Source organism: Prionailurus bengalensis, chromosome X, assembly GCF_016509475.1.
Source record: "Prionailurus bengalensis isolate Pbe53 chromosome X, Fcat_Pben_1.1_paternal_pri, whole genome shotgun sequence".
Taxonomy (NCBI): domain Eukaryota; kingdom Metazoa; phylum Chordata; class Mammalia; order Carnivora; family Felidae; genus Prionailurus; species Prionailurus bengalensis.
In genome coordinates, this window is record NC_057361.1 from 99433376 (window position 1) to 99505464 (window position 72089).

Below are 72089 nucleotides of genomic sequence, written 5' to 3' on the forward strand. Positions count from 1 at the left end.
TCGAAGGGGCACATGCACCCCCATGTTTATAGCAGCACTATTGACAATAGCCAAAGTATAGAAAGAGCCCAAATGTCCATCGATGGATGAACAGATAAAGAAGGTGTGTTATATATGTACTATGGAGTATTACTTGGCCATCAAAAAGAATGAAATCTTGCCATTTGCAACTATGTGGATGGAACTGGAGGGTATTATGTGAAGTGAAATTAGTCAGTCAGAGAAAGACAAAAATCATATGACTTCACTCATATGAGGACTTTAAGAGACAAAACAGATGAACATAAGGACATGGAAACAAAAATAATATAAAAACAGGGAGGGGGACAAAACAGAAGAGACTCATAAATACGGAGAACAAACTGAGGGTTACTGGAGGGGGTGTGGGGGGGGATGGGCTAAATGGGTAAGGGTCACTAAGGAATCTACTCCTGAAATCATTGTTGCACTATATGCTAACTAATTTGGATGTAAATTTTAAAAAATAAAAAATAAAATTAAAAAAATAAAATACAAAATAAATAAATAAATAAATAAAATTTAAAAAGGCATAAAGAACATTAATAATTTTAAGAAAGGAGGAAGAAAGAAAGAAAGAAAGAAAGAAAGAAAAGAAAAAAAAAAGAAAAGAAAGAAAAGAATTAAAGAAAAGAAAGAAAAGAAGAAAAGGAAAGAAACCCTGAGTCCTTCCTCCTTTGGTTTCAGGAGTTTCAAACCACACGAGTCTCTGTTTCTATCTCTCTCAAAAATAAATAAACATTAAAAAAAAACATTTTAGGGGCGCCTGGGTGGCTTAGTTGGTTAGGCGTCCAACTTCGGCTCAGGGCATGATCTCGCGGTTCATGAGTTCGAGCCCTGCGTCGGGCTCCGTGCTGACAGCTCAGAGCCTGGAGCCTGTTTTGGATTCTGTGTTTCCCTGTCTCTCTGCTCCTCCCCTGCTCATTCTCTGTCTTTCTCTCTCTCAAAAAATAAATGAAACATCAACAAAATTTTTTTAATTTTTTTAAAAAGAAAAGGTGGGGCGCCTGGGTGGCGCAGTCGGTTAAGCGTCCGACTTCAGCCAGGTCACGATCTCGCCGTCTGCGAGTTCGAGCCCCGCGTCAGGCTCTGGACTGATGGCTCAGAGCCTGGAGCCTGTTTCTGATTCTTTGTCTCCCTCTCTCTCTGCCCTTCCCCCGTTCATGCTCTGTCTCTCTCTGTCCCAAAAATAAAAAAAAAAATAAACTTTAAAAAGAAAAGGTATTGAATATGAATCTAATCACCAAAAAATAATCAGACAAATCCAGATTACAGAAAGAACAGCTGACCTGGACTCTTCAAAAATATCAGTATCTTTAAGAAAAACAGTCGAAGATACTGTTCTATGATCTAGATTAAAGACTAAAAAAAACCATGAAATCCATGATTCTTTTTTAAAAAATTTTTATTTATTTTTGAGAGAGAGGCACAGAGCATGAGCAGGGGAGGCGCACAGAGAGGGAGACACAGAATCCAAAGCAGGCTCCAGGCTCTGAGCCGTCAGCACAGAGCCCGACGTGAGGCTCAAATCCACAAACCATGAGATCATGACCTGAGCCGAAGTCGAAGTCGGACGCTTAACCCGACTGCGCCACCCAGGCGCTCCTAAAATTCAATCTTCTTAATATTGCTTCCAAGGCCATTGCAAGATGACACTTTTATTTATGTTTCCAACATCATCTTATTCCACTGCCTCCCTAACTTACCAGGCTCTTGCCACACTGGGATCTTTTCTACTCCTTAAAGATTTGAAAATTTTCTACAGCAAGACTTTTGCCACTGGAATTCTGGGCCTCAGTTCAAATGTCCCCTTCTCATAGAGACCTTCCCTAAACTCTTATTTACAGGGGACAATCTCAAACCCCTGTGTAGTCTCTATCTCTCACGTCAACTTACATATTAACTTGATAACACATGCCACAACTTATAGCTGCTTTGCTTGTTTACTTACTTTTTTATTTATTATTCCACCAATGAGAAGGTATAAGTAGCACGAGGGCTGGGAACTTTTCAATATTTTGCACCACTTTTTGTCAAATGAACTTACTGTGTGCTTAATAACTATCTGATCATAACCATGGCTCTGATGATTAGGACAAAAGTCTAGGTTGGAAATACAGAGTTGTGATTTGAAAGTGGTGTTTAAAATTACGGGAGTGAATGAGCTCACCCGAGGAGAGCACACAGAATGAAAAGAGGAGAGGTCTGAAGACAAAACTGGGAAAACACCAACGTGGGGTCTGTGGGCTGAAGAACAGGCAGTTCAATGAAAGATCAGCCAGAGAGATGGGACCATCAGGAGAATTTGGTATCACGGAAACCAAGACAGGATGGAGTGCCCATCAAGGAAGGAATGGTCGCAGAATTGAACGCTACTGAGAAATAACGTGAAAACGAACTTGCACAGTATCCACTTGCTTTGGTGCTGAGATACGGACCTCTGCTGACTTTCACGGAGAACTGTCGCTAAAGTTTCGGGAGATGAAAACCAACGTGCAGCAAGTTGAATGGGGAAGGCAGCACAATGAAGCGGACAGAGCTAGACTACTGTCCAATGGGAGGAGAGAAAGGCCAGGATAGGGCGCAGAGGGAGGAAATTATTCTAAGCACAGAGGAACCTCGAACAGGTTTACTGTACGGGAGAAAAATGTCCAGTCTCACAGAATGGGGCGTGGGGGCGGGGATGCAAGAAATACGACGGTTGTAAGATGCATCGAAGTCGCTGAGGAAATAAAATAGGAAGGACTAGGGTCTAGAGCTTGAAGATAGGGTTTGGCAAGGAAAGCTGAGGGACTCCACGGCTCGGTCACTCGATTTTCTCCACGAGAGGAACTCCGAGGTCATCCGCTTAGGAGGAGGAGGGTAGAGGGCACACCCCTTGAGACCACGGGAAGTTTGATACAGCACCCGAGAGCCACGGGAGGGGGAGCTGAACCAAACAGGAGCCCCCCCCCAACCATGCACGCACACCCCCGACCCCCAGGTTAGAAATTCATTCAGCGCATCCGGGTGTTGTCCTTCAGAAGCCCTTGGGAGCAGAGTCGCCTCCGTGCTCTAGTTTCCTGCACGGCCGCCCGCCCAGCCCGTCCTGTAGGAGGCGTTGTGCCAAGCAAAGCGGGCAGAGCCCAGTGCGGCCGCCAACCGGCCTGCCAGACAGGGGGCTCTCTCTCCCGAGAGACCGGTCCCAATAGGCCTTGCGGCGCATGACTCAGAGCCCAGCTCTATGACGTGCTACTCCGTCGCCCTGACAGAGGCCAGCGTGGCGCGTCGGCCTCACGCCGTGTCAGGAGAACGGGTGGGGGAGAGAGGAAGGCCGAAGGGGAGGCCAGGACTGGGCGAGGACTGAAGTAGGACCGACGGGGCAGGCGGTGAGGGGCGGATCTGGAGGCCAACGGCAGCGGAGGCCAACTTCCAGCGGCGGAGGCGGCCCGGCCGGCTGACTAGGCCGCAGCGGCCATGGCAGTGGATTTCGGTGACCCCAAGAGCGGCTTTCGCCACAACGAGGTGGTGGGGTTCATCAACGAAGAGGTGCTCAGTAATGGCGGCGGTCCAGACTTCTACGTGACCTTCTGCTCGAGGCCCTGGAACGAGATCGAAGACGAGCTGCTGTCCGTCGTGGCCGACCCGCAGGTGCCGCGCGCCGTCAAGAGGGCCTACTCCTGGAGCGCGCTGGCCTTGAGCGTGCGTGCGGCCGCGAGGCAGCAGGAGCAGCAGGGGCGCCGGATCCAGCGGCTGCAGCAGCAGCTGGAGGAGCGCGAGACCACCACCTGGGCCCTGTCCTCCCAGCTGCAGCAGCTGCGCGAGGAGCGCGAGCAGGCGCTCTCGCAGCTGCGCGGCGCGCAGCACCACCTGCAGCAGGCGCTGGACGAGCGCGAGGCCCTGCGCGGGCAGCTGCTCCACACCCAGACGCGGCCCCCGCAGGTCTGGCCTCAAACACAGCAGCTCGCGACCGCGACCGAGGTGTGGCCCCTGATCGCGGAGGAGCGGAGCGACGTGCCGGGCGCAGCTCGGCTGCAGCATGAGCGGGATGCGGAGATGCAGAGCGAGGCCCGGACGGCCTCGATGACGGCGACCACGATGCCCGGCGTGCTTCACGTGCCAAGACCGCCGTACCCCTGGGCCCAGGTTGTTCAACCCCCTGTGCCGATGCCATTCCCCATGCCGTTCCCGGTGGCGTTCCCCCATCCCCTACCTCCCCCACCCAGAGTCGTGGCAGAAGCAGCGTCGGGAGTGGCGTTCCCACCCCAGAGTTCTCCTGGGGGCGTCTGCCCCCCGGGCATGTGGCCTGCATTGGGGTCCCAGGAGGAGACGTCCCTGCCGTGGGACCAGAGGAGCCACGTCCAGGAGGAAGGTCCCGTGAGGTCCCACTTGGTAAACCCCTCAGGGGGCAACTGGAGCCACGGAGACGCGATGAAGCAACCACTGCAGGGCCTGATGCCCGAGCGGGAAGATGGTAAGAAAGCCTTTGAAACCCAGTGAAAGGAGAACCCGCCTGAGACCTGGGGAGGAGGGATTGGGACTGCCCATAGCGAAGGGCGTGATTAAGCTTTCGGGATGGTTGGCTGGGGGGGGGGGGGGAAGGGGGAGGAAAGAATGCAAGAAAGTCTGTATACTAAGCCACGTGGGAAGCCTTGACCCCAAACAAGCTCCTCACCGAATTTAGGCAAGTAGGAAAGAATGGAGACATATTCCAAAGAGAAATCAATTTCTGGAAGCCCCCTCTGATCAAAAACTGCCTCTTTTATTTATATCATAGAAAAATCAAAAACGCCCCAAATTGTTCTTTATCCTACCATCAAGCAATAACCATTTTTAATACCTTAATCTAGCTATTTCCACAGGTGGATCTCTTTCCCCAGTTTCATATTACACATGTGTGTGTGTGTGTGTGTGTGTGTGTGTGTAATGTGTATTGTTTTCTTTTTAAATATAATCTATTGTCAAATTGGCTAACATACAGTGTGTACAGTGTGCTCTTGGTTTTGGGGGTAGATTCCCGTGATTCATCGCTTCCATACAACACCCAGATTCTATTGAATATGTTAATTAATCCTTTAAAGGAAAATTCCTCCGGCTGCATTTAAGTTCACAGGTGGCGGACCCTGGATGGCTCTTACCGACTGGCTGACACCCTGGAGAGGCTGTCGGGAGGAAACACTCTTTTTCTCTTTTATGTGTTCTCATTAACCTCCTCTCTCCCACAATAGCAGGCCTGCGGCTAAGAACAATCACACGTTTAGAACACACACCCGGGACGCTTTTCCTGGAGAATACTGTTGTTACGCCGTGAACTGCAGCAGGGTTCGTATTTGTTTCTTGATTTGTTTTTACAACATTCACCGCTGAGGGCCTGTTCTTTGTGTCTCTAAGCTCCAGGAACCTTCCGTGAAGTCGAAGAAACTCCAGCTCCCAGCGTGTGAATGAACCCTCCTGAAATACCCGCTGGCTCCCAGCAGGCCTTACCTCAGTGAGACCTCAACTGCCTGGAGCTAGTAGAGTGTGAAGAAATCAGGGAAAAGGCGACATTCTGGCACACATCTTGGAACAAGGGAAAGCAGACAGATTTTGTTAGCATTGGAGGCTTCTGTTGCAAAAAAAGGGTGCGGCAGCAGATTTCAAAGGGTCAGTGGGAGGATAGTATTAAATTTTATAGGTTATAGTGAGTTTGTTGAATTCCGTTCATTAATTCATTGAACAAACAGTTCTTAATTGGTCAGTATCTGTTAGTAAGTACAATTATATGTTAGGTGTCTGGTGCATGCACTATAAACGGAACGACTTTGGTTAGATGACAGAAGAGCCTAATCTGAGAGCCCGTATACACCGGCGGGGGGCGGGGGGTCTTTGCCCCATCAAGATCCATTTCGATGATTCTGGAGGCGTCATCAGAGACACTTCCGTGGCAGGGCTGGAATGACTGTGCCGCCCAGTGCATCAATCCCAACGGAGATGGATAGGCGGTGGCGAAGATGGCGAAATTAGCCTCACAAAAGTCAAGGTGGGACTTTTCTGACAGTCCAGCTGATTCCCTCCCTTGAGAAGCACCGTTATTTTCCTGGTTGTCTGAAAGGGCTGCATACTTGAGCCCTCAGCCTTGGGCCTCCCTATCCCAAGCCTCTTTCCAGTCAAGAGTGGATGAAGAACAAAATGGATTCCGAGGGCAGACATCGTGCCATGGACGGTGCTTCTCTGGGGAAGGCTAACTGGATTAAAAAAGAACTGCACCAACATTTTTGGGAACGCCCCCGGGGCCCCTTCTCTTCCATTGGCTGTCCGCTCCCCTGAGGTGGGGGGAGCCCCGGGGGTGGGAAGTTCCACGGTCTCCAGTCTGAACAAAAGGTGTTCTTGAGTTCCCCGGGGAAATCCCGGCCCACCAAGCTCAAACTCTTGTCAGAACTTTCTGATCATAACAATAAAGAGCGTGCACCGGCCTGCCGTGTCTCCTGGGTGCTGTGTCTCCTCAGGGCAGGCAGTTGAAACCTGCATCTTCCCATGGTCCCACCGAAGTGAGGGAAAGTTCGATCCCATAAACTATTAGGGGGCCTCTCCTCTTCCGGCCGGTCACCCAAGAATGGGAGGAGGAGGAACGTCCCTGAGGCCTTCAGTCCACTGTGATCGTCCCTGCGCCTCTCACTGTCCGCGTCCTCTCACAGTCCCCTGAAGGCGGGCCTCTCTGCTGCTCCTGGGCCCGTGGGGCACTAGAGATGAGGTGGAGAGGGGGCTTCTGTCTAGGCCGGGAGCCCAAATGCCTGTGTCCAGGCTCCCCATGTGCACCAAGAAGCCATTTCCCCAAGGCCCCGTCTCCTAGACGTCCGAGCAGAAATTTCCCTACTGCGTTTCTGTCCCGCAAGCCACTGTCCCCTCCCTCCTATGCATAATCCCATCGAGGTGCCCAGGATTCCGGAAAACAGCCAGGTTCTGGCAGAAATGTTCCCAGAGGCAAACGGAGTGGAGCCTGGCTGCCTGCTTGGTATAGGGACAGGGAAGGGGCAGAGAACTGATCCTACCCCACCAGCTTTTTCTCTCCCCTCAGTCCTGATAACCGGCAGGCCTTGCTTACTAGAAGGGAGCCCTAGTGAGGAAGAGAACCATCAAGGACATCAACCCAGAACTAGGTTTTCTGGGTTATGGGCTGGTTTTGTGATACTCTTGTGTGTGCTCATAGCTCCCTGGGATTTGGGGAGGATGGGACACAGGTGGGACTTGGGAATGTTACAGTATGTTCTTTTTCTTTTCTTTTTTTTCTTTGTTCTTTTCTTTTTCTTTTCTTTTCCTTTTTATTAGATAGAGAGTGCACACGAGCAGGAGAGGGGCAGAGAGAGGAAGAGAGAGAGAATCCCAAGCAGGCTCCATGCTGTCAGCACAGAGCCCGACATGGGGCTCAAACTCACGAACCGGGAGATCATGAGCTGAAATCGAGTCAGATGCTTACCCGACTGAGCCACCTGGGTGCCCCAACAGCACATTTTTATCTCGTGGTCCTCAGTGGGTGGTTTCTGGACCAGCAGCATCAGGATCACCTGGGAACTTGTTCCAAATGCAAATTCTTGAACACCACCCCAGACCTGACTCCAGAAGTTCAGGGAGTAGGGCCTAGCAGGGGTTTCTGGTGCCTGCTGAAGTTCAAGAAACTTTGTAATCCATAGCGTAATGTGAACAAATCACCCTAGATTTCATTACGGTTGGTTCATTTAGGGCTTCACAACTCACTCCGCTGTCCATCGGAATGTCTTCAGATCTGTGCGAAAGCAGACTCCTCCCTGGGAATAGCTCCTCCAACGCTCTGTGTGATTTACCCACTGTTGCAGGGCTTTTTTTTTTATAAAAACCTCCAGAAATCTTTGGCCAGAATCATTGGGGTTGGCTCTCAGTTATCCCTTGATTCTGGGCCGGGCACATGCACGTAAAAGCAGTGAAGCTGTTTAAGGGAAGAGCCTGGGCTTTGGGGCCAGAGAGACCTGGGTTCATATACCTATTCTGCCATTTACTAGCTGTGTGACCTTGAACAAACTACTGAATTTCTCAGACCCCCAAAAAGTGTTGGCTCCCTTCTTCTATCCTTATTGTTTTGCTCTGTGATGATGGGGTAACAGGTGTAAAGGATACCCAGCGAGTGCCCACTCACACCACTGAGTGCCGACTATGTGACACTTTATGGCCATTATCCCACTGGTGACAGTCACTGCTCTGTGAAGTATAGGTATAGTAGATTCCTCTATTAATTGTTCTTCGAGGAGGATATTTTAGTCCCATTTTACAGATATGGCAAGTCAATAACTTACCCCAAACCATTCAGGTGGGAGTTGGTGAAGCCTAGGTCCTGATCTGCCTGGCACCAAACTCCATGCCCTTTCTACCATGTTACCGAGCCTCAAACTTCTGTCCTTCCCAACTAATAGCCGTTGACAGGGTCTGTCAATACCTTGACTGGTAGAATTGGCCGTAATGAAAGGACCCTAAGTCACAGAGGCAGTCTGCTGGAGGGGGAAGGGGCAGGAGAAGGCACGAGTCAGCCTCGGTGGCTAGGGAGTGTTGGTGATAGGAAAGAAGGTGCTGGAAGAAGAGGATTGTGGCCATGGCTCCCGCGGGCGTCAGCCCGGTGAGACGTGCAGGGACAGAGATACAGAAGAGGAGCGTGGCGGGGCGCTTGCGGCTCCCAGCCCCACCTGCACAGCCCGGGGCCATCCCCGCTCCCACTGCCACTCATCTCAGCTGCGGAGGGAACGGCTCGCGTGGCACCCTTCCTGCGGGGCCTCTGCAGGCAGCATGGGGGACAGTGGAGAGACGGGGACATGGCCGCTCAGGGGTCACAGGAGGCGGCAACGGGCCACGAGAAACGCACCTCTGCCTCGCTCCAGGGATGGCAGGGCCGCGCGGGAAGCACGGGAGAGGCCGGGTGACCGCACTAAGGAACAGTGGGAAACCAATGCATGTTTCTTTGAACTAAACGTGCTCCCCATGAGGGGAGAGTCCTGATAACCGGTAGAAGTAGAGGCTTGGTCCCCTCACAGAGCCGGCTCACCTCTCTGAGCAGAATGGCCAGAGAGAACCGAGGAGATTCCACACTCGCTCTCTTGGATTGACCAAAACAGAAATATAAAAAGCAGTTGAAACCGCCCACAATCGCCAAACCTGGGGCTGACTGCTGTTTATATTTTAATGTATTTGTTTGATATACATACAGACACATGTACATGGACGTATATGCACACACACCAAATGGGACACGTTACGTACTTTTTGGTAGCCTCCTCGGCTGCACAAGTGCTGGTTCCAATCTGGACCCCTCTTGTGGTGGACTCTGTGCCCAGCACGGGGGCGGGGGGGGGGGGCGGAGGTGGGAGGAAGGCGAGAAGCCCTCACAGACACGATATATATGAATTTATTTACTGAAACAGAATAATGGTACGTAGTTCTTTCCAACACTTGTTTTTCCCTTCACAGTAAGACATGAGCAGTCTCATATTCATATTGAGAATGTGACTTTAAATACATTTTAAGTTTTATTTATTTTGAGAGATCACATGGAGGAGGGGCAGAGAAACAGGGAGAGAGAATCCCAAGCAGGCTCCTCGCTGTCAGCACAGAGCCCAATGTGGGGCTCGAACCCACGAACCAGGAGATCACGATGTGAGCCCAAACCAAGAGTCGGATGCTTAACCGACTGAGCCACCCAGGCGCCCCTTGAGAATGTGATATTAAATTTTTTTTAATGTTTATTTTTAAGAGAGAGAGAGTGCAAGCAGGGGAGGGGAAGACAGAGAGGGAAACACAGAATCCGAAGCAGGCTCCAGGCTCGGAGCTGACAGCACAGAGCCTGACGTGAGGCTTGAGCCCACGAATGAGGAGATCATGACCTGAGCCGGAGTCAGATGCTTAACCAACTGAGCCACTCAGGCGCCCCGAGAATGTGACTGTAAATGACCGTGTAACATTCAGTCACATGAATATTTCCATTTACTTAACTAGTTCTATCTCACTGGGCATTTAGATTGTTTTCAAATTTTTATTTTCACACTCAACATTGTATTAGTATGCACAATATTCTGTACCATGGCTAAAAGTGAATGTCATCACTAAAAATATCCTAACGAGTTAGAAAAATACTTGTTTTAATTTCTTTCTTTGCTTACTAGGAAGATGGAACAGTATTTCAAGTTACTTATTCATTTATACTCTTCTATCATGATTTAGCTATTCATGTCCTTATTCAAGTTCACTCGTGGAATATTCATCTTACCCTGTATTTGATAGTAAGGCTATTAACCTAACCTTTTGTTATACTTAAGATTGCAAGTATTTTTCCTTGTTTCTGGGTTGTCTTTAAATTTGTGCCTGGTGACATTTTGATGATCAGAAGTACTAAATTTTTAGATGTTCAGATCTTTTCCACTGGTATTTCTTCTTTTTCTTAGGAAGGCCTTCTTTATTTTGAGGTAAGATCTACAGCCATCTATATTTGATTCTATATCTTTTATAGTTTTCAAAAATGTATTTCTTTTTAGCTTACTTATTTTGAGAAAGAGAGTGCTCACATGAGTGGGGCAGGGGCAGAGAATCCCGAGCAGGCCCCGAGATCTCAGTGCAGAGCCCGAAGTGGGGTTCAAACTCACAAACCGTGAGATCGTGACCCGAGCTGAGATCCAGAATCGGACACATAACGTGACTGAGCCACCCAGGTTCCCCCCAAAATATAAGCCTTTAATCAATCTTGAATTTATTTTGGTACTTATTGTGAGGGATATGTCTAAATGTAATTAACCTTGTACCTCAGCTACAATGTTCTACTTTTTCCCCTCTGATCTGAAAAGAACATCACACACAAACACACACACAAACATACACACAAGTTGTTGTCTGTTAAAACTGTTGGTCTATTCTTAGTTAAGATCTCAGGGTTGTGGGATCAAGCCCTGTGTTGGGGTCTGCATTGAGTGTGGAGCCTACTTGAGATCCTCTCTCTCTCTCTCTCTCTCTCTCTCTCTCAAAAAAAAAATGCAATGCAAGTTATCACTCATCGATCTTTTTCTAAATTTCCAGGGAGACGGGGCGCCTGGGTGGCTCAGTCGGCTGAGCGTCCGACTTCAGCTCAGGTCACGATCTCACGGTTCATGGGTTCGAGCCCCACGTCGGGCTCTGTGTGGACGGCTCAGAGCCTGGAGCCTGTTTCGGATTCTGTGGCTCCCTCTCTCTCTGACCCTCCCCCGTTCATGCTCTATCTCTCTCTGTCTCGAAAATAAATAAACGTTAAAAAAAAAATTTAATTTCCAGGGAGTCATCACCTGTATATTCTCTCAGGTGAAGGTTTGTAATTTAACTCTCTGTTCCTTTGAATCCCAGATGTACTTCCTTCATTTGAATTCTGGGAGACTTACCCTATAACTTCATAGTTCATTCTTCTGTTTTTAAACCCAGTTTGAGTGAATTTCTGTTCCCAGAGTTTTTATCTCAGTCCTAATCTACTTCCTGTGTCTGTGATCTTGTCTAAAAATTCGACATCTACCAACTAAATATTTTGTTTGACATCTATCATCTTTAGAAAGAAGATCTCCATCTATATCATTTAAAAAGTCCACGTTTGGGGCGCCTGGGTGGCTCAGTCGGCTGAGCGTCCGACTTCGGCTCAGGTCATGATCTCACAGTTCATGAGTTCGAGGCCTGCGTCAGGTTCTGTGCTGACAGCTCAGAGCCTAGCATCTACTTCAGATTCTGTGTCTCCTGCTCTCTCTGCCTCTCCCCTGCTCGTGGTCTGTGTCTCTCTCTCTCAAAAATAAACAGTAAAAAATTAAAAAATAAATAAAATTTAAACAAATTAAAAACCCATGTTTATTGCCTTACTAGTGTATTTGGTGGCATCATGTTATCTAGTTTTCCTTAAAACCCTACTAGATAGCTAATAGTACCATCTCTATTTTACAGGTGGACAAACCTTGGCTTAGAGGTTAGGTAACTTGCCCAAGGTCGTACCGCCACTATGTGGTAAGAGCCAGGACTCGGGTTCTGTTCTCACACACCTGCCATGCTACACCATAAAGCATTTAAAAGAAAGGAAACTGAATGCGAAACGCTGTCTGCTTTAAAAGTGAAACGTATAGCAACCAGACATAGGCTTCTGTTTCCGGAATTGAAAACGACACAAGAACCCTGTCATACTACAGGGAGGCTGTCACGGCAGAGTACCGAAAGGCTCTGCGTCTGAATCCCAGATGCGCTCAATGGACTACAGGTAAATGGTGTAGCACTCTCCACAGTGCCTGTCACACATCAATTTTCAGATGCACATTTGTTCTTTTTTTTTAATGTTTATTTCTTTATTTTGGGAGGGGCGGGGGAGAGGCAGAGGGAACCCCAAGCAGGCTCCACACTCAATGCACAGCCTGACGTGAGGCTTGATCCCGTGACCCTGAGATCACGACCTGAGCCGAGATCAAATGTCAGACACTTAACCTACTGAGCCACCCAGGCACCCCACGTTTGTTCACTTTTATATCTGAAACCCACGGGGTTCTCACAACCAGTTTAACTGGCAGCATTTACCTTACAACTGATGGCATCATAGATGTGATGAAAGCAAGTATTAAGTGCTTAATAAATGTTTAGCGCTTACGCAAGACGACCACTCGTATGTTCAGGAAATATTTATTCAGTGTGAACTATGTGTCAGGCACCATTCTAGGGACTGGGGCAGAATAGTAAACCACAGCAAAAATTCCCACACTCGTGAAGTTTACCTTCCAGCGGGAGACATCCATGAAACAGATTAGCAAGTACGATGTGCATGGTGTCAGGTGGTGAGATGGGTGATGAGAAGTAAGGGGACCAGAGCAAGGGGAGTGGAAAGTGGGGGTGGGGTGGGGAGTGCCATTTTAAATAGGGTGGTCAGGGAGCGCTTCACGGACCGTGGGGCATTCGAAAGGAGAGCTGAGTGGGATGACAGGGTGATCCCTGAGGAAAGCTAAGGGGAGATCTTTTCAGGTTAAGGCAGAGCAGGTGCAGGGGCCTCAAGCACCCTTAGGGGCTTTGAGGAATAGCGGGCGGGCCATCTGGCTGGAGTGGGGTGGGCACAGAGGGGCAACGGACGAGCTAAGAAGGGGGGCACTGATTTAAGTACATGGCTACACATTTCTTGAAATCTTTTCAAAACAGGCTCCAGATCTGAGAGTAGGAACCGCACACCGGGGCTCAGAACCACCTAGCGAGGGCCGCTGGGTGTCACGGCTACACTGCACTTAAAGCCTGGGGATGGCTGCCGGTGGGGGGGGGGGGGAGGGATGGTATTAATTTAGGCAAAGTGAGGGGAGAGACAGTTCCATTTAGTCTCTTAAACACACTAATGCACAGTCAAAATGATTCACGGTGCAGAACAGTTTGAGGGCAGAATGATAATGATACGTGATCAGAATAACTAGATGGGGCTCCTCTGAAAAAAGTGACATTCAGGGCTGAGTGTTACTGATTAGGCACAGCACGAACTGGCCTTGCTCTGATCTTTCAGAAGGCGCGCTGCCACAGCATCTGTCCGCCCCTCAAAGGGGGCTGGACAAAACTCAAGTTATTTTAAGAATACTGAAGAACATCTACAGAATGACCACACACAGGATAGAAGAGTACAGAAGTCAGATTTCTGGAAGCATTTAATGTAAGGCACACGGTTTTTTCTTTTTTGTTTTTTTAAATCTATGGTTTCTTAGAAACCAGAATGCCTAGGGGTTAAGGGCGCGGTCTTGAAGGCAGACAGAGCTGAGCTCAAATGTCGGTGTTGTCACTTACTTCCTGTGTGACTTCCCTTAAGTAACCAACCTACTCAGGTCATCTGCAAACCGGGAGCGTTACTGCACAACCTCAGCGGGTTGCTCTGAGAATGAAATAATGTGTGTCAAAGTGCGCGGCTCTGCAACAACTCAATGAACCCATGCCTGAGTTTTCCTGCCAAAAATGCAGTGTTGCATGACGTCTCCTGTTTCTTCTGGAGACCTCTTGAAACAAAGGGACTCAAGGGCACGCCGCCATTAAAATACATACAGAGGGCAAAAGCCAAGAGCAAATAAAACATTGCCTCAGAGTTCTAGAGGCGGTTCTGGCATTCAGAGTAGTCGCACCGAGCTGATAAAGATGAACGTTGCCTTTCCTTTTTCCAAGTTGACTTTCCGGTACATGGTAGCTGTCCCAGCAACATACATAGAACCACTCTTCTTGCTGTCAGTAAACTTAAAGTGCTTCTTTTAGAGGCCCAGTGAGGTGCAGAATTGTGAAGTATACTCAGTGAAGAAGCTGAGACAAGAAAAATGGGCTATACCGAGAACCCCCTTCCCAGTCCCACAAATGCAAGTAAGTTTTTTTTTTTCTTTACTTAACAGTCACTAAACATCTCATAATAAGAAAATGAAGCCCTATTACTCAGGAGCTATAGAGCCAGTATTCAATTCCGTCTGCCATCCAAAACGCACCCTCTGTAAAAAAGGGGTGTGTTGTCATTTAATCCAATGATCTACCGTTTGAGTAGACCAGGTTAAGAAATGTAAAGGAATTTTCAGAAACTGGATAGCTCCTCCTCTGCCCCTGCCGTATCCCTGAGGTCTACCCTGCTCAGAATGCCATGAACTTCAACAATGAGTACAACGCATCAAGGAAAAGCAGACATACGCTGAAAGGATGTTTATTTGGAAACTTTTATATTTGTTAGATTTCCATGTTTTATTTTCAGTGTTTCCTTGGAATTTTCATGACCACACAGGCCCCCATCTTTGAAGCGTCTGTACTAAAGGTTCCTGGTGCCTTCTTCCCGATGGCACTTGGTTAATCTGCAGGACCTATGAAATCATACGATTCCTACTGACAATTCAAGAGACTAAAATTTGAGGAACTCAGATTATACAAATCAATCCAAGCTCTTAAGGCTGAGCACATGGAATCAAAATGAAGTTATCCATAGTGATACGGATTGCATAATCTTTATTGTCTTTTAATCCACTGGTCTAAGAATCACACATATCAGATTAAACAGGACTACCACAAGAATGCTTTATTTTGCAGGTACTGATTAGTTCACTAAATTGATGTAATCAAAACTTTAGGCAGCAGCAAGCATCAGTTCTTCCAAAGAAGCTTAGGTGAAAAACAATCCTTTATACCCTGGTTCAAAGACCTACTGTCTGATCCGCTGTTGTACTGACATAAAAATGACCCCAGTGAGCAAAGCTAATACTCAGTTCATAGATTGGGGGCTTCCTGTCTTTGACTGGAATTGAAGCAGCTTTTGTTTGAACCCTCCATTAATATTTTGTATTTTAATCTTCATTCTCAAACAAGAATTAAACACGTTTGCTGATTATCTACTCAGAAGGTAGAAAACTTTTAAATGAAGCCAAAATTTTGAATGTCTCTCAATTTCCAGTTCACATACTTATTAGCAAGGTCACAAGCTGATTTAAATAATCGGGCTTTCTAGACAATCATCTCAAAAATATTTATTGAAACGAAGCCACTGTTCTTTATGCTGCCATCATTTTGACCAAATGACAAATGAGCAATTGTTTTCGCGGGAGAACATTTTAAGAGAAAACTTTCTTTCTACCCTTAGCAAATAGAGGAGAGCTGGAATCTGCAAGTCAGAGCTAGACAGTTCTAAGGGAGAGGTAATCGAGCAAGCTGACTCTAGGCCACATTGGAACATATGCTTTCTAGACGAACATATAGATAAGATAGTAAAGAAAGATGTGGATGAAGCTTCTTCCTTTTAAACAAAATTTAATAACAAACTAACTTTATTCAAGGTTTAGGCTTCATTTTCTCAATCCATGGAACATTTCTGAAGTGAAGGCAGATCTTTGGAGACTTTGGGTTTTAGTTAGAGATAAAACCACTTGATAAAATACACATCTGCCTTAGGCTAATAACAGGTATGCAAAGCAGCCATTTGGGCCCTGGAGGAATACAACACTGTGCTTCCAAATCAAAGGGCAATTCACCAGCCTAGCCCACCAAGCAGGCCCTGGGATGAATGGTTCCCAGTACCTTACTCCAGAAGCCAGAGTCAGTAGAGGTCCCTACAGGGATACAAGTCTATATCAGTATCAACAAATTTATATCAAGATCAACAAATTTACAGTATAATCCCAGTCCAGCTTTGGCTAGGCATTCCTCTTACCGATGTCACTTCAGGGCCCACTAGCCTCTAGAGTTAGCACTTGCTGCTGCGTGAATAGAGAAATCAATACATTAAAAACGTCAATTGGAACTTATTCGTATAGGGAATGGGAGACTGCAGGAGGCACACGAAGTATATAAGTTTTGGGTTGGTTTTTTTTTGAGGATGAATTAACTTTCTGAACAAGTAAAGGCTCAAGGGAAAAAAAATTCTACATCATAACCCTAAAAAACCATAAGCCATCCTGTATCAACACTTTTTTTTAAAGCTGAGGATTTTCATTCATCCTTCAGCATAAATGTCAAGTCTGAGATAATCAATCTAGTCCAAACTCCAGAAGGCAAAAAAAAAAAAAAAAAAGACATCCTTATTAAAATACAGTAGCCACTAACAGTGATGAAAACAGCCAGACTTTTGCTATTAAGCACAATATTCTGAAGCCATTTCTTACTTTCTTTTTTAACAGAAAAATACTAAACAGACTTAAATAATCATGATTAGGAGGTGAGGAAAAGCAGTCTTAATGAACCAAATTTTATGCTTGCCACCAATGAAAATGAATTCATTATGTTTTTGAATTTATTTCCTGAAGCAAGTTAAATTCTCGAACAGCCTTGATTTTGCAAATAACGTCAAAGTAAGCAAAATACCAGTAACCGCAACATACAAAATTATTCTTCCGTAGAAATGCTTTCATAATTGAATCCAGAGGCTTAAAATCATTATTTACTAAAAAACATACTCTAACCCACAATTTTTCTTCCAATTACATTTTAACAAAGGAAGAAAAAAATAGAAAAAAGAATGGTCCTAATACATTTTTTCTTAAATAAGTGCTACTCATGCCCAAGTTAGCTAGCAATTCACTGAAGTTAGTCTGCATATCTTCAACAATCAATTGCACAGCATTTCCTGGCACCTCGCCAAGGGAAATGTAACTTCTGATGGCAAAAAAAGCACTAGATTTAATTGATTACACAGACTGATAACCAGTACGACTTTTCCTTCTTCCAATCATATAAGAGATAAAGACAACAATTATAAGGAAGCCCAAGGCCACACCCACTGCAACAGGAATAAGAAAGTTGAGGTCAGAGTCAGCAGAACATTCTTCAGCTGTTAGAAAAGAACAGACAGAGAGCAAGGAAATTAGTAAGGAATGCAATTAAGCAGAAATGAGCCAACAAGAAACAAGCATTTCGAAAGTGAATGCAGATTAGTCTTTAATAGCATTACCCCCACGTCCTTATCTTCTTGATATTCACCCAAATATCTCTAAGGAACTGATCCTCCGATATCTCTCATTTTCACTTCATCTCAAATCACATCTAATTCCTCAGTACAGAAAGCAGAAGTTAAGGGATGAACAAGAAAAGAACTGTACTTGCCTAACACGGGAAATTTTTCTGTTTGTCTAGTGGCACCAGGAAAAGAGCTGTCATCTGCACTTAACACACCGCCTGTGTGTTTTCCCACTCCCTTTCTCCCTTGCCACAACTATCATCAAAATAGAAGCAAGAATTCTGTAGGAGTAATACAATTTAAGTTAAAAAGGACTTTGGATCAAGAAAATGCAGCATAATGTTTCTTTCACACAGGTATCAGGTAGTGAAAAGTGGCCTGGAAGAATAGTAGAACCTGAGACATGGCAGTCCATTCCAGGACCACCAGGAAGGCAATGTGTGGTGTAGGTTTTGAGCTGTGGATTCAGACAGAGCCGAGTTCGAATCTCGACTACTTCAATAAGGACTTAAAGGATCTTGGTCAAGTTATTTAAACTGGGCTTCACTTTTCCTCATCTGTAAAAGGGGGATAATAATACCCGTATTTTAGTAAAAGGGGGATAATAATACCTGTATTTTAAGGTATTTGAGGATTAAATACAATTGGATTTCTAAAGCATCTGACACACATCAGATGGTCAACAAGTATTCATTCCCTTCTCTTTTCCTCCCATGTTTATGATCCCATCCAAGGTTTAGGTTTTGAAGCAGCAAGTAGGGATCAAAATAAGAGTGTTCACTATATTTTTATTGGAAAAGCCAATATTCAGTGCCTTCAAAAAGTACTTAAAGTTGGTATCATGTGTTATTTATTGAAAGTAGTTAGTAGAGAAGCTCAAAGTGCCCCATTCTAATGTCACAATTTTATGTTTAAACTAGTTTTACTATTGAGTGACTAGATTTCCTTGGGACAATTTTGATCAAAATGCTAGTAATGGTTTAACCTGAACGAAGTCACCCTCTTTTCTGTAAAATTATAGGGTGGGGCGCCTGGGTGTCTCCGTTGGTTAGCGTCCAACTCCTGGTTTCCGCTCAGGTCATGATCTCATGGTTCAAGCCCCAAATCGGGCTCTGCACTACAGCATGGAGCCTGCTTGGGATTCTCTCTCTCCCTCACTCTGCCACTGCCCCTCCCCTGCTCATGCTCTCTCTTGCTCTCAAAAAAAAAAAAAAAACACAAAACTTTAAAATTATAGGGTTAGAGGGGAGCCTGGGACTTCAGCTCAGGTCATGCTCTTGTGGTTCGTGGTTCAAGCCCTGTGTCAGGCTCTATGCTGACAGCTCAGAGCCTGGGGCCTGCTTCAGATTCTGTGTCTCCCTCACTCTCTGCCCCTCCCCCACTCATGCGCGCGCGCGCTCTCTCTCTCTCTCTCTCTCTCTCTCTCTCAAAAATAAACAAACATTAAAAATTTTTAAAAATAAAATAAAATTATAGGGTTAGAGTAAATAATCTTTAGGGTCCTTTCCAGTATAAACCTAATGCGATTAACATGGCATATTTGGTGTGATTTATGGTTAATACCTTGCACTTTTTCCTCTAATTTTACCTTTTATTCCTCTTGTGTTTTTGTCATTAATTAAAAAAAAAAAAAAACAAGACAAAACAAAACAGAAACCAGTTGCTAAAGGTACTGAGTACATGAATTTCAGTAATGACCATAGCTTTTATTGGAAGGATTTACTATATTTCACTGAAAGCCTTCAGACACAGATGGCTGGGTACGAAGATACTGTCATCAGCGAGTTACAGAAATTCTGAACAAGCCAATATATACACAGAATGAATTAATAAAATAATCACTTCAGTGTGAATGTCTTCTCCCGTCCATTGGTTAAACTTCCTTCTCATTTGTCTATACATTCAATATGCACGCTGTACTTATAATGAGCAGTATGCTTCAATAGGGGCTGATTATCTAGCTCATTTTAATGCCAACAGCTTCTCTCTACCCCCCTATCTATGCTCTGCCCCACGGGGGCCTTCTCGAAGAAGCAAGAGCCTAGTTGCTATGCTTCAGTGCCTCCCTTCTGAGATTGCTGTTAGCTTACATTTTATAAGTACCAGTCTGATGACAACACTAAATAGATTTTAATGCTCTAGAGATCAACAAGATGAGGTAGAGAAACACAACACAATCTGTCCTAATTAGTTCATAGAATATTTCTATCTTTCAATGCTAATCAGGCATCCAAAGGAAAGAAAAACACAAGGAAAAACAAGGCAAGTGGTTAAATACGCTTGAATCTTTTCAGTCTACGTTGCAGAAAAAGAAGCAGGTTTTTTTTTTTAACTTTAATTCTGAAGCCAGTTTAAAGTTCTGTTGTGGTCTCTTGGGTCTGTTTTTCACCCAGGGAAAAGTCACAAGCCTGAGATCCTGGCTTCATCCTTAAATCAAACTCAAAGAAAACAGCAAGTCACATAACCTAAAAAATGTTGATGGTCCTGAGGACATTCGACTAAAAACCAAGTTTGAGCATATTTGATGGGCATTTATGTCACATCGATATTTATTGAATGAACTATATGCAAAAGTACTGTGATGAGTTTAAATCAGGATAGTTCTAATATTAAAACAGAACACCGGTAGTGAAACAGGATTTATTAATTCCATTAACAGACAGCTACATATTTTATTCTTATAATGGCCAGGTTAATAAGTTTAAGGCATCTGAGGTTAGGATCAAAATTTGGCCAAGGCTTCTAAAAGGGTAGACCTTAACACACCACACACCAATGTTTTTAACCAGTTTGTCTTCAGGACCAGTAAATACAGTATTTAATTTTAAGCTGATAAAAGAGAATAGTTTTTATTCATAAAGACTTATCTCTAAATGCTGGGACTGATTTCAAAAGTTTCAACACATCAGTCTTAAGAGAGCAACGTGTTTCGAAATTGAAAGGCAAAAAAATCTTATGTGCACGTATTTTTATATAATCAATCAAACTACAGGTTCTAGAATTGCTCATATCCAGCGTGATGGCGCTTGAGACCAATAAAGTAAGCCAGCAACACTAGAATAAGTACTCCTGCCAATGCTGCTCCCACCGCTATGGGCACAAGGAAGTTGTCGTCATCTGCACTGCAGTCTTGAGCTAGACATGGAGAAAGGACAATTGAGAACAGAAACAGTGACAAAATTTCAAATCTGCAAATGTTAGGTTAAAATGACAGCACTTCCTGACACGCGTATTTGTCTCTGGCGCCAAGGGAACAAGTCACTGGCACTCCTTATCGGCAAATGAGATGTTCCACCAAAGCGATTTTCCAAATAACCAAATCGTATACTTTTAAGGACCTCCCCCGCCCCCCTGCAAATGCAGTCATTTTGGATGAAAGGTACATAAACTGATCACATACACTTCCCAGGTTTCTTAAACGGAAGATAATGATACACAGAATGAATCTTTCCTTGATGACCAGGCTGTGAGCTTTCAGAGGCCAACTGTTATAATGTAGAAGCAGCAGAGTGCCCAGAACACTGCAGATTGTGAAGCATTAATGCAAGGAGCCAACCGAATAGCCATACAAAGCAGACATATGAACTCAACACGTAGCAACCTGAGGTCATTGAGCAGAAAGGAGAAGCTGACCCTGATAGCATAGCTGCCTGCCTCTGGTGTGAGTCAGACAAGAAAAGCAGGGGTTAGGATCTCAAAATGTGCTGTGATGGGGCAGCAGCCCACAAAGGGCCATGGAAGTGTTTCAGAGGCCCACTCAACTCGGCCTTGTTACACAAGGCATACTTTGAAAGGGGTGACACTGGTGACTGAGGAATGAGCAGGAACCGGGGCGCCTGCGTGGCTCAGTCAGCTGAGCGTCAGACTCTTGATCTCAGCTCAGGTCATGATCTTGTGCTTCATGAGATCGAGCCCCGTGTTGGGCTCTGTGCTGAGAGCACAGAGCCTACTGGGGCTTCTCCCCCTGCTTCTCCCTCTGCCCCTCTCCTCCCTCTCCAAAAAAAATTTATGAGTAGGAATTAACCATGCAGATAATGCGGGAAGGGCATTCCAAGTATATGAAACAGCACAGACCAAAATATGGAGGGCAAGAAAACATGGCATTTCAGGGGAAATGCAAGCAGGTCGGCATAGCTAGGATGGATCAAGAGGTACTCTTGGCTGGAAAAGCAGCAGAAAAAGGACTCCAGGACCAGCTCACAAAGGCATTGTATGCTCTAGGTAGCCTGGCCTCATACTGATGGGGGAAAAAACAGTGTAGTAAGATTTTAACCAGGATATTGTTTTGGAAGTTACGGCAGCTGCAGGACTGGAAGTGAGGAGGCGTCTCTATTGCTAGAGGCCAGAAGACCAATAATATGGTCCCCAACCGGGTTAACGAAGCACAGATACAGAAAGGGACAGACTAGCGATCCAATGAGAAGGCAGAATTGACCACACAGATACTGGGGGTGTGGTAGGAGGTAATAAAATGGCTTTCAATTCCACACCTGAGTGATTATGTAGATACCGGTGCTGTTCATCATGATAGGGAATACAGGAGGGAGAATCTGTGCATTCAGATTTGTTTGTAGTTATTTTTATGTGTGTGGCCTGGTTTTTTTTTAATTTATCTATTTTATTTTTGTGAGTGTGGGCAGGGTGGAGAGAAATATGTGGAAGAGGGAGATGGTCAGTTTTGGATCTTCTGGGTTTAAGATGCCTGCCTGTGTCCCAACCGAGTGGTTGATGAACCTAAGTGACAATAAAAACCAGGGACACATTTATGTCTCGGCAAGGGCAAACAGAATTTGAAAAGGACCAGAGACAAAACCCTTGGGAACACTAATATTTGAGGAATAAAGGAGAAAGGAAAAGAAATAGAAAAGGCATGTAGAAAGTGGTGCCACAGACGCCAAGGAAGGAAACAGCTTCAATCAGCATGGAAGAATAGTGAAAAATATTAGAGAACCTACTGGATCTCTAGCAATATGGAAGGTGTTGGCTGTGAGTCCAATTGCTATAGGTTTAGGAGCAAAAGGAAAGTGATCGGTTGGGAGATCAACGACTTGGGATGGGGAATATTCAGTAGTCGTTCTGACAAGTTTAGAAGAAGAGAGGACAAGGAAGTAGGTAGTTAGAAGAACAAAGGCTAGCTTTAGGGTGGAAGAGACTTAAATACAGTCTGTAGACCAAGGGAAAGAGCCATTAACAATTGACTGAAGACGGGGCGCCTAGGTGGTCCAGTGGGTTAAGCGTCCAACTTCAGCTCAGGTCATGATCTCACGGTTCGTGGGTTTGAGCCCCGCGTCGGGCTCTGTGCCGACAGCTCGGAGCCTGGAGCCTGCTTCGGATTCTGTGTCTCCCTCGCTCTCTGCCCCTCCCCCACTCACACTCTGTCTCTCTCATTCTCCCTCAAGAATAAACAAACATTAAAAAAAGTTTAAAAAAAGTTAAAACGGGGGCGCCTGGGTGGCGCAGTCGGTTAAGCGTCCGACTTCAGCTCAGGTCACGATCTCGTGGTCCGTGAGTTCGAGCCCCGCGTCGGGCTCTGGGCTGATGGCTCAGAGCCTGGAGCCTGTTTCCGATTCTGTGTCTCCTTCTCTCTCTGCCCCTCCCCCGTTCATGCTCTGCCTCTCTCTGTCTCAAAAATAAATAAACGTTAAAAAAAAATTTTTTTTTAAGTTAAAACAAACAAACAAACAACAACAAAACAAACAACTGACTGAAGACAATGGTACAAAGTCGCCTAGGAGGCAGGTGAAATGGGATCCTGGAAGCACCGAGCAGGAAAAGAAAAGCTACTGAGAGTGGAGAGGAGGAAGCAATGGTACAGATGGAGGGACACCTGCAGAGGAAGGCAGCTGGGATGTTGAACCATCACTTCTACTTTCCATTTCCTTGCCTCTTACTGCCCTAGCTTGCGATCTTCCAGGGTTTGAGAAATCAGATAATTAAGCTCGTTAGAACTGTGTCGAAATAAGAATGGACAGGCTTCAAGGCAATTCTGATTGTGCCTACATTTAAGAAATGGGCCAGGCTTTTGCTAGCCTCTGGGGCAATAACTGGGAACAGGATGCAATCCTGGAGTTTATGGACTTTATGATATCGGCTTTGGCTGCCAGCTCAATGATCTTTTTTACTTGCTTCTTGGTTCTGTTAGAGATCCAGATAGCTGAGATTGCCAGATGTGACTTGTGAGTATATGGGCAGGAGCACCCGGTGAGCTGACTCCTCCCCTTCAATTTCCCAAATTACCACCCAGCATATAAACTATGAGGTGACATGAACCATAAAGTATTATGCCTTGGATGTAATATAACTTGGTTTTTAAAAAATTCATTAGCAGATTAATTTCTTATTCTGGCAACGGATTCATAGTCCTCTCTTTCCCAAATTGGGTATTTGACCTAGTATTGAAACGACTTTCATAAATACTGCCAATAAGGCTTTCATGTAAGACAAATATTCCCAGAGTAGATCAAAAAGGCAATTCCACTAATACAAAGACCTTTCTAGATGCTGTCACTTACTTAAAATGCTCTCAATTAGTATGTGAAGTATTAATTTATAATAACTATTGATTTTACGAATTCAGCCTTTAAAAATTCTTTAGGTGATGGAAAGAAATTTTGGAAAACAGTAATTTTAACAGGATCACATCCTGAAGGAAAGAAAATCTCTCAGGTCATTTTGACCTGATATATTTGCAAAATGTAGACTTGAGACCCATACTGAAAATATTTCTGGAGAAACAAAGAGTGTATTTGTGGAAGAGTTCAATAATTAATTACAGAAGCACTGAAGATTTTTAAAGATAAAAAGGTTTCACGGCCACTGAAATTTCAATGAAAAGTTTCATATAGACTAAAAATTCTATTAATCCTCACTTTTCTGTTAGCTCAGAAATTTTTCAAAAACTATTTTCAGTGTACAGTTTTCAGTCGGAAAGCTGAGATATACATTTGTGACAAAATATAAAACAAACTCATCTTAAAAACCAACTGTCTCAAAATTTTTCTTTGGAAAAATCACCATTAAGAATCGTATTTTTTGGGGGCGCCTGGGTGGCGCAGTCGGTTAAGCGTCCGACTTCAGCCAGGTCACAATCTCGCGGTCCGTGAGTTTGAGCCCCGCGTCAGGCTCTGTCTGGGCTGATGGTTCAGAGCCTGGAGCCTGTTTCCGATTCTGTGTCTCCCTCTCTCTCTGCCCCTCCCCGGTTCATGCTCTGTCTCTCTCTGTCCCAAAAATAAATAAACGTTGAAAAAAAAAATTTTTTTTAAAAAGAATCGTATTTTTTTAAAGAAATTTTTAATGTTTATTTTTGAGAGAGAGTGCACAGGTGCACAAGCAGGGAAGGGGCAGGGAAAGAGGGGGATAGTGGATCTGAAGGGGCCCCCACACTATCCACAGAGAGCCCGATGCAGGGCTTGAACTCACCAAAGGAACCGTGAGATCATGACCTGAGCCGAAGTCGGAGGCCTAACTGACAGAGCCACCCAGGTGCCCTACGAATCACAGTCTTATGTGACACCTAATTATATACCTTTTAGATCTACAAACTGTTTGAAGTGTATCACATGAATCTGAAGATACTTGAAGCTACTCAGTATTACCCAAACATGTCTATACTAGCTTTCAAAAACAAGATATGGTAATTATTGATGCAGAAAGCTAGTTACCAGAATAAAAGAGATGGGTGGGAGCAAGAGGAGCCCAAGATAATTTAACATTATCTACTTAAAGAAACAAAGATGAAATGCTAAAATCTTAAAAAAATATCTGAGTCTTTCTTACAAGAATTCCTCCTGAAAAGTGCAAGAAGCTTCAGATGGTATATTTTACGCTGTATATAAAGTATGCTCTTGATTATATCTAGTAGCTTCTTTTCAGATTTGTTCTAAAAATACTCAAAATTTTCACTGAAATGGAAACTATCACTCAAAGAAATCAAGAGTAACAGGATTTTAAAACCCTCAGCCCCCAGGTGAAGAAACGGAGACCCCAGAAGTTAAGCAGCTTGGCCAAAGTCACGTGGCAGCTAGTAGCTGGAAGTTGTGACAATTAACTGGCAGTCAGTCACATGGCTGAAGTGGGCAATCCAGAGGAAAGTTAGGTTGGCAATGCCAGGTTGCCAAGTTTTTGTGTGTGCTAGGTGACTGGGAAGCTAGGTGAAAATTGGACGATTCAAGTATTTTAGGGTGATCTGAGAGAGTGATTGCACCCAATCTTATTTTGGTTCAGATCAATAGCTGGGTTTGTATGGCTGCAATGTACAGCTACTATCTATAGATATTAAATATCAGCCTCAACTTAGGGAGTTGAGAAAAGTGAACAAAGAGGGGCACCTGGGTGGCTCAGCCGGTTAAGCATCCGACTTCGGCTCAGGTCATGATTTCACAGTTCATGAGTCTGAGCCCCACATTGGGCTCTGTGCTAACTGCTCAGAGCCTGAGGCCTGCTTCGGATTCTGGGTCTCCCTCTCTCTCTGCCCCTCTCTGTCTCTCTCAAAAATGAACATTAAAAATCTTTTTAATAAAAATAAAGGAAAAAAGAAAAGTGAACAGGGAGATACTCTAAAGCTCTTCCTATGAAATAAATATTCCAGATCACTGGTTCTCTAATTGGCTACATGCTAGATCTTACTGGAGCGCTTACACACACATACACGCGCACACGCACGCACACGCACACACACGCACACACACGCGCACCCAGACCTGCTAAGTGAAATCTTCTAGGAATTGAGGCTGGCATGTGAATTTTTCTAACAAGCTTCCCAGGTGATTCTTAATCTGTAGCCAGCCCAGCATCAGTACAGACCGACGCACGGGACCACTCTTCCAGATGGTAATACACAGAATATTTTGGAAATAACTTAGTTCCACTTCTAAGCTTTTCTAAAGTTTTCCCTTTTGGAAGAAATCGTCATCATAAAGTATACAAAAGTTTTACTTTAACCAACGGGAAAAAATGTGAGCAAATTTCCTTAAGAAATAAAAGAATCTTTATTGTTTTAGAAGCAGTATGTTGAGCAAATTGGACAGGCAAATATCTAAACACCATACATCAACTAGTGGTTTAAACATATGAGAAAAAAACATGAAAAGTATTTACATGGACCAGTTTCTTTATACAAATGCTAAAACATGAGAAACACCTAGAACCAAATAGCATGTGAGACCAGCAAGGTGTAAACCCAGTACAAAGAACAAAACTACAAAAGGTACAAAGAACATGTAGCTATAGGAAGTAATAGTGTAAGTAAGAGGATATAAACTGGCCCATGTAAAATACAAAAATATTCAATGAAGTCAGATTTTCTACAAAACAGTGCTAATTAGAGGTATTTTAATATGAATTAGGTATATAATCTAAATGTAAAAACTTTTAGAAACATCAACAGCATTAAGCAAGCGCCACCCACTTGTGCTTCCGGTTTTTATTTTCAAATAAAAAGCTGCTTTATTTTGACTCATGAGAAATATCTAACGCCCATTTTCTTATAAGCATTATCTATTCATATAAGGTTAACAATCCTACACTAGAACACTATTTAAAGTAAAAAATAACTTTTAAAAATCAGATTTATATTTAGTCTTTAAAAAGTGCCTTAAGCTGGCAATGCAGCTCAATGTAGCTTTAAGGGAGGGGCTGGCCAAGAATCTGATTCTGAGCCAGTAAGAGTTTCAGGCTACTCTAAGCAGAGAGCAAATCTAAGTGGGAGAAAGTATTTGCCACTCCAGCATAACTCGAAAGATACCTATAGACATACACATGCTAACATGCAATTGCCTGTGTGTGTGTGTGTGTGTGTGTGTGTGTGTGTGTGTGGTGTATATAGCCAGACTACCAAAGTAATTCAACATCAGTCATAGTTTGGAACCCACGTATCCCATTTTCTAGTGAATGTGGGGGCACGTAATCTCCCACTCCAAAATCACAGGAACCTCCCTTCCATATATGGCTGCATATTAAAAACTTTTAAATATTTGCTCAGCCATTCCAATACCAAAAAAAAAGGTCTCCTAGAGCAGTGAAAACTACCTGATGTGTTAACTATCAAGCTGAAATGTTTTGCTTTCTCATATAAACATTAGGCAGTGCATGATAAGTGGACAATTGGTGCATCTCTCCAGGGCACAAAACTGAACACAAAGTACATGAATTAGTAATGATTCCACCATAATGAACAATAATAACGTTAAGTTTTGATTAGCACAGAACCATTTAAATGTGAAAGTCAAATTAGTAAATGCTGTAGCAATCGATGCAAGCTGGAAGAAAGCAGAACTTTTTAATGGACTAAGAGAAGACCAAGACTTTTAGGTTAGGTGCGAGTTACTTTCTAAGTGTAAGTGCACTTCTTTGTCTGGGTTCTAGGACATCCTGGCATTTCTTCTTTAAGAAAAAGAGAAGGAAAGGAAAGGAGAAGAGAAAAAAAACACAAGAAAAGAAAGAGCATACTACCACCGAGAAGCATACTGCAAGGCTAAAGAGAAACCACATTGATTTCTGCACTGCGTGTAGAGGCCAATTTACAGGTACAAAGGTCTAACGCCCCAAACTGGCACTGCCTAGCAATTATCTCTAAAGCACCTAGAAAATGGATTGAAATGCCCAGTTGGAATAGTCTTGTGTCTTGCCATTAAAAGATTGAAAGAAATCCACTTTTTTCTTTAAAAAAAAAAAAAAAGGATTAAACAAGATTAACACCTATTCCAAAATTTATACAGCTTTTGTATCTTTTGTCATTACAGCCACATTAAATACAAATGTATTCAAAAGGCACTAGAAAAGCATTCATCGCTAAGAACATAATACCAGACCCTGTTCAAATCTATTGGCATATCTCTCATAGGTCAAATATGCAGCAATGCCAAGGTAGCCAAGTTAACCTGCAAACAAAATCACAAAAAAATGCAAAAGGAGCAAGTACAAATCCACTGTAGGATGCACTGTGTCAATTTTGACTCCATGTAGGAAAAAAAAATCTCTTTTTGAAATCTGTTTCCTGAACTGTAGGTTGCTCACCAGAATACCTAGAGCAAATATGCAGAAATACTAATTCAAGACAATAGAGTAGAACCAATAACCCAGGTGATTTCACACATGCTTTTTTGCCGTGGAAATAAGTTTTAAATTCCTTGGCTGGGTGGGGGGAAAGACCCAAAATCACGTGATTAATGTGCAGTTTATAGTTTTGAGCGGGGGGGTTCTATTTATTTCAGTTCGAAATCCCCCACACCACCCATTCTAAGATCAGAACTGCAACTAAAATATACCTCAAACTGAACAGTATTGCATGTTGGAACTTGTACTTGCTTTGTTATTTTCTAACAGAGATCACATATGGATCAGCATTACAGAGTCTGATATCCGGCATAGCTTTTTCTTCTGCCAATTAGGTAAGCGATCACTATAACGATAATCAAGCCTGAAAGACCAGCACCAACTATAATTGGTATTAGAATGGTGTCATCATCCAGCGAACACTCCTGGGCTGTAGGTGAGAAAAAGTGTGTGACAAATAATGAGTATAATCAAAAATGAATGTCCAGAAGTAAAAGATGTTGATTCAAAAGTCAGAAACGCTCTTACGAAATCAACGTTAAGTAACTAAGACAGGTATATTGTAATGATAAAGCTACAGAAAATTATGGATTGCTCTAGAATTAAAATCCTAAAACTTACTGGTCTTTTCTTTCGTGTGTGTATGAATATAGGTATTCACGCATATGAATACATATATACTCCTTTATATCTCTGAGTAAGCACATACATACGTGTACGTGTTTCATATTTCAAGTCCTTTCCAAAATAGAGGAATGTTACTTTACCAGAAATGAAGAGAGCTAATCCAGCCCATTTCTACATGGCCAGATTAGCCTCTTAGTGGTAGAGTCTTTTGGGAAATTGAGCACAGATCAGAAAGGTTTAATCATGGGATTAGAACCGTGCTGGCTCTGGAATCCTTTAGAGCAGAGAGCAAACTATAGCCTGGAGGCCAAATCTGACCCAAGAGCTAAATATGGCTTTTCGACATTTTTAAATGATTTAAAAAAAAAAAAAAAGAGGAAGAAGAAATTTTGTGACACATGAGAATTATATGAAATTCAGATTTCAGTATCCATAAATAAAGTTCTATTGGAACCCAGCCACACTCATTTGTTTATTGCCTGTGGCTGTTTTCATGCTACAACAGTAGAACTGAATAGTTGTGACAGAGCCCATATGGCCTCCAAACTTAAAATCACTTACTGTCTGTGCCTTACAAATACACTTTGCAGATCCCTGACCTAGAGTGTATGATTTTAATGGCTACAGAAGTCAAGAGACTGGGACCTCTTACTAATTTGTGTGTGTTTACTGCATTTATCAACCTGCCCAGGGCTGGCAGCCCACACAGGCTAGCTTGTCTATTTCTGGAGAGTAGTCCCATCCAGTACAATCCAATCAACACTCTTTTACCTTACTGCAAGTCTATTTCCTCCTCCTCTACAGTCAAGTATATCATATTTATGGGTACCCATGGTCAAGAACCTAGCTCCATGAGTACATTACACATCCATTACCAGGATTAAATGCTGTATATTCCTTTGGGTACCATTTTTAACTCTACATACAAAAAAACCAAAGTTTCAGATCCGAGAAGGAACGCAGCCCATGTCTATCTCTATTACAGCTGACTAGCTAAGCAGACCCGAGCTGCTATCACACTGAAAATGATTTTCAATTCTAAACACAAATCTGGGCCTAAAATTAGGGTAACAATGTAGGGGAGCTAGATAAAGACTCAAAAATAAAACTATGAAAGGATCAAAATAATCGTAGTACATAAGCAAAACTGACGAGGGAAAAGGAAGGCTTCAAAACAATTTCTAAGTGTGATTGACCTCTCCGGTCACGAGAATGGTGGGATAAAGGCCCCCCACTTACCCTAGCCTAACCAGGTCAGGCAGGGAGATTCAGCACCACTGCAAAAGCAGTTCAGGGGCTCATGGCACATTTGCTTTTAAACACAGCTTCCACATTTCCTTCTAAACCAGAGAATTAATTGTTAAAAAGGATGCAGACGGTTTGAATGGCTCTGCTCAGCAGAGCTGTGATCCACAAACCCCCAATTTTAGGTAATCAGTCTAAAAGGACAAGTCAATTAAGGAATTTTATGTACTTTTTTTTCCCTGTGTGCAAATGTTAATCTTGTAATGCCAAATGCATCTTTCATATTCATATCAACGCACTGAACTGAGCCCTCCACAAAGGTTTCATTAAAAAATCTGATAAATACCACCATTAGCCCCGAGTAGATCTTCCAAAAAAACCTCATTCACACTGGCACATGCTTTTAAAAACTCTCCAAGTCATTTTGGCTGACCAAAACACTGCTCATGGTATTTGAGGCTTTGCTAATCATAATCTTTTGTCTTAACAAAATAAGACCCAACTGCTTTTATTCGCGTATGAAAATATTTCCGACGAGAAGATGGCCCCCCAAAAAGAGATCCAAGATGCTCAAAGCTGCCATCCTTCTCACAAACTAAAACCTAGGAGTTTCTGTACCTTAAGCTCACTTAAGCTCACTGAAAGCTTCCATCAGTTTTTAGCCTTAAGAACTTGGGTGCAAATGGTTCTCAGATCCACACAAAAAAATCTAGTTTGAGCAAACCGATGAGCCAAATACAGTTCACACAACTTGCTCAAGGCTATGCGAACTCTCCAACAGAGTCACAAGAGGTGAATTCATATTTCTGTATTTCAATGCTTCGATGCCCATGAGTCAAAGGAAAAGCCACCTATCAGTCAACATGAGAACATAAATTATCAACAGAACTTGCTCAACTCTTACCTGTAGAATACTTTCCTTCCATCACGTTGAAAGGCTGAACCCTTAGATCAAAGGTATTTATCTGAAATGCTCCAGACACTGAAACAGTCTGCTCTTTGTTGCACATATAAGAACTTCCCAGGGGCGCATCCCAGTAGCTCAGATTGTTATTTGCGATGCTGAAAACTTTAAGGAAAACAGACATGTTAGTAACTTCTTTTTAAAGTAGGCTCTACGCCCAATGTGTGGCATGAACTCACGACCCTGAAATCAAGAGTTGTATGCTCTACCGACTGAGCCAGCCAGGCGCCCCTGTTAGTAACATCTCATCCTGTCGACCTAAGAAATGGGACAGTCCTCAGAATTTTCCAGGGAAGTATGGAAGCTTGGGGTACAGGGTCTACCCACAAAAAGCCATTCTTATGACCACTAGGTTTCCTATCTTTTCTATAGAGGTTTCTATGGTCAAAAAAATCAGTCACATCCTTGACTATTAGCCACCACACTTTGAAAATAAGGGAGACTTAAGTTACTGATTTTCATGTGTGGTCGAGGTACAATTTCCACACAGAGTCTTCTGTTGCATTAAATAAGGTACTATTTGGTAACAAGACAGCTACGGTTTCTATTTCTTCAGTGAAACCCAGCCCACTCTTCTCCCCGAGGCCAATGCTTTGCTTACCAGAGCCATTTACCAAATACATGCTGATATTCACTTCCTTCAGATAGAATCGGTTTTCATTTTTCTGTTAGGAAAAGAGCTTCGAGTTAATCAACACATCGCAACTGTCCACAGGTACAGTTAATATCTACAGACAAAAAGCAATCTAAAACTATTATCCAGAAAATAAAGCCACAGATTAGACCCCGGGCCAAGAGAATAAACTGCAACGAAGTAAAACGTGACAGAATCTTTTTTCCTCTGCATTTTGTTCCCATTTTTGGACCAAAGGTGTAGTCACATGGCTCTTCGACACTCAACAGTTCAGCCCCTCATTTTATTCCTCGTGTCACTTGCTGAGCCCTCACCTCCTCCAGCCTGGATCTCAACAGTCTCTTCTTAACTGGGCTCCCTCCCCGCCTTTTCAGCCTCTCCAGCTGGGATCTTTCCTTCGCTGCTATTATCTTTGTGAAGCACTCATCTGATCAGCCAGTCATTCTAATTATTTTAATGCTTAGCATGTACAAGGCAACATTATCTAAGTGCTCCAGGGAGCCGGCCACGTGAACCAGACTCAGATCCCACCCCCACCATGTTTGCAATCTGCCAGGAAAGATAAGATAAATACATAAAGAAATAACCATATTGCAAAAAAAAAAAAAAAAGACAGCGACAAGTTATAAAAATTAAAAGGAGACAGATGACATCCAAGTAGGAAAGAAGCAAAGTGATACAAGCTTAGGGATAGGCCATTCGAACTAAGTAGGACTTAATCAGGAAACAAGTAGGAAAGGGTATTCGAGAAGGCAACAGCATGAGCTAAGGTAACCAGAAAATAAGCATCGTCACAAGTACGCTAGCATTTGAAACGTACTCAGTACCAAGCAATGTTCTTAAAACTTCACATCAAATAATTATAATGCCCCGGTCTCGGATGGGGTGATCGAAGTAGGGAGATGTTAAAGTCATTTTCCCCAAGTCTATATGGTTGGTAGTCAGTGAGGTGGGGTTTGAACCCAGGAAGTCTGGCTACAGAGCCTATGTACTGATTACTACTATGCTCTCCTACCTCACTGAAAGTGCACAGGGCACAGGGTGAGGGGAGCGTGGGATTCATGAGAAGGGAGAGAAGGAAACAAAGCCGGACATGCAAGTTACGTTGCATGGCGAGGGCGGGGGGTGCCGGGGGAGACACTGGAAACACACTGCCGTGGAATTTAGAGGTTATCTTGTTGGTAAAACAGAACCACTGCAGGTTTCTGGGGGAAGAGCTGTGCTGCAGGAAGGTTACGCTGATGCAGAAGAACACTGAGGGAGGAGAGGGAGAGGAAGGACTAGTTAGGAGGCTGTTCCAACAATCCAGGTAAGAGGTCATGCAAGCTGGAATCAGGGCCAGGAAGGAAGGTGACAGATGGGGAAGGAAAATGGAAGGGAGAGACGCAGAGAAATGTCAGGAGGAAGCATAAAAGAGGCTATCTCTCTCCTTGACTTAGGCTACATCCCAGCTTGGCATTCAAGGCTCCTCACAGTTTGTCCCAACTACTTTTCCATACCCATCTTTCGTTAAACATGCCACATGCCTCATTCTCCTAGCTGGTCTTGACTGTGTTCCTTCACCCAGAAAGTACCTGTACTTTTCCACTCACTCCCCTTAGCTCCATATGTATAAATCTAACCCATCCTTGAAGGTCCAGCTCAAATGTCATCTCTTCCGTGAAACCTTGACTCTCCTCCACCCAAAATGAACCGCTGCCTCCTCTATACTCCCACAGGCTTTGTATTTTCTTCTGGTCTATCACTCATCCCACTTTAAGTTTAGTTATTTGGTGGGAAGAAGGGAAGAGAGAGAGGGAGGGAGAGAATTTTAAGCAGGCTCCGCAGAAGGTTCCCAGGGCTCAGCCCTGGATTTGAGCATGAGCAAAATCCCAAACACTGCCATTATAAACTATCTTGATTTAATGAATGTATGCGTGTTAAGTACTTAAGCCAGAGCCTTGCACATGGCAAGTACTCAATAAATGTTAATTATTATCATTGCTGGTACTGTGACAAACAGTAGAGCCTCCAAAAAGCACTAAGATATTATAGCAGACAAACACGAATTTTCTAACCAGTAATAGAGAAAAATATTATGGAAACTACTTTTTATCGTTTATAAAATACATGACATATAAATTCATGCACACTTTATGATTAAGTATATCTATACGAGATGGATTACAGAGTCTCGGGGGGGAGGTGGGTTAATTCTCGCTCCTATCCTAAAGTCTGTGTGACGGCAGAACGGTCACTTTTGGTGAACATTAATACAAGAGTCCTGCCCACGGACCACTGAGGTGACTCTCAGGGATGAAAGCTGATCAATGGACTACACTTTATAATTAAGTAGTGCTGAAATGGAAAATACAGCTAAATAGCCAACCCCCCGCCAAACACACAGCTGTTTAGACTTTCAGATGTGTTCCTAAGAAAACGAACCTAATCTTAGAAAAGTCTGTTACTCACCACGGCAAAGACAAAGTCAAGAAATTTGATGTTGCTGCTGTTCAGCCTAAGCAGAGCGCTCTGAGGATGGCAGTTACCGGTGAAGTCGGTTGTGTTGGGGTTGATGTTAATAATTGAAGCAACCTGTCGTGGAAGGAGAGGGAGAAAAGTACACATTAACCATATGAGTCCACGGCAAAACCTTATACTCTAATCCGCCACGTCGGTGGAGAACAGAAATTCCTTTTGTCTGGATACCTAGGTTCATGGTGTCTTACTTTCAAACAAAGTTGGCACGGGCTCTCAAGCTAGGACTCAGACAACTTTAAGGAAAAAAAAGAGAGAAAAACAAGAGGGAAGCTTCCTCAGCAATGAGCCAAATGACAAGACACATTTTTATGGAGCACAAGGGCCATCTGTCTAGCTTGTTTAAGTCGCCAGACTCTGGGAACGGGCTTGGGCGCCGGCACGCCCTCTGTAGCCTCAGCGGAGCACTGCAGCTAGAGGAGTGCATCTCTCCGACCTGAGTCATCAAAGAGCTGGAGACACAGCTGCGCCGTTCCTGGCATCATCAACCTACACTGCGCTTCAGATACAAATGCGAAGGATTCATATTTTAAACGGACTGAAATAAAGATCAACTATTTGTACTCCAATCTGCTGATGGTAAATACAATCCAAACCCCAAAGAGTCCTGGATACATCTAGGTTTCCTGCTGGCCAAGACAAGGCCTTGACAGTGACATTAACTCTTTGTATAACTCCAAACTAATCAAACCTCAACAAGTCAACATCAAATCTCTGTTTAAAACAGAATCAGTCTAGGGGCACCCGGGTGGCTCAGTAAGACTCTTGATTTCAGCTCAGGTCATGATCTCACAGTTTGTGAGATCGAGCCCTGCAATGGGCTCTGTGCTGACAACGCGGAGCCTGCTTAGGATTCTCTCTCTCTCCCTCTCTCTCCGCCCCTCCCCTCTTCGCACTCTCGCCCCCTCTCTGTCTCAAAACAAATAAATAAAGTTTAAAACGAAAACCAGAATCGGTCTAGTGCTCGCTTCGGCAGTACACATATTAAGACAGAATCAGTCTAGTAACAGGACTCTTGGGCCAGACGTAGAATATACCGTATTTGAAAGGAAATAGGAGAAGAACGTACCAAGAAAAATAGACAACTAACCTTCTCGTGAGTAATGTTCAGCTGCAGCCCCATGGTAGCCAGGAGACAAGTACCATTGCTATTATTAACCGAGTAGGACCCAACCTCTGGTTTTTCCTTTGGAATGGGCGTTGTAGTAGGAGCCGGTGTGGTGGTGGGAGTGATGGGCGCCACAGTGGTTGAAGTTCGATCTTTTTCACACAGAAATTCTAAAAGAAACAAAGGACAAAATAAACTAAAGGGGACTTTTCCTCAATTCATAAGGCCAGGAAAGAACAAAATATCTCTCACAACAGAAGTCTAAAGGTTACATTAGGGGCAGGGGCCACCTTGATACTACAGAGGTTCCCCAACTGCTGCCTCAGATGCACACCGTCTCTAAGGGTTATGACACACCAGACACAAACGCCGTATCTACTTACACATGGCCACGCACTCCCATTTGTAGACCCTTAAGTCCCTTTATTCCCAAAGAACTTCACCTGCCTCTGATGTGAAGATGAGAGATTTAAGCTTTTTTAAAATCGTTTTACTTATTTATGTTGAGAGAGACAGTTCGAGCAGGGGAGGGGCAGAGAAAAAGAGGGAGAGAGAGAAAATCCCAAGCAGGCTCCCTGATGCCAGTCCAGAGCCCGACTCGGGGCTCAAACTCACGAAACCGTGAGACCATGACCTGAGCCAAAACCAAGAGTTGGACGCTTAACCGACTGACCCACCCAGACACATGGAGAGATTTAAGTTTGAAAACATTCTACTCCTACCTAGGCCCACCCTCTTCTTCCCCGCACACAGCCACTATAAGGAAGGAGAGTGTTTACCAGAAAAAAAGTTTAGAGATCATTAAAGGGTTCAAACGGTAAACCCATTTTTTTGGTAGCACCCCTACAGCAAATCAGACACATTTCAAGCTCCCCTTAGGCAGTGTTGGTAGTTTTCCAGAGCTCGTGAATGAGAAATTACGACATTTCCATAAAGTCATATATAAGTTACAAAAGCAGTTTATAAAATTCAAGCTTCGAACGCAAGCTGTGACAACGTGGAGCCTGCTTAGGATTCTCTCTCTCTCCCTCTCTCTCTGCACCTCCCCTCTTCGCACTCTCACCCCCTCTCTGTCTCAAAACAAATAAATAAAGTTTAAAATGAAAACCAGAATCGGTCTAGTGCTCGCTTCGGCAGTACATATATTAAGACAGAATCAGTCTAGTAACAGGACTCTTGGGCCAGACGTAGGATATACCGTATTTGAAAGGAAATAGGAGAAGAACGTACCAAGAAAAATAGACAACTAACCTTCTCGTAAGTAATGTTCAGCTGCAGCCCCATGGTAGCCAGGAGACAAGTACCATTGCTATTATTAACCGAGTAGGACCCAACCTCTGGTTGGTCTAAGATCATCCTAAGATCATCCTGTGATCATCTAAGATCACAACCTGAGCTGTGGTCTTAGATCATCAAAAGCTAAAGAGCTGATGATCAAGCTATTTGAGGATTTGTTCAAACAAAGATTAGGTTTGATCAGCTGAAAACATTATAGGTGAAACATTTTTTAAAAACCATCCTCTAACAGGTACGTCATCAACTTAAAATTCCAAGTTCCGGGGTGCTGGGTAGCTCAGTTGGTTAAGCATCTGGCTCTTGGTTTCAGCTCGGTTATGATCTCACGGTTCGTGAGTTCGAGTCCCACATCGGGCTCCGTGCTGACAGTGTGGAACTTGCTTGGGATTCTCTCTCTCCTCCCACCTCAAAATAAATAAGTAAACTTTAAAAAATTGCAAGTTCCACAAGAGTATGAATTGTCGCTCTTTACAAAAACTTTACAGTCCACCGTAAACCATGAACAAATCTCAGGACAGAAATACTTTCATGGGGTGCCTGGGTGGCTCAGTCAGTTAAGCGTCCGACCTTGGCTCAGGTCATGATCTCACAGTCCATGAGTTCGAGCCCCGTGTTGGACTCTGTGCTGACAGCTCTGAGCCTGGAGCCTGCTTCCGATTCTGTGTCTCCCTCTCTCTCTGCCCCTCCCCCATTCACACTCTGTCTCTCAAAAATGAATAAATGTTTAAAAAATTAAAAAAATAAAAAGAAATGCTGTCAGATAACAAGTTCAGTTAAAGCCAGCTGGTATACTCCAACCTTAAATTAGGACCCAAGTATCTATACTTTAAGTACTCACCTTTTGTGCTCACTGTGCCATTCTGGACAAAAGCTTGTACGTGAACATCCCAATAGTACTGGACAACATCATCCTTTTCTAAAGTCGATAAACTATTGCATCTGAAGATGTTGTTCAATGGAATTCTGAATCGCACAGGGTCATAAACGGTCAAGATCCCTGTAAAACAAGATTAACACCAGCCATTTCCAAGAAGGTAGGAGAAAAGCAATAACGTAAATACATGTGTAGACTTTCTTCTCCTTCCGTCTGCCTGTCTTAACCCCATCCTCAAGTGACAAAGCACATGGCGCGTTGAGGAAATGACAAAGTCACTGTGGCTGAAACATAGGGAGTAAGAGGAAAGACGCGATGGGGGTTAAGAAGGAAAGACGAGCTGCAGGTGGCCACACACCGAAGCAAACCAAATGAGCTGAGGACAGGTTAGGCTTTGTTTTGTTAGCAGTGGAAGGTTAGCTCCAGTTTTTAAAGCTGGAAATAAATAACACACATATCCTTTATTTTCAGGAAGATGGCAAAATCCTGGGGGCTGGGCAGGGGAAAAAACTTTTAAGAAAAGTCATTTAAGAGGGAAAGTGCTTAGAAAGCTGCTGACCTGGTTAAGGGAAAAGGGGAAGGGGTTGCCTGAATTAGGATGGTGAGTGCCAGAAGAAACAGCAAAGAGGCCAAAATGAACACATATCTAAGGTAGAAACAACAGGGCTTGGGGGCACCTAGGTGGCTCAGTCCATTAAGCATCCAACTCTTGGTTTCGGCTCAGGTCATGATCTCACGGTTTCGTGGGTTTGAGCCCTGTATCCGGGCTCTGTGCTGGCGGTGCGGAGCCTGCTTGGGATCCTCCCTCTCTCCTCCTCTCTCTGCCCCTCCCCCACTCGTGTTGTCTCTGTCTCTCTCAAAATAGATAAATAAACTTAAAAAAAACAGGGCTTAGTGCTCAAGGAAGGAAAAAAGATGGATTAATCAAGGATTTTACAGTAAATCCTTATTTTTGTGCTACTATCCCAGAGGAAGTTGCAGTAACTAAAATGAGCTTTTGAAACCTCTTCCTGGATAGCATTTAAAGACTATTCCATTTCAGGAAATCTTCAGAATGTGAAAAGGAATATGCTATGTCCATTCCGAAGAGTTTTGAAACTTTAAAAGACTATGATCACAGTCATCCACCCAAATGGCTTCATTTCTTGCGGAGAAGCGGCAAGGAAGGAAGGTATTTAAGGTCCCTAATACAGGCTGCCTTCCCTGCTCTCCATCATGTAGCAAGGCAGACAAATAATGCTGTCTTGGCGCCCCCTAATGGCTACAGGGAAAAACATTTTTTAACCAACGACTAGAACATTTTTTCCCCCAAAATCATTTCTCACTGTCAACATAAATGAATGGACACTTGACCTATCTTACATAGACAGACCTTAAAAACAATCTGTAGACATCCTGCAGTTAGACTATGAATTCTTTAAACTATGTATTATTTATGAATATGTGTGTGTTCGTCAAATATGAACACATGCATAGCAAGACTACAACTCAACATTCATAAGAGTGGCTGCCTCTTGGGAGGCAGAGAGGAAAATGGCTCTGGGGTCGCAGTGAGTACAAAGGAAACCTCAAATGTATCTGTAAGGTTTTATTTCTTTAAATAAGTAAAAAAGATGAGGCAAATAAGAAAAAAAAGGCAATTTAATAAATTCTGGGTAATGGGTACACGGAGGTCTATTATTCTCTGCATTTTCTGTATTTTAATCATGAAAAAAATTTTTAAAAGAAAACAGCAGCTTCAGACTTACTTCAATTATCAGACACCTAAAAATAAAACACTAAATCAAAACCCAACAGTCCATTTAAGGAAACCATTTTAAATTCTGAATAGTTTCAAATATCTTAGTATAGAGATGTTAGTAATAAAAAACTGCATCCTCGCCATGTTTAAAATAAAAAGGAGGTGAGTTAGGTGTTTAGAGTCCCTCGTTTTTCCATTCAGATCTGTCAGATCTGTCCTTTTCCTGCCGCCCCCTTGGTCTAGGCACGCATTACGTCATCCCTCGGTGACCAGAACAGCCTCTTAAGCTGGCATCTCTGCCTGCAGTCTCCTCACTTCCAAATTAATCCTGCAGAACATTCTTTATAAACTACCGTGTCTGCTTTGGTTATGGCATCCTCCTGCTTCAAAACCTAAAACAGTTCCCCGATGCCTACCCCATCAAGCTGAATGCCTTTCCTTGGCTTCCGAGGCCCCCTATAATTTAGACCCACTGCACCCAGCCAGCCTGATTTCCCCTCTGCTACACACACAGCCTCTATTTTAATCAGGCAGCTCTCCAAACACTGCTCCACATGCTACGCCTCCCCCTGCTGGAAATCCTCTGCCCAAATTCTCCACTTACCCAAATTCGACCATTAGCTGAGTTTTCAGCTCGGGTCCTTCTTTATACCAAGCTTTCTCACCCCTCCAACGCACACTGACCTCTCCTTTCTCTCTGCTCCTAATGAGACCACTTGTGAGGGCACTTTTTTTTTTAAGTTTATTTATTTATTTTGGGAGAGAGAGCACAAGCAGGGGAGGGGCAGAGAGAGAGAGGATCCCAAAAGAGAGAGAATCGGGCACTGAGATTGCACTGATCTCATGAACCACCAGATCATGATCCGAGTCGCAGTTGGACGTTTAATCGACTAAGCCCCAGATCAGGCACTCTTAACCATGGGCACTCATAGACGGGCTCAGGAAGTATATACCATCTGCAAAGTTTACTCTGTACTTTGAGAGAGAGGGTCTACAGCTTTCTTCCTGTTGCCACCCCCTCAACAAAATCACAAACAACAACAAATCACACTATCTCAATGCTTTCTACTTTTTTCCATATAACTTGGAAAAATAATTTTGCCTTGTGTCCCCAACTAGTTTTAAAGCTCCTTGAAGGTGAGGGGCAAGTCTTATACTAGTTCTAAAAGACAATGTCAGGCACGAGGCTAAATATGTAAGATAACCAGTAACAGACTCGCTCTAGTTACGCTCTCAAACTAAGATTAGGAAAGAGAAAACCAGGACTGATTTCCAGGTCTCAGTCCGTGTTACCTCCCAAGTTTTACATGAGCTCATTCACTTCTGGGTCTTGAAAATATGGCCTTTTGATGTCCAGAAATCCCAGTAAATCATTCACCCCCCAAGCCTCACAACTGAAGGTCATCTGCCTGTGTTTTTGGGGTCAGAATGAAATCCTATCTGTGAAGAATGCTCGGCTACCACGTTAACCCAAATCTCAGTAGAAGGCAAAGAAAGGAGAGAATTCTATCCCTAACAAAACTGAAACCTCCACTATCCATGCCTTCAAAATGTTTAGTACAAAAAAAAATCTAGTACACATTTCGATTCTAAGAGTTACAAGAATGCCTTATTACTAACGCTTTCCCAAATTCGTTTTGACCTGAAATTGTCTCAAAATAACAACAGATGTTGACTTCACTTTGCCTTTACTTAATCACTTAGCTTTCAATCAAAATCTTAGCTAAGTGGTAAAAAGATCTAAAGAGGAAGCATTTCTGCTGATCTCTCAGGTTACTGAACTTGTACATATTTAAAATAGTTATCAGCTAAAGGATTTTCTCATTCATTCAGATTTGATGAACTACCCACTACTGAACGAAATAAATGATAATAGTCAAGTGCATGAACTCTGTAGCTTAACAGACTTTGGTTCAAACACCAGCTCATCCACTTACTAGCTGTGTAACCTCTGGTAAAGTTATTTAATCTCATTAAGCCTCATTCCCTTTACCTGTAAAGTTGAGACAGTATCTACTTCCCAGGCTTGCTGCTGTGGATTGAGACGCAGCTGGTCACACATTTAGGGTACTACCTAGTACAAAGTAAAGCACTCAGGGACACTTGGGTGGCTCAGTCGGTTAAGCGGCTGACTTCGGTTCAGGTCATGATCTCGTGGTTCATGGGTTCGAGCTCCGCATCGGGCTCTGTGCTGACAGCTCGGAGCCTGGAGCCTGCTTTGGATTCTGTGTCTCTCGCTCTCTCTCTGCCCCTCCCCCACTTGTGCTCTGGCTCTCAAAAATAAACAAACATTTTTTTAAAAAGTTAAAAAAAAACAAAGTACGCAAACAATGACAGCAAATATCATCACTGTGTTGAACACTGCTGTATGTGGGGCGGAAACAAAGACGTGAACTTTCCATTCTAGTTAGGAAGACAGTCATGCATACAGCTGACTTAAGTCATTTACATTTGTATTATTAATAAAGAGTACGAGAACAGAACACAAATCTAATTCTTAAGTTTACCTTTATCTTTGGCATCAGGAAATGTTGTGTTGTCACTAATGTTGTAGGAAAACGAGATACCGTCAATCGAGTAAGTAGACCCCTCCTTTGTAAAATTCACAACCCAGGAAAAACCGGATCCAAATTGCACGGCTATTTTGGGACCATTCTGGTCTTCCCCACAAGCGCTTCCATTATATGTTGCAGTGCTGAGGTCTGAAACGGTTACAGTTTTCTAAAAGAAAAAGAAGTTTGGGGGTAAGGAACACACAGGCGGAAATGACCATCAGGCATTTACGTAGGATGTGCCAATTCAGTCTACGTTACACATCCCCCCATGGCCAGGCTGCCCTTTGGCTGGCCTGTTGTGGAAACCAGTCTCAGATTCTTCATCTACAGACCAGTCCTCTGGACAAAAGGAAAAGGAAAAATGGCCTGAACTTCTCTTCTTGATTTTTTTTTTTTAAATCAGGTTATAAGCAGGCAGGACCTTAACCAAAAGAAAATAAGACAAAAAGATTGAGAGGGCACCCCCCCAAAGGAGATTATAACAGCAAACTATTAGAAATGGGAATGCTTTGATGTCAGTACATGTTAAAGCAGCACCGATGTGGTGAGGCATGAACACCACACAGTCTTTGGATCATGTGCCCTTAACCGACTGCAAGGAAAACTCCAAAGAACCAAGGAAGTAAAATATTCCTTCTAACACTACACAGAATACCTTCAGGTATCTAGGTTTTTAAAAAACCCACAGAACTGAAGCGTTAAGTCAGTTAACATATGAAATCTCATCCACAGAAGTGTACGTAAAGGATAAAGAACGGAACTGAGTTTCTACTAGAAACCTCAAGGAAAAAAGAAAAATACTTACATAACTTTTGCTTGTAGTCTCATAGCGTATTGTGAAATTCATCTGCCATTTTGCATAAAGGCAAGTGGCTTTTCCTGAATCTGTCAAATTAAGTTCTAATGCGTAAGATGAGACAGCTCCTAGATTTATTAAAAAGAAATAAGATTGTGAAACTGTACCACAAAAACATATCTAAAATAAAAACGACCCCTATCCACCACTGAAGTTCAATCAGCTCTAAGATGAAACAAAGTCCTTTGGTATCTTGGTGATGGTTTTTCTTTGTATTTTTAGTGGACTCCTATTCATAAAGTTAGCATTACCCCTTCCAGAAGGAATGGTTACTTGACCTAGGATGCCGCCTAGTAGTCATAGCCACACTCACCTGTGCCTGGCTAGTTTTGTTTTAGGCAATTATAGTTTGCCCATTAGACTTTTGTTTTTAAGGTAAAGGAGGTTAAGGGGGAGCTCAGAAGGGGGCGTTAAACGGTCTCTCTCAAACCAGCTGATGGAACTTTCTCTGCAAAAATAATGACAGATCGGATGTTCTATGGTCTTGTTACCTTCAACCCGGTCACAAGCTATGTGGCCTATGACGCATGGACGTCTTGTTGAACTGTTTTATTCTTTTTTTTTTTAATTTTTTTAAATGTTTATTCATTTTTGAGAGACAGAGACAGACAGAGTGCGAGTGGGGAGGGGCAGAGAGAGAGGGAGACACAGAATCTGAAACAGGCTCCAGGCTCTGAGCTGTCAGCACAGAGCCCGACGCAGGGCTTGAACCCACAAACCGTGAGATCATGACCTGAGCCGAAGTCAGACGCTTAACCAACTGAGCCACCCAGGCGCCCCATGAACTATTTTATTCTGATGTGAAGATGTGGGATGGCTCTTTGTAAGCATGTGTACCATGTGACCAAAAGAACAGACCTTCAAAGGTTGTTAGATCCATAAGCAAAACGTTATTTTTTTTTATAAATGTAACATTCATCACTTGGTTCCATTTTAAAATCCAACTAATCAGAAAGGCTGATGAATCTTTCGACATGGATTCAAAGTCACTTCCTGTGTTCTCAAACTGCTACTTCTTTAGGCAGAGAAACCTTACCAGGACAGAAAAGCCATGGGGCTTTTGAGCTAACTTGGCTCTCATCTACACTAGGTTCAACACAGGGACATTCCCTATTAAACTGAAGAGCCCAAGAACTAAAAATACTATGTGCCAGCAAACACACCAGCAGCATAAATGACAGGCAACCAGTTTTCTTCACTGTCTCCCACATTACCCAAGGGAAAAGCAGTTTCCTGCTAAGACAGCCTTTAATGATAGCTGGGCAATCCGGCGTCATCTACAAGCAGGGACATGCTACGGACTACAGAGAATCAAGTCCTAAGAGGACTACCAAGAAGGCGTGCCTCAGCAACAGCTTTCAAGTTGTACACAAAAGCCTGTGGTCATGATGCTCCGGAAGCCAGGCTGTCCTGCAAGCCTGAATATTATGCTAAAGTGTGTGGTTACTGAGTGCTTAAATGTATTGGTTAAGGCTTGAACAGACCTCCCGAAGCCTGAGCAGGTTCTGTAGCCATTCTTTTCTAAGTGCAATATGGAACAGAGCTGTCGTCCGTGATCCAAGGCTATCTGGTAGTGGAACTGAGGGCTCTGGCTTCTAATTTTCCTTTTTGTTTTCTCTTGCCTTTTCTTTCTTTCTTTTTTGGTTTATTTATTTATTTTTTGAGAGAGTGAGAGAAGAGAGAGCAAGCTGGGGAGGGGCACAGAGAGATGGAGAGAGACATCCCAAGCAGGCTTCATGCTGTGAGCACACAGCCCGACGCTGGCTCCAACTCACGAACCGTGCGATCATGACCTGAGCCAAAACCAAGATTCAGACATTTAACCGATGGAGCCACCCAGGCGCCCCTGGCTTCTAATTTTTCTGATCAACTGGAAGCCTGCATTTTATATGCTGTCTTTCTTGGTCTTTTTTTTTTCTTTCAAAATTCCAAAAATTTATTTTTGTATTTATAGACAAGCTTATTCTTTTTTTATTATTTTTAATTTCTTTTTAATTTACATCCAAATTAGTTAGCATATAGTGCAACAATGATTTCAGGAGTAGATTCCTTTGTGCCCCTTACCCATTTAGCCCATCCCCCCTCCCACAACCCCTCCAGCAACCCTCAGTTTGTTCTCCGTATTTAAGAGTCTTTTCTGTTTTGTCCCCCTCCCTGTTTTTATATTATTTTTGCTTCCCTTCCCTTATGTTTATCTGTTTTGTATCTTAAAGTCCTCGTATGAATGAAGTCATATATTTGTCTTTTTCTGACTAATTTCACTTAACATAATACCCTCCAGTTCCATCTACGTAGTTGCAAATGGCAAGATTTCATTCTTTTTGATTGCCAAGTAATACTCTATTGTATATATATACCATATCTTCTTTATCCATTCATCCATCGATGGGCATTTGGGCTCTTTCTATACTTTGGCTATTGCCGATAGCACTGCTATAAACATGGGGGTGCACGTGCCCCTTCAAAACAGCACACCTATATCCCTTGGATAAATGCCTAGTAGTGCAACTGCTGGGTCGTAGGGTAGGGTAGGTAGGGTAGTTCTACTTTTAGTTTTTTGAGGGACCTCCATACTGTTTTCCAGAGTGGCTGCATCAGCTTACATTCCCATCTCTTGGTCTTGTTTAAAGTCCCTAGCTTTAACAGATCCTCCTTGTATTCAAAGCATTCAAAACTGTTAGACATAACCAAGAAAAGCCTCACGTGAGTTAATCTTTTACTTTTCAGAGATATTAAAGGAACAGAAAGAAAATGGCATAAAATAGTAATAGCACCAGTGTGTACCCATGTGGGAGACCTCATACCTCATGAAGCAGAAGGTACAGGTTGTGGTTCAAATTTACCACTACATTAAATTCAAGATAGTCTAGCTGCCAACCTAAAAATAAGAACTGAGAAGTGCCCTGAGGGCTCCAGCACTTTCTGTTCTAGTGCCTTTCTTCCTGTGACAGCTATCCCTTTCACAGAGCTTCCTGGCTTCCCCTACATCTCCAACTGCCCGGGGACCACTTTTACTCCATTATCTATCACCTCAAACTCAACAATTCCAAAACGAAAATTCACTCTTCTCCTTCCTCTAAACTGCTCCCCTTCTCTGGCTGTAAAGGAAAGGCAGGACCTTGAGGATTCCCCCTTGGGAATTAGGGGCACCTGGGTGGCTCAGTCGGTTAAGGGTCCGACTTTGGCTCAGGTCATGATCTCACAGTTGGTGAGTTCAAGCCCTTCATCGAGCTCCGTGCTGACGGCTCAGAGCCTGGAGCCTGCTTTGGATTCTGTGTCTCTCTCTTTCTCTGCCCCTCCCCTACTTGTGCTCATGCTCTCTCTCTTTCTCTAGCTCTCTCAAAAATAAATAAACATAAAAAATATTTTTAAAAAATTTTGGGAATTAGCTTCTACTTCATTCTCTTCGTGAAGTTCTACTGATGTTTTTTTCCCTTTCAAATCCTCTTAAATCCAAACTTTGCCTTTTATTTCTTTTTTTTTAATGTTTTTTTTAAATTTATTTTTGAGAAAGACAGAGACAGAATGCGAGTGGGTTGTGGCAGAGAGGGAGACCCAGAATCCAACACAGGCTCCAGGCTCTGAGCTGTCAGCACAGAGCCCGATGGGGGCTCGAACTCATGAGCTGTGAGATCATGACCTGAGCCGAAGTCGGCCGCTCAACCAACTGAGCCACCCAGGCGCTCCTGCCATTTACTTCTATTCCCTATCCACCACCCCACCCCTAAATTACTACAGACGCCTCCTAGCTGTCCCTAGAAATGCTCCCTGATTAATGGTCCTTCAATACCTCTTCCTGTCAGGACATTTGTTCAAATACTTTTATTAGCTCCAAAAGTCCCATATTAAATTTAAATTCCTCCAGCTGACTTTCAAAGTAATCCTTGATCTCATCCCACCCTATTCCTTCAACTTCTCTCAAACCATTTTCCCAGAACACACCCTTTAATCTGGTTAAACTTGTTCCACTGGACCCAAATGCCATGCTCTATTCAACTTCTACCCCTAGGCCTCTACTCTCCCTAACATTTGAGATTTACTTTTCTTCTACCGATCGATCTAAGTGTTCACTTGAGGAAGGACCGCCTCTCCTTCAGGCTGCCTCCAAATGTGCAACACTGTCAGACCCTGCCTTTTTCTAATAACTTCTGGCAGATGTCACCACCTACTGTAAAAGCTGAAAATGTCAGATGCTTGCTTTCCCAGCCTCCCTTGCAGCAAGGATGGACGAGGCTCCACCTAACACAGGCATCTGCCCCAGATTTTAGATAGGAGGGCGGCGGAATGGAGCCAGGAATGGAAGTGTCACCCTCAGGTGGCAGTTGCTACAGCAGGATCAAGGTCCCAGGCAACAAGGCCTGCAGAGCTGGCGGTGGTGACAGTAGTGCGCGAACTGCAGTCCAACGCCTGGCGGCGCTCGTGCAGTTCAGCGACATGACGGGGAAACTGGGCCAGGCCTTGACATCCACAGCCAGGAGCCCTGGTAATTCCGAGCCACTCGATATGCATGTTTTTATAAAGAAAAATGTTATTGATGCCTAACATACAGAGGGACGCACACTATCACATATGAAAGGGAAAGGTACATGGAACCTTAAGCACACAGCTCAAAGAATTTCCACAAGCTGAATCCACTCGGGTTAAGAAACAGAACATTCCAAGTGCTCCCGAAGCCCCTTCCAGGTACTTTTTCCCTCCCAAGGGCAACCACTATCCTGACTTCTAACAGTACAGGTTAGTTTTGCCTGTTTTTCAACTTGATGTAAATGGAAGCACTCACTCTGTTCCTTTGTGTCTGGCTTCTTTCACTGCATATTAAGTTAGTGGGATTCGCCCAGGTTGGTGTGTGTAACTGCAGTGTGTACGTTCTCACTCTGTACATATAGCTTTCTATTATTGGGTAAATATTCCACTACTTATCTACGCTATTGCTAATGGGCATTTGGATAGTTCCCGGTTTGGTCCTAATGCAAATGGACACGTCGGTGAACATGTGTGTATGTGTGCCTGTTGGGTATGTATCTAAGAATGAAACGGGGGATCAAAGGCTATGCATATGCCCTGATAACTTTTTAATAAATTCTTTTTCTGCTTGAAAACTACCAGATTTTATTTTTTAATGTTTATTTATTTTTGCGAGAGAGCACGCGTGTGCGCATGAGCGGGGGAGGGGCAGAGAGCGAGGGAGACAGAGGATCCAAAGCAGGCTCTGCACTGACAGCAGAAAGCCCGATGTGGGGCTCAAACTCACAAACCATGAGATCATAACCTAAGCCAAAGTTGGACACCCAACCAACTGAGCCACCCAGGTGGGCCTATCAGATTTTATTTCTGTTACTTACAATTAAGAACCTGGAATGATAAGCTATCCATTTTTCAGCAGCCATTTTCTCCACAAAGATCTCCTGAACTATAGAAGCCTTGAAGAGCAGTCATAGTGCATACCCCCGCCTTTCAGTATATTTTTGTACTATTCTGAATTATTCACTTATTTTATGCCCGTAAATCCTAACCCCTCTATTGTCACAAGCTCCAAAACAGCAGTCTTCAACTGTAACCTCACAACCAACTGATGTGTCACAGTAAATTATTGTATACAGCAGGTAATTTGTTAACTAATAAAAAAAGGACCTAAGTCTGTGAATGAATGATATATCCGGATTCAAGTTTCCCTTTTGATAATGTTTCTGCCACTCATTTGAGTTCCAATATGCTCCCTTACCAACAGATGATCCAATCTATGCCACAGCCCCTAGGAGTGGGCCTTCTACATGAATGTCATCCATCACAGGTGCCATGGTCGGAGAGACCATGTCTATTACTTTTCCTCTATCTCCTCTCATTCCTAATAGTGCTGAATATATATTAGTTTCTCAATAAATATTGACTGATTATATCAATGCAAAAATATCCTGCAACAAGGACCTGAAATATAGCTTAATCTAATTACAAAAAGGCAAATCTTCTAGTTTTGCCAAATCATGAACCTAACCTATCAGTCTTCTGGATTCTTCCTCAACCCCCAAGTCAGTTTTCGCCTCAATAAATTCTGACATGAATTTCAAGCTAGGAATAATGTATTTCCCACAAGGCAGGTTGATAGTTGAAACATTTACACTTTGCTAAAAAGTCTCCAAAAAGCCATTTCCATCCTTATTGCTGTATTTTCTTTTAGCATAGCTAAATCGTTTTTGTTTAAAAGTCTTTATGGCATTAAAAAAAAAAAAACCCAAGGGTGGGTGCCTGGGTGTCTCAGTCAGTTAAGCATCCAACTTCGGCTCAGGTCATGATCTCACAGTTCGTGAGTTCAACCCCCACTTCGGGCTCTGTGATGACAGCTCAGAGCCTGGAGCCTGCTTCAGATTCTGTGTCTCCCTCTCTCTCTGCCCCTCTTCTGTTTGTGCTCCCTCTGTCTCTCAAAAATAAATAAATGTTAAAAGAATTTAAAAAGCCCAAGGCTGTGTCAACTATACTCAAATAAAAAAAATAGTTAAATAACGTTTTTAAAAAACCCACACAGCTGAATATATCCTAGAGTGTGTAATTACAGAGCTAAGAGTTTATTCTCCAAAGAAAAAGGCATGCCTCAAAATCAACTTTCTCAAATTTAAATATCTTCTCAATCTTATTTCCAAAAAGTTCGTTTATAGGCTCTTATAGAACTCAACTTATTTTTCCGAGCATGAGATGCTGCAGAAAGTGGCTAGGTTTTTACAAGTCTATCTAACCCGAAGCATAGTTGAAAAATATATATATTTGTGAACAAAATCAGGGCAGGGTGGGAACATAATACTAGTCGTACAACATAACCAATAAAAAACAATAATCTAAGAGGCGATATAATGAGGCGATTAAGAGCCCCATCTTTGGCACTGAAAAGCTAGAATTCAAATCAGTCAGTCCAATTTATTAGCTATGAGACTCTGGGCAAATTATCCTCGCTAAGAATTGGAGTGTGTATTTCTTGAACAGGTTCTTCGAAAGCATGCGAGCCCTTAAGAGCTAAGAGAACTTTGCCAAGCAAGCTGGATATTCCAGCTTACAAGCTTCCCTTGCAGTAAACATAGCAAGCACCTAAAGGAATCCTTCCCAAATTTTAATTATAGGTTTTTTTCATCATGTTAAGTTATGAACTCCTGAAGTCAAACTGATCCGTTCACAATGATGTTGGGCAAAGGGTCTTTAAAAAAAAAAAAAAAAAAAAAGGACATAGGCATACAGTATCTACGTACTCTTTCTCCTCTGTCCCCAGGTTTGATAAATCAGATTAACTATTCCTCATTTACAAGTCCTCATTTATGCTTCCTAATATAAGTACAATCACCCATTCAGTTGCTGATACTCTTGATTTCTGGTACATCTCTTTTGAAAAGAAAAGTAATGAAATGATTTTAAGCTACAAAATAATTTTTTTTAAGATCAGAGAGTGGGTAAGGAAGTAAGGTTCAACACTATTCAACTAATGGAAAGTGCTTATTGCTGAGTGAGTGGTGTTTGGCAGACCTCCAGAATTCTTTTGCAATGCACAGCAACATACCAACAAGTACTTATAAAGTGTGCTTTTGGATCTGAGGCAATCTCTGATCACTTTAATATGGAATTATGATCGGAATGCTTTTGTCACTACAGGAGGAAGAGCAGTCTTCCTGCAGGAAGGACCACTTAGGTCAGCTACAGTGCTGTGAAATAATCATCGATCACAAATTCCATCCAAGGATATAGGGGAAGAAAGCTGCACTCAAATATTTGAATATCCAGAATCCTATCAGATGTGATAACCAATGACTAACGGCCAAATAGTAAGCCTGTCCTTTCAAGTATCTTTGGTACAGCTAAAATAATTTTAGCAGAACCTTGAAATCAAAGTAATCAGGTTAACAAAATGTGGTAGGGTTACAGAAAGATCCCATGCTTACTTTCTCTCTTTTAGATCACCTGCAAAAGGGAAGAGACTGGTTGTTTGTGAAAACCTTAATCTCATTCTCACCAAGGACTTTCCTGCTTCTCCATGCTAACTCTCACTACTATTTAGGTATATCTGAAGGGGTACAAGTAAGATACTAGCATTATTATATGGGATTATAGTTCAGTAAATTGGTTTAAACTATCTGTATTGTTTAGCACTGATCTTGAAGTTCTAAGTCCAAAGACACAAAAAAAATTTGTTTCGGCAAAACATAATTTAAGATTCGCAGAAGAAAAAGGAGACCAAGCTGGTTGAATTTACAATCATCCCCAGTACCCACCAATGAATACCCTCAACAAAAATTCACTGAGGGTTCACTACGTACCAAGTGCTGTGCTAAGTAGACAATGGGAAATGACAGTCCATAAGAGTCTTCACTCTCGGAGACCAGTGCCATAGGGGAGACTTGACTGGCAATGATATTAAGGAAGAAAAAAAAAAAAGAATGGGGGGTGCACCTGGGTGGCTCAATCGGTTGAGCATCTGACTCGATTTTGGCTCTCAGGTCATGATCTCACAGCTCGGGATCCTCTGTCTCCCTTTTTCTGGCCCTCTCCCTCTCCTGTGCTCTCTCTCTCTCAAAAATAAACATCAAAAATAAATAAATAAAGTGGAAAACAGGCTAGTCTAAAAACCTGAGAGTTTGGGAACAAGATTTACTCCTATTCCTTCAGATGGTCACCTGGCTGCCCCCCCCCCCCAACACTCAGGTCTCTGCTCACCAGGCAATGGATAAACACTTGAGGGAGGGAGGGGCTCCTACCCCTTAAGTTCACAGTCAGGATATTTGTATGAGGTTTTTCCCACCCTGAGAAGCATCAACCCTATCAAAACCAGGAGTCAAACTAGTTACAAAAATCAATAACCACAGAAGAATTCTGAAATCTCTGAGGTCTCAAAGAAAAGACCCTTAAGGCAATGATGCTCGGAAATGAGTTTCACCTACTACTCTCTTTATAATGCATCTACACAGCTTTTCTTCAGAAAAATCATATAGGTTTTCTTTAGAAAGTTCCCTAGTCAGTTAGAATTCACTCAAATAAACAGCACAATGTAATCTCTGTGAAAAGGACCAATGCATAAACCCTTCAAACTCTTTTCTATGCTTGCTGTAAAGCAGCTGTTTTGTTTTGTTTTAAAGAGTTACCCTCTGGAGCCAGGATAGTTACAGAGTGAAACTGGCACAGCTTGAGTGCTCAAGCTAATGAGACTATAAATTCAGGACAGAACCTCCCCTCCGTTCGAACCCAGGAGCAGCACAAGATTCACAACAGGTCTTTTATGAGTATTTATTGACTGCTTGAAAAATTTTTGGTATCCACTCTGATAATATAAAAGTAATGTACACGGGGTCGCCCAAGTGGCTCAGTCAGCTGCGTGTCGGACTCTTGGTTTTGGCTCAGGTCAGGGTCTCACTGTTCAGCTAGTGAGTCAGAGCCCCTCGCCAGGCTCTGCACTGATGCTGATAGCTGGGGCCGGCTTGGGATTCTCTCTCCCTCTCTCTCTGACCCTCCCCCACTTGACTGACTGACTCTCTCTCGCTCAAAAAAAAAAAAAAAAGTAATGTGCCAAACCCATGAAGCAACTCAAGATCTGCTCAGTTCTTAGACCAAAAGCCACATGAATGAGTCTGAGCCCCACACTGAACCAACAGCTGTCAGAAAAAGCAGCTGTATACAAGAAATGCTTTCCATTTCATCCTGATACCTTCTAAAAATCTAATCTAGGTACATTATGAACGTTTACTTCTCCAAATCCTGTTCTAAACCTGGAGGTGGAGGAAATCGATCTTGGAAATCTTCCAAGAAGATGAATCTAGTTAGTCCCAATCAATAAATGGCAAACTAGCAGATGAGCTGATGGGTTCTTTTATGTGCTTCTTTTTGCCTGTTTATTTTCTGCATTGAGCAAGCATTGCTTTTGTAAAAACAAGACAAAAAAGCTTTCAGTAAAAAAGAAATCTAATGACACAAAAGCCAACAAGTAAGACAACTATTATTTTTTTTTTCACTTTCTCTAAACAATAACGGCGTTGTGTTTGTGCAGATTCAATTGGCAGTGAACTACTGATTAACAGATGCCTTGGTCAGATGTGTTCCATCACTGATAAGGTGCTTTTCGTTGTAAACAATCCTCTCTTAGGGTCGCTGGCCCCTCAGTAAGCGCTTCACTCCAACGTTACAGCTTTGAATTGTGTTTGAGCGAAGCCTCCATGGCCCCCTTTCACAAGGGCTATGGAGGCGTCTCCTGCCCTATGTGGACAGCTGCACTAGGGGCAGGGAGTCTGAACCATTTGGTGTCAGGACCCCTTACTCTCTTATCCACTGAGAACTTGAAACAGCTTTGGTTTACATGAGTTATGACTACTGGCGTTGGCCATATTTGAAATAAAAAATGAGAAGTGAATACAACACAACATCAGAGCCATCAGAGCGGTGATGTCACCACAAATTATGTAGCCTCTGGAAAACTCCACTGTACACTGGTGAAGAGTGTTGAGTGAAAAAGACAAGTAACTTCCTAGTATTACTTTAGAAATAAGTTTGTATCTGACATACGCCTCCTCAAAAAGATCCTTGAGAATCACTAGACTAGATCATCAAGAACCCTTCCAATACTATCACTCTGGAGCCAGACTTGTCAACTTTGGCACTAGTGACATTTTGAGGTGGATGAGTCTTTGTTGGGGGCACTGTCCTGTGCATTATAGGATGTTCAGCAGCATCCCAGCCTCTACCCACTAGATGCCAAAAGCAATCCCAGATTGACAACCAAAACGTCTGTTTGACAACCAAAAACATCTCCAGATGTTGCCAAATGTCCACTGTTTGAAAATCCACTATTTTCAGGTGCTGATTTTATTCCACTGAAATGGGAGTTAGAATGTGTACCTCTCAGTGCCTTCTCAGACCCCTATTATGTCTATTTCCTCCCCACTCCCATCTGGGTCTGTTCCTTCTGTTCATTTATTTGGTCACAAACAGCAAGAGTCAGTGGATAGCAGCAAGCACAGGATGAATCAGGTCAGGAAGAGACCTTCTGGTCAAGGTTCACCTTTCAGGCATTAAAGCCCTCAGGGACTCAGCAATCACTGGGGGAGGGTGGTAGAACCCAATCAGCCAACATTCATCCAGCCATTCTTAGGACTTGGTAACACCCCAATCTTTAGCAAGTTACCTATGGTCCTCCTCCGAAAATGAAGTGAAAGGCCAGTTGTGTGGCTACGAACACAACCTTCTGAAGGCAAAGAGGCAGTAGACGAAGACTCCAAAACCTAACATCTAGGAGACCCTCCCAGCTGAAAGAGCTGGGGATTTTTTTAAAGGATTTTTAAGGTTTTTCTTTTTTGGTTTGTTTAAATCAGGATCTGGCTGGGAGAAATAGCCGACTGGTAGAAAATCGACATCTTCAACAGTTCCAAGTCAGATCTTCACTCCCCCACCAAAGTCCCCCCTCATCCCCTTCGTTTCCAGACCTTACCTCCGTGCTTTCTTGCCTGGAAATTGCCCCGGGCCACCCGAGGTCCCTACCCCTCCAAACTCGAGCTACCAAACTCAAATACAGCATCATTCCTCGTCTCTTTAATCACCCTTCCTCCACAGCCTCAAATTCCTGCCCACAAACCGCCCCCAGCCCTCTCACTGCCCCCTCAGACTCTACTGTCATATCTGCCCCTACCCTCCCCCCTTCCCCCAAGTTTCTCCACGCAGGCAATAGTCTCTTCCCTCCCCAATTTTTGCTCTCGCCCCTAAGATCCTAAGAAACCAGGACTCCCCTGATTGTCTCTGCCACCTCAGAATCGCACGTACCTACGCTCCCTCCTCAGTATCTTCCCCCAAGTTACTCCTTCTACCCGGATGTGCTCCACTCCTCCCTCTTCCCCACCTACTCCCTCGGCGCCCACCCCCCCTTACTTGCCCCTTCTTACTCTCACGGGCCCTTCTTCCCCGCCATCCCTCGGTCAGGCCTTCTCTAGGTCACGGCTCGCTTCCCTGGGCCAAGCGCCACCGCCCAGTGTCAGCCTTTCAGGTTCTCACCCCCACCCCCCGGACCAGTCTTGCAGGTTGTGGCCTTTGAACTGGGCGCCCCGGGCCCAGGCTGAGGGACTAAGCAGGAGGGCCCGACAACTCACCCAGGACTAGGCAGAGCAGAACGAGCCCCGAGCCCGGAACCGGGGAGAAGCGGAAGCACACCATGATTCCGCAAAGGAGGCGGCGGCGGCGGCGCGGCGGCAGTGGCGGTGGCGGTGGCGGTGGCAACAACAGCAGCAACACCAGGGAAAAAGCTTGCTGGAACCCGGGCAAGAGGAGCGCGGACCACCGACCACAAGTGCTGCAAACGCCAGGACAAGGCGCTTCAGCGCGGGTCATAAGACTAGGGGCGGGGCTCTTTCTTGCCTTTAGCCAATCTCCACGCTTGAAAGCGGCGAGAAGGGTGGTGACGTAGGAGCCGGCGGGCGGGGCGACCACGCCCTGGCTTTTTGGTTCACAATCATGCGCCTAAGAGATATGCGCGGACGGCTTTTTCTAAGGCTTAAAAGAGAGAATTAACTTTTGGGGGGTACAGATAGTAGAGTTTATTTCAGTTCCAACTCCTTGAGGAAGAATAGAGTAATTTTACTGGAGTGAAACAGTTGCTAGGCATCACAACATAATATATATAAAAATAGTACCCAGTTATTACTCCAAACACTGTTGTTAGCTCTGCAGTTCGTGTTATTAAATGCACAAGGGCGCTGAGGGTAGTATGGTGTCACGGACAGCCAGAGCAAGACGTGGCCTCGAAGTTCGCCCTAGTTATAACACCCTGTTTTTCAAATGGAGGAGTTAAACCCAGAAAGAGAAAGAACCTTTTTTGAATACAGAAAGAAAGATAATAGGAAATAAAAAAATAAAATAGAAGGGTAAAGGGGAAAAATAAAGACCCAGAGAGAGATGGTTATCTATCTACCCTTCCAGCTATTTTTCCTATGCATATCCACATGTGACTATTCTTTAATGAATTCGGACTAAGCATACTATTTGGTATACTCGACAGTTGAATAGATGAAACCTAAAATAGTAAACAAATGAAAGCATTCAAAAACTGTAAAAATCCCACGTTGGGATAAAGCACTAATTCTCAAATGTTCGTGTCCCAAAGAATCATCTAAGGAGCTTACTATCATACAAACTCCCATACCTCATTCGTAAGAGATTCTGAAACAGTAGTTCTGTGGCTGTCCTTGGAATCCGTTTTTTTTAAACAAGCACCCCCAAGTGATTCTGATTTCTGTGGTTCCTGGGGTACACTTTAAGAAACATTAAAAAAAATAGAGCTTCAAAAGCTTCTAGTCCAGGAGATCTTAATCTGGTGACCATGGATGAACTTGCTGGGGGGTGGCAGGGGGGGAGGGTCTGTGAATCTCCAGAAATTACATGCAACATTTATGGATGTGGATTTTTCAGGGAGGGGGAGCAGGTTATAGCTTTTACAAATTCTCAAATGAAACCTGTGAGTTCTCACCCTAACACCCACCCCTGCTCAAATATGAACAATCACTGATATACCCTATCATTTGCTTTAGCATGATTACTTCCTGAACATGAGAACGCTTATTCATGAATGTATTCTTTCATGGGTGAAACTCAGTCAGGAGCAACTGACTTGCTCTATGAGGAGCTAACATATACTATAGTATTAGGCACTGCTTTTAGCAATGAAAGGTCATTTGACTGTCCCACCACCAATAAGACTAACAGGAGCCTTGTCCTGGAGAACCCTTGATTGAGTTGAGTCCTTAGATGTTTCCCCACCCATCTTTAACTGATGGACTCTGTCCCTTCTCCCTCAACTGTAAATCACCGAACTGCACCATCAACAATGGCCAAATTATGGAAAGAGCCCAAATGTCCACCAACTGATGAATGGATAAAGATGTGGTATACACACACACAATGGAGTATTACTCAGCCATCTAAAAGAATGAAATCTTGCCATTTGCAATGACGTGCGTGGAACTAGAGTGTATTATGCTAAGTGAAATAAATCGGTCAGAGAAAGACGAATACCATATGATTCCACTCATATATGGAATTTGAAAAACACAACAGACGAACATAGGGAAAGGGAAAGAAAAATAAGATAAAAACAGAGAGGGAGGTGAACCATAAGAGGCTCAAATACAGAGTATGAACTGAGGGTTGCTGCAGGGGAGGTGGGTGAGGGGATAGGCTAAATGGGTGATGGGCATTAAGGAGGGCACTTGTGATGAGCACTGTGTATTAATGTAAGGGATGAATCACTAAATTCTACTCTTGAAACCAATACTACACTATATGTTCACTAACTTGAGTTTAAATAAAATCTTGAAAGAAAAAAAATCACCTAACTGCAATGTTCAGCAAAACTCTAAGCTCTAGAAGAGACGAAAGAGCACAGTGGAAGGAACAGTGGATGGGCAGTCAGAAAAGTTAGGGATGAGATCTACTTACTGGCAGCTTGACCTTGGGCAAATCACTTCATCTTTTTAACTTCTGTATTTTTATCCATAAAACAAAATAGTGAGACTAGAGCAGTTTCTCAGTCCTGGCTGCGTTGGAATAACTTGTAGGACTTTAAAACTAGCCTTGCACCTTGGTCCCACCCCTTGAGATTCTGATTCGGTGGGTATGCAGTGCCGTGTGGGCATTGTATTTTTCTCAAGACTCCCCAAGAAAATATTAATGGTCCAGAGACCATCTCGAAGGTGGCCCCAGCTAAGACTCTATAAGAGTAAATGCTCATTTATTCAAAATAGAAGGAGGGGGAACGCCCGGGTGGCCCAGTCGGTTAAGCGTCTGACTTTGGCTCAGATCGTGATCTCACCATTCGTGAGTTCAAGCCCTGCGTCGGGCTCTCTGCTGTCAGCACAGAGTCTGCCTTGGATCCTTGGCCCCCCTTTCTCCCTGCCCCAGCCCACTCATTCTCTTTCTCCCTTTCAAAATAAATAAACTTTAATAAAATAGAATAAGATAAAATAAAATAAAGCAAAATAAAATAAAATAGAAGGAAACAGTGTCACGATTAGTCAAATGTCCAGTTTAACAAATGGTTGTCCTTAACATTCTGCAGGTGCCATGAAATTACAAAAACGGAACACAGCGAGATACGAACAGCCTTATAAGCTAACTCCCACCCCTTATAACCTTTTCCCCTGCCAGAAAACAAACGCTCGTTCCCCGACTGGGAACCGGGTGCAGTTCGTCAGGAGACAGAACAAAGTCTTTGAAGTGGTGAGTAAATGGAACAGGTACCTCATGAGACACAACGATGTGTTTGAAGTGGTTAGTAAATGGGGGGCATCTTGTTAGAATCCATAGATTAAACATTCCCGAGCCTTAGGCTTGTCTGAGCCTCCACATTCCCAGTCTTCTCATGTGAAACACTGAGAACGACTCCCGTTTGCAGGCAGCCTCCCATGACCCCTGCCCCCCAGTTGAAGGCTCTTGCCCCAAGCTCTTCTGTGGCGGAAGCAGATCGGTGCATGGGGACCAGCATCCGTGTTGGGGAACCCTGTGAGATCCCCTCTCTTCTGAGCTTCAGATGGGGTGGCTTCATTGTTGAAACTGCTATATCCCGAGTGCGCTTACGTACACGTCCTCTCCTACCGTACCTCAACCCTCCCCACTGTGCAAAATTCCTCAGCACACCCCCTCCGTACCCTCTACCCCCAGAGGGAGTTTATGACTCTTTTAAAATTTTTATTTATTCATTCATTTAAGTTATCTCTACCCCCAACGTGGGGCTCAAACTCCCAACCCCCAAATCAAGAGGGGTTTTGCTCCTCCGACTGAGCCAGCCAGGCACCCCTGTTTATGACTCTTTCGAGCAGCTTTGATTTTTTTTTTAATTTTTTAAACACTTATTTATTTTTGAGAGACAGAGTGTGAGTGATGGAGGGGCAGAGAGAGAGGGAGACACAGAATCCGAAGCAGCCTCCAGGCTCCAGGCTCCGAGCTGTCAGCACAGAGCCCGACGCGGGGCTCGAGCCCACGAACCGTGAGATCATGACCTGAGCCAAAGTCGGACGCCCAACCGACCGAGTCACCCCTGGCGCTCCTCTTTTGAGCACCTTTGAGAGCTCATGACTTTTTGGCCAGGGAGCAGGGAATCACTGGCAAACACATCCCTGAATGTGAACACACTGAATGGTGTGAGAAATAATGACCCTATCAGATTTGGTAAATGATGGACAATGAAATGTGTGGGTCAGAGCAAGGAAACGGACATCATTATGAGATACAGAGATATAGAATGGGAAACGGACAATGAAATGTGTGGGTCAGAGCAAGGAAACGGACATCATTATGAGATACAGAGATATAGAATGGGAAAGTGATAAATGTTTATGAAACATAGGAAATACAGGCGATGGCATTGTCATGGCGTTGTATGGTGACAGACGGTGGTGAGCACAGCATTGCATATAGATTTGTCTGATCACTATGTTGTACACCTGAAATGAATGTGACATTGTGTCTCAACGATACCTCAATGTAAAAAGAAATACGTTTTTTTGGAAAAAAAAAAGTTTATGAAATAAATGATTGAGTGGCCCTGAGGTATTGGTGTCATCTCTTTGCCATCATGTGGTGGTTTTATTTGCATCCTCTGTGCACCATCTTTCCTTTCCCTACTCCTCCTCCCTTAAGTTTCTCACTCTAGCAGGTCCCCCTTTCTGGAAAATGCTTCCAAACCGTGGCAATATGTCATCACTCAACTCCAGCAGAGAGGTCACAGTGGCCTCAAGAGGCTGTCAACAACTGAGCTAGAGCTCTCTGGGTGAATGGAGACATGCCGTTTTGAGTTATTAATTTTCTCACAGGATTGTTCTCAACACTCCCCCCACCCCCCCGCAAAAGATATGGTCTAACCTGCTAAAACGAAGTGGTTCTCAGCCTCGAGTACACATCAAAATGACCAAAAGGACTTCTGAAAACACCAGTTACTGGGCCCCACTATGGAGTTTGAGCAGATCTGGGGTGAGACACAAGAATCTGCTTTTCTAGCAGCTTCTCAGATGTTCCTGATGCTGCTGTTCTGGAAACCATATTCTGAGTAGTGAGGTCCCAAACTCATTTCTGTGGTTACCTGTCCTCTGGGGAATGGGATTAAGAGGTGACGGGAGAGGGACTTTGATTAACTTCTGCAGTGTTTAAATTTTTACAGCAATTGGATTGTTTTTGTGATAATGATTTTTAAATTAATGAGTGCAAATCATTTAAAACATCAAATAACTTAAAAAGGGATAAAATCAAGGAGAAGCATCCTCTCCCCTCCCTCAGACCCCAATCCCACTCCTCAAAGTAATAACTGTTAGCACTATTTTTTAATACTCTCAGGAAAAAATGATGCGTGTACCTGCATACGTATTTATATTCTTTTTTTTAATTAGACAAATATGCACATGCTCTACATTTTGTTACTGACTGGTTTTTCTCAGTTATTTATTGGCATATCTTAAAGATGTTTCCTAGAAATCATATAGCTTTACCTCATTATTTCAAATGGCTGCTTAATATTTAATTGTGTAGCTATATCATAATTTATCAAAATACAAATATGCTTAAACCTCTCCTTTCCAAACAAATCCCTGCATCTGTCTGCAGCATCACCTTGTGGTTAACATAGGAATTGCATCATAGAGCAACATCAATATATGGGAGTTTTAATAAACCATTTGACTGAAGTCGCAGTTTTGAAAATTGGAAACTTACCACAAGATAAGCATTGCTGGTGTGGCCAGAGCAACGTGGGGTCCAGCAGTTGTGATACTGAAGTGGGTTTTTGGAACCCATTCAGCCATCAGATTATCATGCAATCTTCGGAAAATCACTTCACGCATCGTGCATCTGATATCCGTGTCCACGCCCAAATGAAGACTCGCCCCTGTTCCCCTTACCTTGACATGGAGGACACAGAAACATAGTCAGATGATGGCAAGAAGCTGCTTCTTAGAAGAGGGCGAAGTTTAAAACGCTAGTTCGTCTCCTGTGTGTATCGCTTGGTTTTACTCTCTTAAAGAGGGGCAGTCTAGCCTAGTAGTCGAGAGCCAGGGCTCTGGCTGTATTTGATTCCTGCTTCTTCCACTTACTAATTGTGTGACTTCTGGGCCTCAGTTTCCCCAGCCATAAAATGGAGATGATAACAATGGTATCTATCACATAGGATTATGGCAAGGATTAAGTGAGGAACATGGAAAATGCTGACATATAGAAAGGACTCAACAAACATTTCTAATACTGTGATTAGAGTGGTCATTGTCGTGTCCCCTTCTCTCCCTGCCAGTGTGTCACAGACCTAAGTTCTCGTTGGTGCTCACTGATTAAGGGAGGGCTGTTGCTATCCTGCAAATTCTAAAATTCTTTCTATATAAATGTAATCCATGTCCAGTGAAGAATATTTGCAAAACACTGCTAAGCACAAAGAGAAAAATTAAAATAACCTGTAGTCCTATTTCTGCCTACAACATTCCTTCTCTTCCCACCTCCTCCAACACTAGGCTGGATTCTGCTTCTCCTTCAAATAACATGGCTTTCTCCTAACAAACCTTCTTTAACCAGCCAAGGCTGAAATGGGGGGGGGGGGGGTTCATCAACGTGCTCCTCTAATATCCTGGACTTCCATCATCATGGCATCGGTCATGCTGTTATCGTCTGTTCACTGGCCGAGACCCCATAGTAGCCTGGGAGCTTCTTTAGGGTGGAGAACACGGCCATTTTTTCACCAATCTCTGGTCATAAGTGCTTAGGAAATGTTTTCTTGAATTAATGAATGAATGACAGATCTAAGAATAGGTCCTGGCTTTTGGAGACTACATGACGTCAGTGTCGAGCTGGAGGAATGGTCTCCCCAGCAGAATATTTCCCAAGCTTTTTCCGTCTGAGTCACACGAGGGAAAGTGGCTGGCTATATGCCTTCTTTCCACTGGACTGGCCAGCTGACCATTGACAAACTTCTGACTTTGACCACTTTCTCTGAGAGAGAGTCTCAGACTCTCTCTCTCTCTCTCTCTCTCTCTCTCTCTCTCTCACACACACACACACACACACACTTGTAAGCCTACCTTACTTATATCTCCCCTGTGATCTCCACATTCTCTTTCAACACCATAGATTATATAGGAGAGTGATCCCAGGACATTATGATCCACAAAACTGTGAAATGATGTATCACTTAGGAAGTAATGTCACATTTCCCTTCCTTTGCAGTAGGAGTTTGGAGGACAGTGTTAAGATTCAGAAATCCTTACTCCCCCGCCCTCCCTGGGACCGTATTGGTGATGACAATAACTTGGCTCTGCAGATTTTTACTGAGAAGGCCCCGGCCAGCTCTCTGGTGTAAGATATGGACTAATGGACATTTTTTATCACTTTTTTTAACATTTATTTATTTTTGAGAGACAGAGCACAAGTGGGGGAGGGGCAGAGAGAGGAGGAGACACAGAATCCGAAGCAGGCTCCAGGCTCCGTCTGAGCTGTCAGCACAGAGCTCAACGCGGCGCTCGAACTCACGAATCGCTAGATCATGACCTGAGCCGAAGTTGGACGCTTAACCGACTGAGCCCCCGGGCGCCCCATGGAATAATGGACATTTTAAAGTCGCAAGGGCCCTTGTCTGCGTCAACCTTTTCATTTTGCCCACAGGCCTCAAGTTACTTGCCCAAGTAGGCAGCCGAAATGGGACTAGAACTCTCACCTCTGTATTTCTTATCTAGTGCTCTACTCTTGGTTAGCTCAAACTCCGTAATCGAAAAGGCCCCATTCATCAAAAGTTCCATGCCAGTGAGAAAGGCCGGGAAAACAATGAGGGCTGTGTTCCGTTCTGGTACCGAATTCATCGGCTGGAAAGCCGAGCACTCTGCCGAACTCAAGTGTGCGAGTTTCCTGACAACCTCGCTCTTCCAGATGTTATTTATCCCCTTCTCCAGCAGACTGTTCACGTAAGCACTTTCTGGCTTTACATGGGCTTGAAGGAAGACCGTCCAGCCAGCCCATCCCTTCATTACTTGATTCCATCCGTTTCTTTCCAGCCACACTTCTCCATCTTTTCTCCCCAGACACAGTGATTTCTGGGAGCCGGGGTGGCTTCCCGAGGTAGACACATCCACCTGAAGGCCTGTAAGTGGGATGAAGACACCAACCCTCCGGACAAAACCTAAGGGATGGGCTTCGCAGGGCCCTGCTGAAGTTCCACCATAATACCACATCAAGCCCCCGCTCACATCAAACATTCGCTCACCCTCCTCAGCATAAAGCTAGGAAAGCTGGTTTCCGATCCCAGTTTGTCCACTTCTCACTCTGTGCCTTATTCAGGCCACTTAATATCGTTGGGCACTTAACCACACTATACTGTCTAAGTGTTTGAACTACACCAGTGTTTCTCAAAGTGTGTTCCACGGAGTCCTCGGGTTCAGGGGAGGTATCTCACAGTGAGTAAGGAAGAGAATGGCTCCGGTTTTCTTTGTTTTAGAGCATGAGTTTTTGTGGCTCTGTGGCTTAAAAAAATTACCAGAAACATTGGACTGGGAAATCGCCATGTTCACTTTCAGCTGTAATAGTCTAAAATTCTAGGTTCTTTCTGAGTTTCCAAGATGGGCCTGTCTGATGATGAAAGATTCTGGTGGATTTTGTTCTAAAAATAGAAGTTCAAACAAGAACACTCAAAGAGCATGTCTGTGGCAGTCCTCTAGAATCATCTGTAATCTGGTGACACCCAAAAAGCAATAACAGCAAGCATGTCCTATGAGCCAGGGTCTGTGGTAGGCCCTTCATATGCACTATCTGATGGAATTCTCACAACCGTATAAAGCAGGCATTGTTACCTTTGTTTTACACAGGAGGAAACTGAAGCCCAGAAAGGTTAAATAACTTGCACATCTCTGTCAGTTTGAATTGCTGTAATGAGTTATCATAAGTTTTCATTCATTTATGGCAAATGTTCATTACATCTGTAGCAGCCATAGCTTGTTGCCTAACCAAAGAGTCATTCCTACTTCCTTAGTGACAGAACCTTATGTTACAGGTGACGGTGTGTTCAGCTCCAAGAGATGAATCACAGTTGCTTTAAGCCAGCCATGCAAGCCTGTGCTAATAACGGATATAAAGGTGACCAAGTGACTTAGTTCTGGCTAATGAAACATGAAGAGGACCCTGAAGGAGCTGCTGAAAGAGATTTTTCTTCTCTAAAAAAGAGATGGACTTGGGAAAGGCCTCCATCGACCTATTGCTTGAGAGATAGGGTGCAATGTATGGTGCTGTGGCAGCCATATTGGAACCATGAGGGAAGACTTCATCGTGCTGAGGATGTCGGAGCGAAAAGGCAAAAATATATTTTTTAAATGCTTATTCACTTTTTGAGACACAGACACAGAGCGCAAGCAGGGGAGGGGCAGAGAGAGAAGGAGACACAGAATTCAAAAGCAGGCTCCAGGCTCTGAGCTGTCAGCACAGAGCCCAACATGGGGCTCGAACTCACGAACCATGAGATCATGACCTGAGCTCAAGTCAGACGCGTAACCGACTGAGCCACCCTGACAAAAATATTTTTAATATCATTGAGTTGCTACATAATCCTCTCTGGGACTGTCCACCTCCCAACTTCTTGTTAAGTGGGATAACAAATGTCCGTGTAAACTTAAGTCAGGGCACCTGGGTGGCTCAGTCAATTAAGCATCTGACTTCAGCTCAAGTCATGATCTCGTGGTCCATGGGTTCAAGCCCCACGTCAGGATCTGTGTTGACAGCTTAGAGCCTGGATCCTGCTTCAGATTCTTTGTCTCCCTCTCTCTCTCTCTCTGCCCCTCCCCCACTTACACTCTTTCTCTCTCTCCCTCTCTCTTAAAAATAAACATTAAAGAAAGGAAATCTAAAAAATAAAATAAATAATAAGCTTAAGTCATTGTTAGTTGGGGAACTTTATTGCTTGACTTGAAGTCATCTGAAGTCATATCCTTCGTCCGGGAAACCGTCCATCTGTTTCACCATCAATTCCAATCTTGAAATGTTTTCAAGACGCAGCTCAGACGCTACCTGTAGACTTTACCAACCTCCTTCCCTCTTAAGGTTCTGAACCAGTGTTTACTGTGTGCTCTATCATTCGATATTTCAGTATGATGAGGTTTTATAGAACTTTTCACTCTAGATTCCCCCACGTTCACTTTGACTGTCCAACTAGACTAAGGTCCTTGAGGAACATGCCTTCTACTAGCTTATTTATCTCAAGCCTTCCCAGCAGTGCCGAACCCGTGCTGCACATTCGGTAGTCATCAACCCCTCCTATCTGAATAATAATAATGGCAATTACTGTTGGGATTTTTAGTGCTGAATAAGAGGCACGTCGTGTCTCTCCTCACGATAAGTTCGTTTTTACTCTAGGACAACTAACTCAAAGTCCAAAGTAATCAGGTGACATTTTATGAGCTCAAAGGGTTTTCTTGAGATTTGACAAGCTGTTAAAGATTATTTGACCCTCAGATCTATACTGTAGAACATATAAATCAGTGTTTCTCAGTAATGGCTACACATGAGAATCCTCTGGGGAACTTTCTTCGGCACAGAGATACTAGGGTCCCACCCCCAGAAATTCTGAGTTAATAGGAGGTGTGGTCTTGACATGAGAGGTTTTAAAAGTTAAGGCCCACTGCTGTAGATCACTGTGTTGAAGTCCTAAAGCAGGGTTCTTAAACTCCAGTGTCCATAAGAATAACCTGTGGTTTAATGTCAAATGATAATTTCTGAGCCTCACTACTGGAGAATCTGAGTCTGACTTGGGCCCAGGGGTCTGCACTTTTATTTTTATCTTATTTAAAAAAAAATTTTTTTTTAATTTTTTTTTCAACGTTTATTTATTTTTGGGACAGAGAGAGACAGAGCATGAACGGGGGAGGAGCAGAGAGAGAGGGAGACACAGAATCGGAAACAGGCTCCAGGCTCTGAGCCATCAGCCCAGAGCCCGACGCGGGGCTCGAACTCCCGGACTGCGAGATCGTGACCTGGCTGAAGTCGGACGCCACCCAGGCGCCCCTAAAAAAATTTTTTTTAAGTAATCTCCACACCCAACGTGGTACCTGAGCTCACAAACTTGAGATCAAGACTTGCATGCTCCATGAGCCAGCCAGGCACCCCAGGGGTCTGCATTTTTAGAAAATAGCCAGGGGCGCCTGGGTGGCTCAGTCGGTTAAGCGTCCAATTCTTGACTTTGGCTCAGGTCACGATCTCACAGTTCGTGAGTTCAAGCCCTGCATCCAGCTCCATGCTGAGCGCGGAGCCTGCTTGGGAATCTCTCTCTCTCTCTCTCTCTCTCTCTCTCTCTCTCTTCCCCCCCCCCCGCTTCTTCCCCCCCCCCCCCCCACCTCGCACACTCTCTCTCTTTCTAAACAAACAAACAAAAGGTTAAAGTTACAAGGAGCCAGCCAGGATTCGATTCAGTAGGAAGACTTTTCAACCTTAATAAGTACTAACTCATAATGACTTGTTTTGAGTCACTGCAAGTGTTTAAAAGAGAAGCTAAATGAGCAGTTGTCCAGAAAATGCAGAATGAGTTTCAGAACTGAAAGAAAAATGAGATAAGATGACCTCTAAGTGCTCTATCGACTTGGATCCCACAGCTTTTGGAAATTCCTTGTGCCTCTGTAGTTGTTCAAGGAGGGAATTTACAATGAACGAAAATACAAAGCACAACAACATCATAAAAGGAAAGGGACTACAAGATAAGGAACGTGGGCAGCCGATACAAAGTAGGAAAGGCAAGAAAACAGATTCTCCCCTAGAGCCTCCAGAGCGAACGTAATCCTGCTGACACTTTGATTTGGGGACTTCTGGCCTATAAGATAATAAATATTTGCGGTTTTAAGCCACCAAGTTTGTGGTGATTTGCCAAAGCAGCAATAGAACACTAAGAAAACCACCCTTGTATGAAAGACTAGCAGATTTTAGGGAAGGAGAGGTGGGTCCCTGAGTACTCTGCCCCTGAAGTTGGCATTTATAAGATTCTGGCGGAAAATGTAATTGTTATTTTGGGGTTTGCGGTGGTTTATTTGCTTCCTTTGCTGCTTAAAAGCCCCAGAATAAGAGCACAGGCCAGTTCTCGGTGGGCTTGAGACAGATTTCTCACCTAGCCCTCTAGAACCTGAAAGTCTTGACAATGATTGTAGGGCAGCTCGAGGCCGTGGCTCCGTTTTATGCACCCTGGCCGCCCTCCCCCACCTTCCACCACTCAAGTTCAAGGAAGCCTGCCCAGAACCTCCATCTGATCCCTTCTTTCCAACTCGGCAGCTTCCCCAGCCCTCATACCTTCCATCTGCAGTGTGGGTGGTGTTTTCATACCTGCTAACACCCTCCTTTGTAATCTAGCCATTTACTCACTTGCTCCCTTCCGTGCATGTTAACCGCCTTGCCATTCTTCAGGTACAGTCTCGCTCCAGGGCTTTATGCTGGCTGTTTTCTCTGGAATGTTCTCCAGAATGTTCTTTCTTCAGATACCTAGATGATGAACTCTCTCGTTTCCTCCAAGTCTTACTTCCCACTTTCTTTTTTTTTTTAATAAAGAGAATTTTTTTTTTATTTTTATAAATTTTTTTTTTCAACATTTATTTATTTTTGGGACAGAGAGAGACAGAGCATGAACGGGGGAGGAGCAGAGAGAGAGGGAGACACAGAATGGGAAACAGGCTCCAGGCTCTGAGCCATCAGCCCAGAGCCCGACGCGGGGCTCGAGCTCACGGACCGCGAGATCGTGACCTGGTTGAAGTCGGACACTTAACCGACTGCGCCACCCAGGCGCCCCAAGAGAATTTTTTTAAATTTAAGTTTATTTGTTTTTGAGAGAGAGAAAGTGAGCAGGGCAGGGGCAGAGAGTCAGAAGATCCGAAGCAGGTTCTGCACTGTCAGCACAGAGCCGGGTGTGGGGCTCAAACTCACGAACCGCAAGATCATGACCCAAGCTGAAGTTGGACACTTAACCGACTGAGCCAAACAGGCACCCCCCCTTTTTTTTAGTTTATTTATTTTGAGGGGGGGCAGAGAGAGAGAGAGAGAGAGAGAGAGAGAGAGAATTCCAAGTAGGCTCCACGCCGTCAGCACAGAGCCCAACATGGGGCTCAATCTCATGAACTGTGAGGTCATGACCTGAGCCGAGATCAAGAGTTGGACGCTTAACCAACTGAGCCACCCAGGTGCCCCTCCTGCCACTTTCTTAATGAAGCCTATTCTGACTACCCTAGTTAATAGACACACACACACACACACACACACACACACACTTTCAAACTCCCTTTTCCTGCCCATTTTTTTTCACAGCACTTGTCTCCTCCGAATATAAAATATAATCTATTTATTATAATATTTATTGTTTAGGGTCCATCTTCCCCCCATTAAAATGCTTTTATGTCTTTTATGTTGCCTTACACAGCCTAAGCACCAAGAACAGCTCCTGGTACACAGTAAATACTCTAACTATTGTTGGGTGAATGAATTTATTCTCTTCTCTGCCCTCATACTAGGCCAGATCCTGGGGTGGAGCTATAAAAGAATAGGACGTTGGGGCGCCTGGGTGGCGCAGTCGGTTAAGCGTCCGACTTCAGCCAGGTCACGATCTCGCGGTCCGTGAGTTCGAGCCCCGCGTCGGGCTCTGGGCTGATGGCTCAGAGCCTGGAGCCTGTTTCCGATTCTGTGTCTCCTTCTCTCTCTGCCCCTCCCCTGTTCATGCTCTGTCTCTCTCTGTCCCAAAAATAAATAAAAAACGTTGAAAAAAAAATTAAAAAAAAAAAGAATAGGACGTTGTGTGACTTACAATCTGCCTGCCCAGGTTGGCACACAGGTTTGATTTCCCTTTGACTGGCTGGGCTGTAAAGAGCTGGGGACACGGCTGCTCTCTCACTTCCAGCTGGTCCCCTGGTGCTCGGCCCTTCTCCCCTCCTCCACGCTAATTGCGCTTCTGGGGGTGCCCATTCCCTCCACATTTCTCTCCTCTTCTCAGTGGAAAGGACTGGGTGGGAAGGGAGCTAAATCACTCCTTCCACTGGTCGAGGTGCTTATGGATGTATTGAAACACATTGGGAAAAACACAAAAGGTATTTAGAATAAGAGTTTTGGGGGGCTGGCAAACATACATTTATAGGAAAACCTCAAACCACTCCCAAACTTAAAAAAACAAAAAGTCCAGGGGCACCTGGGTGGCTCAGTCAGTTAAGTGTCTCACTCTTGATTTTGGCTCAGGTCATGATCTCACATTTTCATGAGTTCCAGCCCCATATCAGGCTCTAAACTGACGGTGCAGAGCCTGCTTGGGATTCTCTCTCCCTCTCTCTCTGCCCCCCCCCACACTGTCTCTGTCTATCTCAAAATAAATAAACAAACAAAAAAAAGAGTCCAGGTGTGCTTTACCTTACATAAACCCAATAAATGAGAACTCAAGAAACTTATGGCCGGCAGCAGAATACAATACTTGGGGTAGAATTGTGTCATTTTGGCATGTGGGATGTTTGGAGCTGAAAGGTAATTAAAACCCAGCAAACTCAGGGAAAGCTCTTTTCTGCCCCCTTGACTGCTTAAAAGAATTTAGATAGGATAGGGGCACCTGGGTGGCTCAGTCGGTTGGTTAAGCATCTGACTTCAGCTCAGGTCATGATCCAGTGGTTTGTGGGTTCGAGCCCCACATCAGGCTCTGTGCTGACAGCTCAGAGCCTGGAACCTGCTTCGGATTCTGTGTCTCCCTCCCTCTCTGCCCCTCTCCTGCTCATTCTTCCTCCCCCCTCAAAAATAAATAAACATCAAAAATTTTTAAAGAAAAAGAATTTTTTTTTAATTTTTTTTAACGTTTATTTATTTTTGAGACAGAGAGAGACAGAGCATGAACAAGGGAGGGGCAGAGAGAGAGGGAGACACAGAATCTGAAACAGGCTCCAGGCTCTGAGCTGTCAGCACAGAGCCCAACGCGGGGCCTGAACTTACGGACCGTGAGATCATGACCTGAGCCGAAGTCCGACGCTTAACCGACCAAGCCACCCAGGAGCCCCAAGAAAAAGAATTTAGATAGGATGCCTGCATTGGGAAGAGAACTATTACCAGAGATAACATTTTCTATCAGAAAGATTTCTCTCCATGGCTGGCAAATATTTGTTCTTCTCATCTCCATGTGAATTATCTTCCTCTCCTTTGAAGCCCCAGACCGCTAGCTACCCCCTTCCCTGTGGCCAAGGATGACACAGAGCTTCTAGTACCTGACTGCCTGGAATCTCATAATTTTGTTTGTTTTTCTCCTGTTAATGTTAATCTATCTTATGTCAATGTGATTCTTAGGCCGGCCTAAGAATCATAGAAGGAAAAAAGAGAAAAGTTTTTCATTCCTACACGTTTAAAAATAGATTGGGTCTGAGAATGGCTATTTGCATTTCAAAGGAGGCTTCACTCCACAGAAAGGTTATTTTAAACAGTTTGCTCAGCTGAAAATATTGAACCTGAATGTCCCCAAATGGAAGATTAGATGATGCATGTTACATTAATGCAGTGGACTGCTAAAAACAGAAAAGTTATGTTCTTTCTTTTAATGTTTATGTACTTTTGAGAGAGAGAGAGAGAGAGGCAGAGCACGAGCGGGGGAGGGCAGAGAGAGAGGGAGACACAGAATCTGAAGCAGCCTCCAAGCTGTCCACACAGCGTGACTCGGGGCTCGAACTCAGGAACCCTGAGATCATGACCTGAGCTGAAGTCAGACGCTTAACCGACTGAGCCACAGAGACGCCCCAAAAGTTATGTTTTTAATATGATAGGAAGATGCTAACACTGTAATGAGAGGGGAAAGTTGGAATGGAAAATGTATAATTATGTAGGGGAGGAATATTTGCCACCCCAAAATGTGTCTCGTTGGCATGTGGATTATTTTAAGCTGATTCTTTTTAAGAAATGGAAGACTCAAGGGGCACCTGGGTGACTCAGTGAAGCATCTGACTTCGGCTCAGGTCATGATCACATGGTTTGTGAGTTCAAGCCCTGCATCGGGCTCTGTGCTGATAGCGAGGAGCCTGCTTCAGATTCTCTGTTTCTCTCTCTCTCTCTCTCTCTCTCTCTGTCTCTCTCTGCGCTCCCCAGCTCAAACTTGCATTCTCTCTGTCTCTCTCTCTCTCTCAAAAATAAATAAACATTTAAAAGAAATAGAAGACTCACAAAGTTTTTCTTTTCTGCCTCCCCTCTCACTGCCTAAAAGAATTTAGATAGGGGACCTGCTCCAGGAAGGGAGAGGTCACCTTAGACACCTACATTATGATAAGAAGTAGCGGTGTTAGACGAGGCGATGTTAGCAAAATCTGTTTGTCAAAACTCCTCTCTATGTCCCATTGTTTCTGTATGACCCAGCGAACATTTGTTTACCAAACATTTACACTTTTTCATCTTCCTATGAATTGTCTTTCTTCCCTTTGAAGATCAAAGAACGCTAAACCCTTCTTATCTCTAGAAGGCATAGGAACCTCAATTGCCTAACTGCCTAGGGGTCTCGTATTCTTATGGATCCCCCTGTTAACCTGTCTCACGTTAATCTGTCTGATGTCTCACTTTTTCGGGTTAATCTGCCTTTTGTCCATTTAAATTTTGTAATTTTGTAATTTAAAAAATTCTTAGACCAAAAAAAAGATCTTTGAATGGTCGAGAAAAAATTTTCTTTCCAACAATTAAAATGTTTTTCAAAATTCCATAATAAAGAGGATAGAAAGACACCAAATTATTAACAGGGATTGTTCCCAAGTGTTGAGATTGTAAATAATATCCTTTTTGTCTTTTGAATTGTCTGATTGTCCACATTTTCTACAATGAGTGCTAATTATTTTCGTCATAAAGATTAAAATAGACTTTTAAAAACAAAATTCGGGGCGCCTGGGTGGCGCAGTCGGTTAAGCGTCCGACTTCAGCCAGGTCACGATCTTGCGGTCCGTGAGTTCGAGCCCCGCGTCGGGCTCTGGGCTGATGGCTGGGAGCCTGGAGCCTGCTTCCGATTCTGTGTCTCCCTCTCTCTCTGCCCCTCCCCCGTTCATGCTCTGTCTCTCTCTGTCCCAAAAATAAATAAACGTTGAAAAAAAAATTAAAAAAAAAAAACAAAATTCAAGGTTTGTATTCTAAAAATTTAATTTGCACAAAATTTTTCAGAATTGTCATTATTGGTATGTATCTATGGGGAAGGGAGAAAAAGTCCCAGGACGATTGTTTAAGTCTATCTAATTCTCCCATCTACTTAA

The 72089-nt window shown here is 43.8% G+C and overlaps 1 protein-coding gene across 2 annotated transcripts; it reads right to left on the bottom strand.

The window, feature by feature from the left end:
* Positions 1-19092: 19092 nt before the first annotated feature.
* Positions 19093-55248, bottom strand: LAMP2 (lysosomal associated membrane protein 2). 2 transcript variants are annotated; one of them, XM_043570692.1, is made up of 9 exons: positions 54975-55237; positions 42826-42944; positions 41973-42186; positions 37689-37847; positions 35537-35724; positions 34381-34503; positions 31897-31960; positions 31236-31400; positions 19093-20542 (listed from the first exon to the last, which is right to left on the bottom strand). In XM_043570692.1, exons 1-9 carry the CDS (start codon positions 55210-55212, stop codon positions 20403-20405), a joined length of 1410 nt encoding a protein of 469 aa, XP_043426627.1. In that variant the 5' UTR covers positions 55213-55237; the 3' UTR covers positions 19093-20402. The 2 variants fall into 2 exon arrangements, with proteins under 2 accessions (XP_043426627.1, XP_043426628.1); XM_043570693.1 differs by lacking the exon at positions 19093-20542 and adding an exon at positions 26371-28889 and having other exon boundaries at positions 54975-55248.
* Between the last annotated feature and the right edge of the window lie 16841 nt (positions 55249-72089).

Coding starts and splice junctions, on each gene's coding strand:
- LAMP2 (XM_043570692.1), bottom strand. CDS start 55,212: ATGACCCGCGCTGAAGCGCCTTGTCCTGGCGTTTGCAGCACTTGTGGT. Junction 42,187..42,825: donor AGACTACAAGCAAAAGTTAT/GTAAGTATTTTT, acceptor TTTTTCTTTTAG/AAAACTGTAACCGTTTCAGA. Junction 20,543..31,235: donor GGAAGGAAAGTATTCTACAG/GTAAGAGTTGAG, acceptor CTCCATGTCTAG/CTCAAGACTGCAGTGCAGAT.